At 36.6% G+C, this 72,089-nt stretch overlaps 1 protein-coding gene across 1 annotated transcript; it reads right to left on the bottom strand.

Annotated features, from left to right (window-relative positions):
- Positions 1 to 25,305: 25,305 nt before the first annotated feature.
- On the bottom strand, positions 25,306 to 63,594 carry SLC6A15 (solute carrier family 6 member 15). Its single transcript, XM_035551667.1, has 12 exons — positions 63,479 to 63,594; positions 53,643 to 54,115; positions 45,306 to 45,463; positions 44,693 to 44,819; positions 42,468 to 42,649; positions 40,506 to 40,616; positions 36,319 to 36,560; positions 36,025 to 36,217; positions 34,874 to 35,066; positions 32,178 to 32,337; positions 27,612 to 27,774; positions 25,306 to 26,639 (listed from the first exon to the last, which is right to left on the bottom strand). The coding sequence occupies exons 2-12, from the start codon at positions 53,929 to 53,931 to the stop codon at positions 26,268 to 26,270; spliced, it is 2,190 nt and encodes a 729-aa protein (XP_035407560.1). The 5' UTR covers positions 53,932 to 54,115; positions 63,479 to 63,594; the 3' UTR covers positions 25,306 to 26,267.
- Between the last annotated feature and the right edge of the window lie 8,495 nt (positions 63,595 to 72,089).

Raw genomic sequence — 72,089 nt, 5'->3', positions numbered from 1 at the left:
ATGTGATTTAAGAAATGGTGCAAACATGTAGTCTCCTTCAAAAGTGAAGAAGAGCATCTATGCTTTAATGTATATCTGTCCCAGCTGAAGACCCAAGTGACTTAAACTCAAAGGTGAACAAATTCTATGATCCTAGTAGAAATGAAGTGAAACTGATGGTCCTAACTTGGAAGTAGCAACTGAGATGCAGTTACTTCAGGTAAAGTTTAATTGCTATGGTTTTCTGTTATAGCAACAAAGCAGTTTGTACGTGGCTGAGGGAACAGTGAATGATTACTTAAATCAAGGATTACAAGATCTTTCAAATGCTGTCTACAAGCTGGTTGGGAAGGGACAAGACTAGGAGTGCAAAGACCTAGGATATATATTTTGGATCCATTTGGTAACTCTTATCTTTCTCAGCTGAAGTCTAACGAGGACTGAAGTCCAGCTGTGACAACCCTCTGTTCCTTCTCCATTAAGCTGCAAGTAGGTTATTGCTTATAAATATATCCTCTAGGTTGATTTCAGAGGGATCCCAAGGTACTGGTAGTGCCACAGGTGTTTTCATGGATGTGCTGTATCTAGGCCAGAGGGGAAGGGATGTAAGCATCTTTCAGAACTAGACACAAGCATCTTTCTTTTTTGTTTCCTGTTGGCAGTACAAAAAAAAGTTATGGATGGGTGCTCTGTACTTTTTCTTCTGCTTGGATTCAAGTAATTCATTGTAAAAAGCAGGCCCACAAAGCACTTATTATAGTGTGCTCTTGTACTCTCAGTGATGGTAGCCATGCCTTAACACAGTAATCTATGCATAGTAGTATTTCTGTGTGAAAATGCTTCTTACCAAATACAGTTGTTACATAATCTCCTTTCACAAATTTCACAAGACACTTGATGCTAGAGCTGTGATGGCATGTATCCCCTACCCATAAACACCTTAGTACCTTGCTTCCCTAATCATATGGCTTACCACCTTTTCAGCTTGCATTCATGCTAAACCAACTTCCACATAGTAAATGAGAGCCCTCCCCCCACCACTATTTTTTTCTTTTCAGTTGTGGTACGTGTTTACATGTTGTAGATGTTTTGATACAGGGGAATTTTTGCCTGGCTAAAAATCAGGCTGCTAAGGGTGGCCTGTGGTGTAGTCCTGACACAAGCTTGCATCTGCTGTAAAGATAAGTATTTCTCGTGTACCCCAGCAGTTTGTGCTCTGTATCCTGTGTGTGGCATAGTCAGGTATAGCAATTTGAAGACAACTTTTGGAGAGCTGTTCAGAGATAATGTACTCATGGTATTGGTACTTTACTGCCTTGAAATCAGTGGAGTTATAACGCTTCTGAATTTTCTCCTGGTGACTTACTAGCATCTTGAAAGGTTTAAGAATCTGCCTTTTTAAATTAGGAAATTCATCTAATAAGTAATACGTACAAAACAATTATGCTTTCCTCTGAACAGAACAGATATTTATGCCCTCTCTAATGTATGTCACACCACCAATGAGCAGCAAAAATGAGAACTCCATCCCCAAATTAAGCCAGTATTCTTCCCTTTTTTATAGGGACCTGTAATATCACATTTCTGACACAATGGGATGCTGCTCAAAGCAGCAAATTAACAGTACTTCCTGTATCACTTTATCCCTCAGGAATCTGTCCTTAAGCAAATACTGATTTTTTTTCCCTATTTTTTGTACAAATGAAATTCAGAGCACCTAGCAAAAGGAAAAGGCACTATTGTCCTGCAGTAACATGTTATAACTAGTTTCCCATCCCTTCTGGAACTCCTTACTGAACTTCAAACTCAAGTTTTTATGTTATACAGATATTTTTTTTCTCCTATATTTTTACTGCCTTTCTTCCCTTGATCTCTCTCTTGCTGTGATGACAGATTACTCCCTCACTAAGCATCTGTGTCTAAAGTTTAACTAACTATACATCTAGCTATGTACATGTAGATATATAAAATACAGAAACATAAACCAAGGCATTTTCTTATGTAATGTATTGTATTCAAGCATTATTTTGTTATGTAGAGTTTATTGCCTTAAGCTAGAATGAAGGAACTGAATGTTTATAGATAGAACTTCTAGTCTAATCATCTGTTGTCATATTGTTTTCTATTATTTTTTTCCTATGTCTTTTTTGCTGCCTTTATCTTGAAGAAATTTGTGGGATGCCTTTACATGTGAATAAGTTGACAATGAGGACAGCTGTTAACATACATAACTGTTATGATTTTTTCCCATATAGTACACAACCACTTCTGAAAAGCAGATGAATGAGACCTGAGCAAAGCCAAGGAAATGTGAGCTTAATACTGTTTCATACTCCAACCTCAAATACTTACCCACAGACATAAAAATATAATTCCTCTGTTATCCACATAAATGTACATATTCTGAAATATGGAGTCAAATTGCTTAACTGATAGTTTTATTATATTGCATGTTTTACAAGGAATGGCTTTTAAATGTTTTTGAACTATATTTCTTAGTCTGAAAATAAACCATTGTTTAGAAGCTATATTGGCATGTGAACTCAGTTCTGCCAGTCACTGTTCCTGAGGAAGATTTGCCTTTCTGAAACTGCTGCAAATCTGAGATTCCCAAAGAAAAGGAATTGCTCATATGATGACTTATCTCTTAATACAGAACTCATGTATATCAGTAGAATGTCTATTTTTCATAATTGTGAAAATTTGTATAAGAATCAATTTAGGCAGAACAATAAGATTTAAATGTGTATGTTAAAACTAATAATCTGAATCATTAATAAAAATGTGCAAGTCTCAAGATTTCAGCAACTGAGAAATAGAGTAAGCTCAAATGACAGAGTCTACAGAGTATAATTTCATTTTACACAGACAGACCTTTAACTCAAACTCCTGCAAAGTAGGAGAGTTAATTGGAAAGTAGAGATGGAAAAGGTTCTTCATAAGTGTTTCCCCTTCCTCTACTCTTTTTTTTTTAACTGGAAACTAAGATTTGTCAAACCTAAAATCCCAAACACTGATATTTTCTACTTTAAGGAACTGAAACCTGGATGTTTTTGTCCATAATCTTTCAAAACTTGTGTGTGTGTTGGCTAAAGAGCTAGCATTCTTGCCAGACTTCTGGGTGTTAGTCAAAAGAGTTTGAGGAAACTGTGCTTTTTTTCATTTAATTGAAAACTAATTTTGTTATTAAAAAAGGGTTTTTAGAAAAAAAAAAACTCTAAGCACCAATGAGACAAATGTCATGTGATTTAGGTTGTTTATCCAAAGGAGCAACCATTTATGAATTTCTCAGTCAAACATTTTTTTGAAAGTATTTAATGAGAGTGGTGGCCAGGACAATAAGTTTTCATTTTCTTTGATTCCATTCTGAATTATTAAAAAGTCTTGGAACCTTTCTCCGCAGCTGAAACACTTCAGGGAAAAATCTAGCTTCAAAAGGGGGGGGGGGGGGGGGGGGGGGGGGGGGGGGAGGAAAAGCATATCCTTATGACATTTTTGATTGCATACAAACTTCAATTTGATGTTTTTATTTGTTTTCAAGTAAATACTATCTCTTCAGAAAGAGATTCCTGAGTTTTTAAGGTTATGTGGCTACCTATAGTCAGTACAAGAATTTGACTTAAACCTGTATTTTGCTGCTATAAAAAGTAATGACTTATTTTTGCATTTTAAATGTTTGTTTTGGAGAGAAAATAGTTTATTTTTAAAAGTACAAATATTAAATCCTATAATCAAAAAAAACTTTCCAGTTTTGACCTTTAGAAACATTTCAATGTTATGTGGTCAGATTCTTCTGATCAATGAATAGTAGTGCAAGAAATGCATTTCTGCCTTGTGGCACATTTAGTAATGGTAACTAAAGTGGAGTCCAACTGGGAGTTGTCCTGCATGAAGTGCGAAAGGTATGATTTAACATAATGAGTTGTTAATGCGATGCATTCACCCTTTCTGCATCACAGCATGAGGGCTGGGTAAGCCATCACAATGTTTGCCATACCCAGCCAACCTAACTTCAATTCCTGCTGTAGACTTGGGATCACCTGTGCACCAACCTCACCAGGCCAATAAAGATTGAAGACCAAAACACTGAAATAATTCATGTGTTCTCATCAGAGATTTTGACACTACAAACCAGGCTGCAATAAACAGAATACAGAGGGCAACAGGAATTTTCTGTGGAAGTCATTGAATGCTCCAGATGTCATTGTGTAATTATAAACTTAAAAAAAAGTAAGCATCAGTTTTAAGTCCTGTAAAATAAATGGGGATCTTTCCTTTGAGCTTTGTCCCCCATACTGTGCTGCACAATGTATAGTTATGCCAGCTTCAGGTTTAAAAGGTATTCCCTTTTCAAATAGTGAAATGTTATGAAACTGAAATCCAAAAGGAAAAATAGTATTGTCAGTATATGTAGATTAAAAGTTTATAAGACTTCAGAAATGGTGAATGAAAATGCAATCTCAAAATTAAAAAGCAAACAAACAAAACTAGAAAACACGAATATGAGGTGAGTCTTTTTTGTCTCAGTCAAGCCAGCTTCTTTTAAAAGTGTGAAATAGAACAGAGTTAGTTCTTGTTCTCCATCTTTTTGTTTTTTCCCTTCAAACTCTTAAAAAGAAAAGAGCCAAAATATTGCCTTTAATGTTATTTTCAATATTCCATCATGATTTTTATCAGGTCTCTCCCTTCATAACAAGTCCTTTTTTCTCTTTCCATGTTGGGGCCAGTCTTAATGCAGAGCAAAACAGATCCTCATTTCTTTTTTTTTAACACAGTAAAAATGGTGAGAAGAAACATGCCAGACTGAGACTAATATGTTCCCACCCTCTCTTTTTTCTTTTTTTAAAATGAGATGTTAGTAAAATCCTAAACTATTTCCAAGTTTTCTTTGCAGAAAAGTTAGGTTTTAAGCGTAATAGGAAATTCACAAGCTGTGTTATAAACAGCTGCACAGTTTTCAGCTGTTTTCAAAAGTACTAGTCAAACTTTCTACAAAGAAAAGAAAGTATGATCAAGAACAAGGAAAAAAAATTTTGAAGGAAGCCTTCGAGCATGGGGAAAAATACAATAAAAATTATTTTTTTAATAGGTGTGGGGGAAGCACTTGCAAGCAGTTGAGAAGAATTGGAAAATAAGAAATCACAGGGTGAAAAAGTTTAAAAGGTGAAAATAATGAAATGTAAATAAATGAAACACAAATCAGAACCAGACTAGCTAGAATAAATTAAGCAGAGTTTACAAGGGAAAGAGGAAATAAAGGGGCAGATTTATTTCAGAACTAAAGGCCTTTCAAAGGAGTCTGAAATGTAAAAGAGAGTTGACCTAAGTGAAATGATGTGTAGTTAAAACTGGAAACATAATTAAAAATAAAGTGTTTGGAAATATGAAAAAGAAAAAACCTAAAGGCTTAAATAAAGAGAACTAAGGAACAAAAATTAATTCTGGTGACTGAAATATAAAACCTCAAGTAAATAAAATTAGAATTTGATTCAGGATGGAAAAAAAAATATAACATGAAAAGCTGCAAAAGCCTTGTGTTCATTTCTAAAAGCAGCTCCAGTGGAAGACTTCTGACTTTCATTATGAATATAAAAATTGAAATGGGAAAACAGTCTTTTTCATAGGCAAAAAACCAAGCTGTCATTTTTTTCATTTGTAATAGTGTGTTTTTGTTTTTCGTTTAAGGTTTTCCAACATAAAAGTTGAAGAAAGCCATGCTGAAAACAGATTTCTTTTCTTATTGTTCCTGGCAATTCAATGGAAAATACATACCCTGAAACACACCAAGATATTACTCTTTCAGGCCTAATTTGTTTAGAAAGTATCCTCTTCCCTAATAGCTTGTAATATGAGGCCCTTTAATTTTAAAGTCCTTAATTTCCAGCTATTCAGGACAGCCTACTGTATCTTCCCAGGTGCACCTACCCCTCAAGGGTGTCAGAACCACCAGGCACAGTTTGTTCATATAGGAGCTGATGTTTCCTTTGTATGTCTTTGTATACCAAAAGACAAAATTCTGATCATTAAGTGTAAGGAGAAGTGAGGAAAAATTAAGGTTTTGGCAGCTTTTCTGAAGTCCTATGAAAGCTGCTATTTAAACAGACAGTTCCCTAACCGACCAAATAGGCAAAATCATGTTTATCTTTATTACGTGCGATTCCTTAGGCTATCAGAGGTAGGAGCACATTCATTTTTTGTCACTCAGTTAATTCATGGAAAGCTCTGACGATTGCACATTTTTCTGTAGGTTCCTTTGAGGAAAGATTATAATATAATTCAAAATCAAAGACTTGGGGATACGAATCTGGGCTTAAATGCCTTTTTCTTTTCACTTAAACTGTTTAGTAACTTCAAAATGAAATAGGTGAAAAATAAGGAACTGTGCAGCATGTCTGCTGAAACGAGACTGCCAGAGTGTATTTCAGCTATTTTTACTTATTCTGTTCTTAAAGCTTTCAATTGACCAATAACTTGTTCTTATTTATAGTATTTCCCTGAATGTACTGTCTATACCATCTCAACAATGAATAGATTCAATTCTTATTTCAGTGCCATTTTCAGGTTATATCATACAGATCAGAACTAAGGAAAAGCAACAGTTCCAAAATTAAAATACCATGCAACCTTCATTTTCCTAAAATATCTTTAAGAATAGAGTATGAAGTTATTCTGATCCACATTTACAGTAAGTATATGTGTCAGAAAGAGACTTTTCAATACAGAAGATCTTATTAACAAGTATTGTATTTCCTACTATTGGAATAATATGCCATTCTCTTTTTAAATATAATAGACTATTTTATTTCAAAGAGTAGTAACTTTGGTTAAAGTTATAGAAGCAACCCCAAAGGTTTTTTAGACCCTTTTAAAACTCTTTCTGATGACAATAACAGTGAACATGTGTTTCCTTTGAAAACTCTGAAATGTATGGAACAAGCAGTTACTTGAGTAGATATCCTTAAATAGGAAAAATTACCTAGTCCAACGTGGAACAGATGATAACTATTCTCCATACTATGGAAACATTTTCTAACTTCATATAAACAAAATGGAAAGGATGTTGTCCTTTATGATTGTATCCTTAAGTGTATAGTGTCTTATTCTAGGCTTGCACTGAGAAAGAGAATATTAGGGAGGTGAACACTGCCTGATGATTTAGCTAACGTTTTCATACTGACAGACGACAACTCTTCTATTTTCTATAATTCAGTTGACAAAAAGACTCATAATGGAGAAAAGTATTATTTTTTCATTTTGTTGGAAAAGGGAAATTGAAAGGATATTTTACACTGGGTCTGTAAATCCATCATGAGTCATAGGACTGACAGAATCACAGAATGGCTGAGGTTGGAAGGGAATTCCAGAAACCACCTTGTCCAACCCCTCTGCTCAAGCAGGGTCACCTAGAGCATGTTACACAGGACCGCATCCAGGCAGGTTTTGAGTATCTCCTAAGAAGACTCCACAACCTCTCTGGGCAGCCTGTTCTAGCACGCTATCACCTGAACTGTAAAGTTCTTCATATAGTGATGAAACCTCCCATGGTTCAATTACCGCTTCACCCATTACCCAGTGTCCTATCACTGGACACCCATAAAGGGCCATAGGGTTATCACACCTATAAAAGTATTGGCATAGCAGACTAATAGTCTTAGAACGAGGGAAAGGAAGGAAAAATAGACAACTATCAATGCAGAGTTTTTTAGCTGTATTACTCAACATAACCGGGGGTTACTAGATGAAATCCTACAGACTATAATCCATAAGAGAGTGGAGTGTGCAAGTGCAGGTCTCATGATTTCCTACTGCCTTTCTCTGCATGGCATTTGTGAAATCATTATTTGAAGGTGATGTCCACATCTGGTGTTTCTTCAAGAGAAAAGTAAAAATGATTTTATTACATTCTGTAGGTAAGTGGATGAATAAATTTCGGAAGTAGAAGTGTCTTTAATCTAATAGGAAGAAATTTCACAGTATATAGTAGGTGGAGGCTAATGTAAGAAATTCAGACAAATATTGAGGAATACATTTTTTTTTTTAACACAGTAGCTAAACATTGAAATAGTTTTCCTGGTGATGCAATGGATTCTGTATCATCTGCACTCTTTAAATAAAGCTAGACCATTTTCTACAAAATGCTGTTGCTCAGACGATAGAGGCTGGATACATTGCTTATCAGCTTAAAGTATACAGTTTCTGCAAGCAGGTCAAGCTACAACGATTCCTTGTAGACTTGAAATCTGTTCTAATTCTCAAGAGAGTTATTAAGTGGGATGGATAGGTTGAAAAAGCAAATGCCAAGAAGACTAAGAACTAGGCACAAATTTACAGTGAGGTGTTTGCAAAGGTGAAAAAGACAAACACAGATTTGTTTTATAAGCACAGATGTCTACAGCCAAACAAAAAGTGTGGGTTCTGTGCATGAATAGTGATTTTCTTACACATATTATTCTGGCCATTGTATTGTAAGGGAAAGATACACTGGAAAGACTTTGAAGAAAATCAACAAATCCAAAGGATAGTGATTCTTTTGTGTTTTTATTATTATTATTTAATTACAATATTTGAATTTGATTATGTACATTATGTATCTGGATAGTAATTGTGAAGTAAAGGAACATTTTAGTAAATGGTTACAAATTACAAGGGAAATGAATGCAACATAGTTTAGGGTACTCATCAACCCATTCTGTATAATTACCTCCCATACCAACCTGCTGTAAAAATAGGTTAACTAGAATTTCAGTATGTCCAGTGTTGTGTCTGGTAGATTCCCAATATCTTCAATTTTCATAATTCATTTGAAATTAGTGGAGAAACGGATCCAAAAAAGGGTGAAGTCACATCCTTATCACCAACCATATTGCACATACAGTCCCATATCACTTGTTATGAGTGTAGATAGTCATGTACCTAGATTTAGGCTGAAAGTTTCCCTGATTTTTAGAGATATTTACAGGACATTTTGAGTAGCTATGGAAGAAATCAACCATAAGTGTGTGCAGCTCTGAATAACTAGCACAATATTTTTCCCTGACCTTTTAGTCAATAAGAAGTTGACTTTTACACAGTTGCTAACAGCATCAGTAGAAACCAGCAAAAATAAGATGTCTGCCATTAAACCTGAAGCAAATTTAAATTAAACAAATAGCTCTAACAGACTGTTGTGGCTGGCACCATACAAATGGTTTCTCACTTTCCAGACTACATCTTCCATCAGAGTAAGCATATGCTCTTTTTATATTAATAAAAATGCTCTGCTTCAGAAAGTAAGACTGATTAATGATTAGCCATTGTTCCATATGCTACCGTGTGGATCCTACTGTGCTTCAATTTAAATGCAGGCTTTACTGACAACAACTTTGTTCCACTTCCCACAAAGCTTTCTTTTGCACAGTAGGAATAGCAAGGAAAACTGCCAGAGGAAAGCCAAACTTTTCACGTAGCACCTGTGCACACAAGAGCTGCACATCACAGGTCTGGCACAGAGCAAACCAAGTTGATCAGTGCAGTTCACCATTTCTTTTAAGGACAGTGTGTCTCATGGAAGATCAGTGTCTGAAGTTTTACTGGATCTTTCTCAACTTCCTGCTATGTAGTTGTTAGTCTTTAAAGAATGAGTATAATCAGGCCATCAACAAATAAGTGAGAGTTTTTCACAGTTCATATTAGAGCTGTTCAGATTTCAGAGTCGTCTGTATTGCGTGTTAGTTGATATTGTCTATTCTCAACCTACTTGGTCTAGCCAACTGAAATCTCACGTTTCTGGATGGCGTTTATAAGCAGTTTATTTGTTGTCTCCATGCTGGAGTGGAGGTTGGTTCTTCTCTCTGCAGAATTGAGGACGATAGCTCAAATGTTCATAAAGCCTTTGTTAAATGGATTTTGGATGGTCTCTTAAGAATAGGCAAAGCTGAATACTGATCAGGATGTCTTGTATAAAAATACGGAGAAGTGAATTGGCTTACTTCAAATTATTTATTATTTGTCTCCTGTTATACATGAGGATAATCATTAATCAGTCTTACTTTCTGAAGCATTCTTCCCATTACAAATAGAATCAGACCTTAGTATGAGGTTACAAAATATGATGTTCTCACCCTGTCTTCTGGAATGGTTTTACCAGAAATGGCTGGGGGGAAAAAAGTATATATATATATATTCTCCTGAAAATTTCAGTACCAAATGAGCATTTTTCTTCCACAAAAATTCTAAACTACCAACTTTAGCTTGTCTTTTTCTTTTTTTTTTCAGAATGTTTACAAAATCCCAAATCCTTCTTGAAATCATCAACATTTATTTTTGTTCTGTAGTCTTCTGGAACTTCCCCTGCATTCCCCTCACTCTGCTCTTATGTATCGTTGACTGAATCAGACCTAGAGTAAGACTGCCAAATTATGGTGTTAAACTGCTTGAGAAGAACTTCAGCTAATGCCCCCGGTGGATGTTTTTCAAGTTCCCTTTCTGTATGGGGCACCATTATGCATTGTACTGTCCAATCCACTTTACACTTGATTACCTCAAGCCTGTTTCCACAAAACTGAAATATTATGCATCAGTCCGTATTGAATGGGTGGGATGCACGCTTACACTTCAGAAAGAAATGGGTATACATGCTGCCCAGAATATAGTGCTCCATACTACCATAATGGAGAAAATGAATCAGTCATAGACAACTCAAGCATTTCTGTCATTGAGAGAGGTAGTTTTCATAGGGATTGACTGACCTGTCAGTGTACTACCTATCTGTTCTGTCTTCATCGATCTATTGCCGAAGAGGTGTGTTTCATAGATTGAAAACAGTGTTCTTAGCAGCAAATCTTTAGACCAGAAGCACTTTAACAGTATTTGGTGAGGGGAGGAAAACTAAAACATTTTGTCCTTTAATAAACTAATTTACAAGAAATGAAAAGGTACTTTTGTTAACAAATCTATTAATCTCAGCTTTTATTTTACTATACGGTTTTGAATTTATGAGCAAGCTTTTGACTGAAATCTTAAAATTTATGTTAATTTCCTTCTGCCTATGAAGGGGAATAATATATTCTGCAGAGCAAATCATTATTACTGTTGTTGCAATGATAGGATTCTATCCTGACTAGCCACAGCCTAATTAACAAAATGTTAAAAGAAATATATACACAATTGCAGAAAAACAAAGCTAGTTTCCTTCAGAGACAGAGATCATATATTCAGCTATTCACGTGGCCTACCACGTATCTAGCTTAAGATATAAGCACCCTGAGTATTACCTGAGATCCCAGGCTTCAAAAAGTCTGTTATCCTAAATTAGACAGTGGTGAATGTTGGCCAGGGAAAGTGAAAGTCAAAGTTATCTCTGTTGCCCGTGGACCCCTCCAAATCTAACAGTGGCTGTAAGAGATGTAGCACTTTATCTCTGCTGATAATGACAACATAACTTTCCTCCACTCAAGTGCAGCTGGACTCCCTTATCCATTACTGAGAAGAATTTAAAGCTAAAAATAGAAAACGTTTATTAAATAGAATAAGAATGCTCATTATCCTATCCTGTTTTCGATGTGTCAGTAAAAAAATCACAGTAATGTTAAACTATGGGTTGCTATATATTTATATTTTAAGGATAAAATAACAGATATCAAGAGAGATGAATCAAAACATTTCACACAAGAAATCTGTGTCAAAGTTAGATTTACAATTGCCTAATTCTGTACTTGACATTTAAGAAATTCTTTTTCATATTGTAAAGGGAAATCTCCTGCCAGTTATTTATACTAATTGATTGTATATGCTTGTGTTGTGGTTTAACCCTGGCAGGCAGTTACGTACCACACAACCACTCACTTGTTCTCCCCAGGTGGAATGGGGGAGAGAATCAGAAAGATAAAAGTGTGAGAACTCACAGGTTGAGACAAGGACAATTTACTAGGTAAAGCAAAAGCCATGTATGCAGGCAAAGTAAAACAAAGAATTCATTCCCTGCTTTCCATCATCAGGCAGGTGTTCAGCCACTTTCAGGAAAGCACGTGTAATGGTTTCTTGGGAAGACAAACGCCACCACTCTAAAACATCCTCTCTGTCCTCCTTCTTTACCTGAGCTTTTATTGCTGAGCATGATGCCGTAAGGTTTGGGACATCCCTTTGGTCAGCCTGGGCCAGCTGCGTCCTCTCCCAGCTCCTGGTACACCTTCAGCTTCCTTGCAGGCAGGGCAGCAAGAGAAGGTGAAAAGTCCTTGGCTCTGTGCAAGCACTGCTCTGTAACAACTAGAACATGAGTGTGTTATCACTACTGTTTTCATCAAAAATCCGAAACACAGCTTTGTGTGAACCTCTACAAAGAAAATTAACTCCATCCCAGCTAAAACCATGACAGCTTGTTGAAAATGTGAAATAGAATTCAAGCTTTCAATTCATGCCTGCCATGGCATTTTTTTTGGTGCTCAGCTGTTTGGAGGTTCATTCACCTTATGTCATAGCTCCATAGATACATCCTCTGTACAGCATCTGTTGCCACACAGTCTCATTCTCTCACAGGACAGTCAGAAGCTATACATAAGCATGTGCCATCAGGAAGCATTAACCATACATTTGAATGTTCTACTTTTGTTCTACTTTTAAAGCAAAAAGCCCCAATTATTTTTTCCACCATAAGAGCAAATGCAGTGAGAAAAAAAAAAAAAAAAAGATATAAAGCAATATATGTATTTTTTAATATTTTAAAAATATTTAAAAAAAAGATATTTAAAATCTTCAATTAAACTTGGTAGTCTTGCTATTTGTTCAATAAAGCTGTGAAACAAGTACAGAATAAAACCTAGAAGAAATACACAGGCCAAGGGCTGCAGTGCTAGCCAGCTCCACACTAGCCATGCGAAATTGGTACAATTTCACTATCTCATGTCTCCTAATCCCTGTAAACCATGTTTTAAAGTAAGGACATATTTCTTTCCTTGGCTTCAGAGGAAAAGTTTCAGCTCCTTACTCTCCTTTCCAATGAGTGTGGCCTGATCTTTTTGTCTAGGTCTGTCACAGATTTCATCTGTGATAATCTAGTCTTTATCTTCCCTGCAAAATGGAGATCACACATCCTATTTCAAAAGAGCTGTGTCCAAATACAGATTTAAAGAAAATATAGGGAAAAAACTAACAAAATGTGCTTCACAGAATGATCTAAACCATTCTTGATTTCTCCCAGGCTTAAGCTGTAGAAGTCTCTGGTCATAAAGACAGCATCCAAGGAAGCCATGTGTAGGTCGTGCAACCCTCTTTGTGCTGCACTGTATTTTCCAGCAGCACTCACAACTCTCATTCTGACAAGGGCTGTATCAACAGAGGAGTGGCCAGCAGGTCGAGGGAGGTGATTGTGCCCCTCCACTTGGCCCTTGTGAGGCCCCACTTGGAGTTCTGCATCCAGGTCTGGGACCTCCAACACAAGAAGGATGTGGTGGATCTGTTAAAGTGGGTACAGAGGAGGGCCACAAAGATGATCAGAGGGCTGGAGCACCTCTCCAATGAATAACGGCTGAGAGAGAGAGCTGGGGCTGTTCAGCCTGAAGAAGAGAAGGCTCTGGGGTGACCTTATTGCAACTTTTTAATACTTAAAGGAGTCTTATTAAAAAGATGGAGAGCAACTTTTTGCTCAGTCAGATAATAATAGGATAAGGGGGAATGGTTTTAAACTAAAAGAGGGGAGATTTAGATTAGTTGCTTGGAGGAAATTCTTCCCTCAGAGGGTGGTGAGGCCCTGGAACAGGTTGCCCGGAGGAGCTGTGGATGTCCCTTCACTGGAGGTGTTCAAGACCAAGTTGGATGAAGCCCTGGGCAACCTGATCTACTGGGAGGCATCTCTGCTTATGGCAGGGGTATTGGAACTATATGATTTTTAAGGTCCCTTCCAACCCCAGGCATTCTATGGTTCAAGACTGACAGTGTCCTACCTTCCGTAGGCTGGTACTCTACCCTTTCCAGGGGCAGTGTATTTGATGGAAAGGAGGAGCACCTCGTAGAAAATGGACGATGTTTTATGCGTTGGGAGAATCCTCACTCGTGTTTTCTTGGAGGCTTTTAAATCATTATCAAGCACGAAGAACACATAACAAAAATGAAAATCTCACAGATTTGATAACAAATCTAGGCTCTTTAGAGTCAGTTCCCAAACCTATTTTTATTCCTATCCTGTGTAAAAAGGTAGAGATGAAAAGTGAGGAAGGTGAGGAAATACCACGTATGCAACCACTTACAAATCACACTCTTCTTCCCTCCCATATAACATGTAGTTTAGGCCAACATTTTTTGTTTATTTACTTGATTTTACAAATTGAATATTTTTTCTTAATTGCACCTACCAGTGAGTAGGTACAAGAAAGGAAGAAAGAAAGCACTTGCCAACGCAGATGAATTCTTTCTAATACTGTTGATGATGCAGCTACATTAGTTCAAGACTAGGCTGTCAGCCTAAATTAGGGGCCAGAGCACTGAAAATAAAAAAGATACTGGCACATGCTGCACAGTTTGGCACAAATACATGGCATGTGAGCCAGGATGCATAGTACATGAAAGATTCAGAAATGAAAATCTTCATCCTTAATGGTTGCATAGGGACACGTTTTCCAGGGTTAGGCTGCATGACACCCACTAAGTAAACAGAAGTTTAAAGCTTAAATCTCCTGTCCCACTTTCAGTACTTTCGTCATGGAAGTGTACATAGGTGTAGATCTAAGAACATTGTATTTTCCCCTTAAGACTTTCAGTTAAAAAAAGGGGTTAATTTGCTTGGTTTATTAAGTAACACTTGACTCACCTTCTTAACATCATGCAAGCAACAAAATGATGAATTTATAGATGAATTATTTTCTCAGTAGGAAGGGTTTCCTCCTGTGTTTTTTCTGTTAAAAAAAAGGAAAACATAGAAGAATATAACCAAGTGTCTTATCTGGAATCTCATTTTGTTGCTGTTGCATTTTTCTCAATTTTTCTACAATTGTAAATCATCGGGGCTTAGGGAGATGCATGTTGGGGGGGACAAAGTGTTGCTACCCTGTGAGAGTTACTTCTGACATAAAAAGAAGTGTTCAAAACTTCTGAGATGTGATTAGGTTTCCTTGGCTTTTGTTCCGTTTGCATGTAAGAGTTATATCTAAGTCTCACTAAAGCTGAGCAGAGTACTCATTTCTCCTTGCTATTTTGAGGGAACAATATATATCTCGCACTCTACTTATAGCACTGTTTGCTAGGCCAGATTGTGAATGGTAAGCTACAATCCTTTATTAGAATAGGCTGTTTGAGTGTAGGGACTGGTCTTCCCTTTGTGCACGTGTGTGGCATGGAGTATTTCTGGTTTTATACTGCTTTCCATAATGGAGTTCATAACATAGCTAGGGTCCTGGGACATGCCAGAAGTATGAATGCATACTTACAAAATGACCCACATTCCTGATACTCACAAAGGTTAATAACATTGGACTTTTTGTTTCCCTCTTTAATAATTAAACTAGCGCAAATATATTTGTATTTGATCCCCATTTTTCCTCTGCATTTTAATTTTCAGTTTTACCCCATTGTACACCTTTCATTTGTTGATGTTGTCCAGAATGCAAATATTTTTTGAGCACCAGTCAAGATATTGCATTATTTTGCATAATATAGCTATAGTGGGCCTATCCCATTTCATCTGAAAGTTTACATACATAATTTTTAATGTTGCTAGTGTAGGATTTCTCATTGCCTAAAGTGATCACTATATCTCAATCTCAGTGACTTTCTGGCTACTTCTGTACTTTCCAAAGAAAGCATATTACTGAGGAGCTGATTCCATCCATGATGTTAAAAGAGAAACCTTCTACCCAGTAACTGATCCTGATGTTTCAAGACAGGGTATGCTTACGCCTATGTACAATATACTTAGCATTTTTTTCAAATCTTCCATCTGAAGAAACTGAGCTGTCTACCATAGCTACAAACCCTTCTGTATTTATTATTGATGTTGTGTCTTCAAGTAATATCTTCTGCACATTATATAGTATAAAAATAATTATGCATAGAGCCAGCAAGGACACTGAAATGTTACATTTTCATTATGCATCTTTCTTCATCTTCAGACACACAGTCTGAAAATCTGTTACACCACATGCTTAGTTTCTGAAGTATTTTGCCTGGACAACACTCAAAACTTTATATATGTCTGCAAATGCACTAGAAGTAAAATCTAAGATCTAACTTAGATACATTTGTATTGTCCCTGAAGAAATCATAGAATCACAGAATCACAGAATAAAGTTGGAAGGGACCCACAAGGATCAGTGAGTCCAACTCCCGGCTCCACACAGGACCACCTAAAAACCAGACCATGGGTCTGAGAGCATTGTCCAAATGCTTCTTGAGTTCCAGCAGGCTCAGTGCAGTGACCGCTGCCCCGTGGAGCCTGTCCCAGTGCCCAACCACTCTCTTGGTGAAGAACCTTTCCCTAACACCCAGCCAGACCCTCCCCTGTCCCAGCTCCATGCCATTTCCTCAGATCCTGTCGCTGTCCTCAGAGAGCAGAGCTCAGCGCCTGCCCCTCCGCTCCCCTCATGAGGAAGCTGCAGGCCGCCATGAGGCCTCAGTCTCCTCTGCTCTGGGCTGAAGAAGTCTCAATGGCACAGGAGCAGGCTGTCCCCCTGTGCCATGAGAAAAGCCGGTGGCAAAGAAGACCAGTGTGACTGAACAGGGAACTTTTGCTGAGTCTCTGGGAGAAAAGGAGAGTTTATGTCCAGTGGAAGAAGGGACAGGCAACTCTGGAAGAGTAGAGGAAAGTTGGTAGCATGAGCAGGGAAAATATCAGAAAGGCTCACGCTGGACATGAGCTCAACCTGGCCAACATAAAAAATGTTTTCACAAATATATTAACAGAAAGAGGAGGGCCAAGGAGAATCTCCATCCTTTACTGGATGTGGTGGGGAACGTGACTACTAAGGATAAGAAAAAGGCTGAGATTCTCAATACCTTCTTTACATCTGTCTTTAATAGTAAGACCACTTATCCTTGGGGTACTCAGCCTCCTGACCTGGAAGCCTGGGATGGACAGCAGAAGAAACTCCCCATGGTTCAGCTGGAAATAGTTAGAGACCTGCTGCACCACCTGGACAAGTCCATGGGACCACATGGACCACATGGACCACATGGACCACCTGAGGGTGCTGTGGGAGCTGGCGGATGTGATTGCTGGGCCACTTTCCATCATCTGTCAGCAGTCATGGTCACCCGTAGAGGTCCCGGATGACTGGAGACTTGCTAATGTGACACCCCTCTCCGAGAAGGGTCGTAAGGAGGACCCAGGGAACTACAGGCCTGTCAGCCTGACCTCGGTGCCAGGAAAGGTGATGGAACAGGTCATCTTGAATGCAATCACACAGCATTTGCGGTACAACTGGGGGACCAGGCCCAGCCAGCATGGGTTCATGAAAGGCAAGTCGTGCCTGACCAACCTCATCTCCTTCTATGTCCGGGTGACCCACCTGGTGGATGAGGGAAAGCCTGTTGATGTAGTCTACCTAGACTTCAGGAAGACCTTTGATACAGTCTCCCATAGTGTTCTCCTGGTGAAGCTGGCAGCCCATGGCTTGGACAGGTACTCACTTTGCTGTGTCAAAAGCTGGCTGAACAGCTAGGCCCAGAGAGTGGTGGTAAATGGAGTGAAATCCAGCTGGCGACCGGTCACCAGTGGTGTTCCCCAGGGGTCGGTGTTGGGGCCCATCCTCTTTAATATCTTTATTGATGATTTGGATGAGGGAATTGAGTGCACCCTCAGTAAGCTTGCAGATGACACCAAGCTGGGGGGAAGTGTCGATCTGCCAGAGGGTAGGAAGGCCCTGCAGAGGGACCTGGACAGGTTTGGTCAATGGGCAGAGGCCAATGGGATGAAGTTCAACATGGCTAAGTGCCAGGTCCTGTACTTTGACTATGACAACCCCATGCAACACTACAGGCTTGGGGGAGAGTGGCTCGAAAGCTGTGCAGAGGAAAAGGATCTGGGGGTGCTGATTGATGCTCGCCTGAAATGAACCAGCAATGTGCCCAGGTGGCCAAGAAGGCCAACAGCAACCTGGTTTGTATCAGGAATAATGTAGCCAGCAGGACCAGGGAAGTGATCGTCCCCTTGTATTTTGCTTTGGTGAGGCCGCACCTCAAGTACTATGATCAGTTTTGGGCCCATCACTACAAGAAGGACATTGAGGCCCTGGATTGTGTCCAGAGGAGGGCTACGAAGCAGGTGAAGGACCTGGAACACAGGTCTTATGAGGAGTGGCTGAGGGACCTGGGGTTGTTTAGTCTGGAGAAGGGGAGGCTCAGGGGAGACCTTATTGCTCTCTCTACCTGAAAGGAAGTTGTAGGGAGCAGGGGGTCAACCTCTTTTCACACATAACGAGCAATAACACAAGAGGGAATGGCCTAAAGTTGCACCAGGGGAGGTTCAGGTTGGAAATTAGGAGACATTTCTTCTCAGAAAGTGATGCTAAGCATTGGAACGGTTTTCCTGGGGAGGTGGTGGAGTCATCATCCCTGTGGGTGTTTGAGGAAAGTTTGGACATGGTGTTTAGCAACATGGTTTCATGGGTTATATTGGTGGTTGGGGGATGGTTGGACCAGATGATCTTGGAGGTCTTTTCCAATCCTAATGATTCAGTATTTCTGTAATTCTAGGAAGCTAAGTGAATTCAGATCCTCTTTAAATGTCTTGCCCTCTAGACCCTCTGCCATCTTTTCAGGCTTCCTTTGAACACTCTCTAACAGTTTTATGTACTTATATTGTGTTGCCAAAAACTATTCACAATGGTTGAGATGAGGCTGCACCAGCACAGAGTAGAACAGGACAACCACTTCCCTGTCAAGGGAAGGCTAGCAATGCTGTCCTTGAGGCACCCCAGAATACAGTTGGTCCTTTTGGCTGCCAGGGCACACTGTTGACTCTCATTCATTTTGCCATCATTTTGTTCTTTGATATCACAATATTCCCAAAGAAGGTGCTTGGGCTTCAAATATTACAGGGGATGAGAATTAGATCCCAGGGTCCTTAAACCAGCCAATGCAGAGAGATGAAGCATGTATACACAGGTGTGATCTGGACCAGATTCATTCTAACCTGTACAAAAAATTCCTGGTACAAAAAAGGCTGGGATCTCCTGGAAAAAGTCCATCGGAAGGCCACAAAGATGATACAGGGCCTGGAGCATCTCCCCTATGAGGAAAAGCTGAGAGACCTGGGTCTGTTCAGCCTTGAGAAAAGAAGAATGAGAGGGGATCTTATCAATGTTTATAAATACCTGAAGTGTGGGAGACAGAGGGATATGGCCAACCTCTTTTCAGTGGTCTGTGGGGATAGGACAAGGGGCAATGGCCGTAAAATGAAGCACAGGAAGTTCCGCACCAATATAAGAAAGAACTTCTTCACAGTGAGGGTGATGGAGCACTGGAACAGGCTGCCCAGGGAAGTTGTGGAGTCTCCTTGTTCTGGAGATATTCAAGACCCGTCTGGACACCTACCTGTGCAATTTGCTCTAGGGAACCTGCTTTGGCAGGGGGGTTGGACCCCATGGTCTCTGGAGGTCCCTTCCAACCCCTACAATTCTGTGATTCTGTGATTCTGTAACCTGTGCAGCATTGTCTTAAGCATTTTCAGTCCAGCATAGCAGCACAGGCTTAGTTTCTCTGCATTCAGGCTTCAAAGGCAATTAAGAAATCCAGTGCAGATAGCTACAATGTAATTTATATGTGAGTGATAAATTCTGCTATGTGTCTTCTGCAAATTCCAGATACTTTACTGAACTGTTCAGTGAGTTTTGAAGGCTGATGATTGTGCAATAGGGAAATCATAGATGTGAACAGATAGAAAAAGTTATCCTTAATAATAGAAAGCAAAGTCTGTGGAAAGAAGTATATGAATTTCAATTCAGTCCATTCTGTGGATTCTGTTTGTTTGTTTGTTGTTTTTTTGGAAGAACTTATGATCTAATGCCACTAGTTCTTTTTTATACAGATAGGAGCACATATATCTGTACATTATGTGATGGCTAATTTTCAGCTACCTGACACCAATAAATTATGTAAAACTATTACAGAACTATGGATATTTTTGCTAATGTTTTATTGTCTATATCACAGTTTGCACAGTTGAAATTGAAATTCCATGTTTCTTTCTTCAGTGCCAGTGCAAGTTTAAGCAATTTCTTCTCTCAGCCTTTACGTCTCCACACCACCAAATCCATTGTGCCAGCACAGCTGTTTGTGCAGTCTGTGCTAAAATGGGAACCATCTGAGAAATCCTGGGGCAGCAGAGAGGAATCAAGAAAATCAGAAGGAAGCTTATAACAATGTGAGAACTAAGTTGTATGAGCAACTAACCTCGTGTCGGGACTTCTACAGTGTATATGGAGGCCTTGTTAAACTGACCCTAGAGGATCTGAGGTCTGGGGAAGATTTTATAGTTTTCCATGAAGTTTCAAAATGTGTCTCAAGAACCCTCTTATTTCTCTAATTCAAAATCCCTCTCTTTAGTACCTTTTAGCCATTGGCCACTTGTAAGACTCTTTATGGAATAATCCATAAACTTACTTGAAAATAAATCTACTTGATGAGTAAAAATAGATCCTTAAGTGCCAATAGTTCCATCCCTCTTTTGCTGCTCTTTGAGGAAGTTAGCTGACTTGTAGCTAAATGTGTATTTTTATGCTTATGCACATATATATGTATATACACATATATATTACTTACATTTTTGCAAGCCACTTCATTTTTGTGTCATGTAAGCAGGACTTCTATGTTTTTGCTGCCTAAGGGGGGGGGGGGGGGGTGTCACCATTCATGACATCTTCATTAAATGCAGCATCAGCTATTATACACTATTTTTAATTCAAAATATATTTTTGTTGACGATCTGAACACTCAGTTTCCATAAAGACCCACAGACATAAATGTCTCAACTGTCTGATTTGGCAGTTTCTCCAGTGTGCCTCAGTTTCTCCTTTTTTGAGAACAAGGGGTTCTGTCATAGTTAAGTCCCCACAAAAAAAAATGTTGCCCATTTACATATCTATACTTTTGGAACACTTCACTGACCAGATGCATTGCATATGGGAGACTGGGTATCTGGTTTCCATTCCAGGGACCAGGTAGTAAAATGCGTATCATTTAGGTGCTTTAAGTTTTTGGCTAATTTCAAGTCTATGAGTAATGACTGGGACTATTCATATCCTTGACACCAGGCAAATGCTCAGGAGATTTACTACAATGTTAAATCACAGTAATGCAGCAGTCTCCAACTCAGAGCTTTTAGTCACAAACTCTCATTTTTCTTCACCTCATCTCCTCATAGAGTTTTCTGTGCTTTTAAGTATTTATTTTTCTCTGTAAACCTTAAATTTATCACACAGTTTACCTGCTATCTTACCCTGATAGTTCTGTCTTCAGTTCAGACAGCTAAAATAAAATAATTTTGGAAGCCTGCATTTCTTTAACATCTTTCCCAGACTATCTCAAAATACTTATGAAAAATAACCAAGCTTTTCATTACGTCAAAGGCACTGCTGTACTTAAAGGGAAACTGATTCTGACATAGCCCAAGTCTTTCTTCTCCTGTCCTGATTCATTCCTCCTCTCTCTCTCCTCATATGCTAACACAACTTCAAACACCTTTGATTCCTACCTCACTTCAACAACTGTACCTAACTGTAGGTTGTATCTTCTAAAGATTTGATTACACTCTACTTCACGTAGACATCAAATCCTGTTTTCTTCCTGAAGTCCTTCTTTTTTTTTTCTTTTTTTCTTTTTTTTCCTAAAGCTCTTCATCTTTCTGGTCACCTGCTACCTATTCAATTTACACTTTGTCAGTCATTGAGCGACCCTTATTTCCACAGTATCTTTTTCATTCTTCTTTTACTCTTCTTTCTTTTAATGAGCTCCATTTCAGTTCCACCTCCTCTCACTACTCTCTTGTTTACACTTTTTCTTAATTCCTTTTCCTTTGAACTGTAAACCTGATCTTCCTTTGCATGTATTTCCTTTTTGCTCTAATCAGAAATATGAAAATCAATTAGACTTACTTTAAAGCAAATTTCTTTTTTTTTCTTTCTGCACCATTGTTCACTAATCTGTTCTACTTTTAGTTAGAGAGTATCTCTTACCCTAGAATTTCTAGGGATGGAAAACAGTCTTATTTTTCCACCTGTTGAGATTGGATTGGATATAAGACACACAAAGGGCATCTCAAATAAAAAAAAAAAAAAGGGAGGGGGGAGGAGAATGTCTACGCCTGTTTTTTTCACTAACATCTTTATGTTAACATCATTTAACACCATAATTCAAAGACATGGGCATGGGAGCTCACATTGCCATTCTGTGTGTGTCATTGGGAAAAAGTCAGCAACAAAGACATCTGCTGATGCTCATTTGAGACAAGAGTGTCTTAGTTCATACTTTTGCTCATTTACTGTAAAGTAATGATGATACAGCATGGATGAAAGACAAAGTGGTTCTGCCTTTACCAAAAGGTTTAAACAGCAGCCTGAGACATGTTTTAGCAGCAACACTACTTTTAAAACACTACTATATGTTAGTGCTAGCTTTCTTCAGAAGCAGTTACAAGCTCAAGTGACCCCATCAGCTGTCAGCTGCTGTCCCTTGCTCCCTCTGCTTTCATCTACCACACTGCATCTTTCAGCATTTACTGTTGAAGGCAGTGAGAAGCCTAATAATATAATTGCCGGTGTTAGTAATCTTATAGTCTGAGATTATCATATACCACTAATTAATTTGCTAAAATCAGAAATTAGAATGGCTAGTAAAAGGATGCTTCAAAAAGGCGTGTTAAAAAAATTAGATTTCCAAATATTGAATCAAGAAACTGCTTGCTCGCAGGATCTAAAGCTGTACTGCTAGACAGTGAGATATGAACAGCACATTATTGTTTTCATTAACATTAAAGATTTGTTATCTTTCTTTTCTGAATATAAATATACATATACGAGTATATATATATATATATAATATAAATATATGAAGGCAGTTGAAGGTCCAGAAGATTACTGTAGTTGTGACATTTGGTGAGAGACCATGGTCATTCTGAAGAGTTCTCTGTTTTAGTAGAAAATAAAAATGCATCATTCTCCCCTTTTAAAAACTCCTGAACACACCATTTTGCCAGCACATATGAAATACGAGCACCATCCAGTGGCAATGGCAGTAAATCACATCTGATATGTTCCATTCCGCACCTGCCCCCCACCCCCCCACACCCCGTTCCACTACCCCCGGCATCCTCCACAAAATCTAACTAAGCGTTTTAAAAATTACATTAAATTTCATGCATTTTTGAAAACTGGCATGACTATATTTCTGTGAAATTATCAAAGGTATTGTTGCAGCAGTAAGAAGCTTTTTGAGTACACTGCATCTCAGCTGAACAATGCATGTTAGAGTGTCCAGTAGAGTCAGGTATTTTATGCGTATCTAAAAACCTTCTGTAAACACTTTTTCTTTTTTTCCCCTCATCCATTATTATCACAAATATAAATGAACCCTGCCCTCCTGCCCAGCATGATAAAATCACTCTTATGCCAGGGTGATGATTCATCAGCTCGTATCAGCTGTCAACATCAGTTAACTTGTACCAGCTGCTCCCTAAGAACAGGGTTATAATTGTTCAGATTTTTTTTTTCTTCTCTGCATGACACTCTGTAAGGTATCAATAAAACTTTGGTACATCAGGAAAGACCAAAACTAGACAGCAAGACTGTATAATCTCTGTTCCACATTTCACCAAATTTGAGAACTTCTTGAAGAGTATGGAGGTAATGACATGGCCTTCATTTGAATCATACTGATGCTGCCTGATTTTATCATCTTCCATTGAGGAAAATCAGATCTCATAAAGCATATTTGTTTCAGAAACCTTAGACCTTTTGCAATAAATTGTATTGGTAATGTTATTTTCACTTCCCACATGGATGATTTTTTCTTAGGCTATTTCTGATTGTGTAAGACACAAATAGGAGTTTCTTTAATTTTAAGCAAGACTGCCTTTTGTAATGATCTTTTTCTTAACAAAAGGTACATTAATTGTGGTTATGATCATCGTGACACATGGACATTCTGTCTTATAAGGTGATAAATATTTGAAACCTCTCTTTCCTGCCCTCTACTTCTCTTTTACTTCTTTTTATCCATAAGGACAACAAGTAGCGATTTGCACCCAAATTAGAAGTATGAAAGGACTGTGAATTCCTTTGGATTTAATAGCAATTGTACATACAATTTCATACCATACTTCAACATTTTTTTCATTAATATACAAGGACGTGGATGTTACATTTTATAGTGATCATTTCTAATGTTATTAAACCTCCAAATCCAGCACTTTTTGGATTGGTTCTGTTTCTTTATGGAGCAGACAGTGAATTTATTTTTAACCCATCAGACTAAACGAGATTGCAAGGAACTTCTGCGCTTCAAATTGTTCAGTCATGGTTGAGATCAAACCATGAATCAAACATCTGGCAGTAAATGGAATATATTATCATCCTAAAGACCAAAAAAAGTTGTACTTTGGTTTAGGATTTTCTTCCTAAGCATTTGTTTGTCACATTTTTTTCACATTTCCATACTCAGAATTATATATTTGAAACCCACAGCAGCAGTGTTGGTAAAGAGTATTTCCCATGTGGACAAGCAGAAGGCGTTTACCTGTAGGGTCACCAGCAGTGTAGAGAGCAACCTCAATCAACCTTCACAATTTTTCTTCCCATATCAAAGGGCAAGATGTGGGCAATACATGATAAAGAGTAATCAGAGCTATGTAAGAAATCTATTTCAGTTTTTGGCCTCTGAAACAGTTAAACTGGAGTCATGGAAAGTAGAACATTGAGAAAGCCTTACCTGGTTATGATTCTGAGACTTGCATTTACCTCAAATGAAGTAATTTGTTTATTGGTCTGATGCTGGAACAATGCAACTAAGTTCTGCTCTTTGCTTATTATACGTAGCAGTCAGAATTTACATCTAACTTTAAAGACCTTTGAGGTACGGAATAAATTACCTTCTAGCTTTCAGAGTATCATGTCAGTTTACAGTGATACGTCAACTACTGTATTCATAGTAAAGTCCTTGTCCAATAGTTAATAAAGAGAGGACAATCTGATTTACCACTTTTGTTTTCAGATTCTTTAAGCACCTCACCTTAGCTCGTAAATATAATTCTTTCAGATAGTACACTGAGGCAAAAAAAGGCTGTGTTCTAGGAAGTGACAAAGGAAATTACAGAGAAATATCTTGTCAATCTCTTTATTCATAGGTTAAAATGTAATGCCATACAGTTCTTAACAATTACTGACTGAAAAAAATTATCTGCATAAAACAGAAGCAAAAACAGAAGGAGAGTAATTAAAAAAAGCCATCTTGCTTTAACGTTTGAAACGATTACATACAGAATAATATACATATTTACATTACAAGTATATTATATAAATATAATATATATGTAATCTTGTAACCACAATAAATATCAAGAAGTTCATTTTTAGGCACACAGCATAGAAAAAAATGCAGAATCTGCACAATTCTTAAGATTCTTGGAGTGACTCACTCTTACACTGTTTTCACACTGAAAAAGCAAATATTTTACACAAAATATACAGACCGTTTATGCAGTCCCCAGTGAACAGGGAATCTTTCCTTACCTTCCCATAAGTCTACTCCTTGATTTTCTAATACTATTGTTCTATACAGCTATTACATAAGAAAATAGTTTGCAGGTTTGTTTTTTACTCAGCTAATAGCCTAAGTAATTATCAGTGCTAACAAAATAAGTACAACATATCTACATAGGGTATATACAAATGTGTGCACAACATGGGTTTGGTGAACTACTTCAGAGCTCACTTTTAAAACCGGGGAGTTAACTTGAAAGCAGAAACAAAACAAAACAAACAAACAAAAAAGGATTTGCAGTGATATTACCTCAGAAATATTACATCATTTGAGTGAGACTTGGGCTTCAGTGATAGAAAGCTTTAGATTTAGGAATTAATTTTAAAAACTAATTCTCAGCTATGCTGGCAGATGTAGGCTGCCATTGATTTTTCATTTATTCCCTTCAGTGCAAATGAAAACCCACAGGACTAATCCAAAAGGAGTTTTCTCAACCTGTACAGTCAGTCATGGTATCTTAAAGACTGCCACTACAGAGCACCTGAGATCGCACCCTAGTAAGTGAAGCTGACCACCTCTCTTAGGAAAGCCATGATCAGCAACAAGAAAAACAGAGAACATTTTTTCTGTAGTTACAAGTCAGACTCTGGCATATCAGGCATATCTGCCATTAGGTATCCAATACCATAGCGTCCATTTGGAGCAGTATCCAGAGTTGGTGATCCAGTCTGTTTTCGATATATGTTTTTTCCAAAATTTGGAGATGGCACTTCACTTGGACTCTTCCCATGAATCAGACTTGTATTATCTCCCTCCAGATTAACAGGCTCCTTTATTATCCGGCCTCTTTTGTAGGATACAGACGCCAAGCTACCAGAGCTGTCATCAATAAGGTTGCAGCGACGCACTATGAAGACTATTGGGACTGGCAGTATGGCCAGTACCATCAGAGATATACAGACAATCATTCCCCATGTTGGATAGCTGTGGAACTCTTCTGAAGCCTAAGCAAGCCAAGAGAAAAAGACTATTAATACATCTTTACTTTAAAAAGAGCAAATCTGCAGTCCTTACCAAGGCCTGCAGTTTTCAAACACATGCTCATTTTCTTGTCATCTAGCACTCACAATGTAGGCACTACTGCAGATCTCAAAGTTGAACAATCATAGAAATAGATGATTGCTATCTTCCTGCCAGTGAGCAGGACCAAAATGCCAACCCAAAGTTTCTGAGATGCTCAGAGCACTGAAGCGGAGCCCAAATCAGGATTTTCACATCAGACCTTCAGCTACATTTGTTTGTACTTGTTCCATGATCCTTTAAAACGTGTTCAGAACATATTCTAGATACAACAGAACATCACAGCAGTGCGCAGTGGCATCTGTAACTATATCTGCAAAGTATTTGTTCTGTAGGCTAACAGCTAGCTTAGGCAGGGACTGTCTCAGATCACCTTGCAGGATTGTTCTAATTTGTGTAAGCTTCATGTAAAATATAACGCATTTACTGGGACAATGGCTCTACCTCACAAGCATGCTTCTGTTGCAAGCATGAATCTCTGGGCAACAAACTTAGTTTGTCTAATAGCTCAATTAACATTTAATTTTATACAGGGAAAGAGGCAGCCCAAGCCTGCGAGGTAGAGGCATGCTGAACTCAAGATTTGGACTGTTGGGGTATTAATTTAAGGTGATCACAGGACAGATTCAAATCCGCGTTCCAAATAAGGCACAGCAGATACTACCTGCCTCCAAGTAAGAAAACTTATGACATGGCTAATCTCAATATTTAGTTCCAACTGAAAAAAAAAAATGATGGGATATCTGAAATGATTTATTCAGCATTATTACCAACTGCTTTCTGCAATGAAATAAAATTTAAAGAATTTGCGATCATAATTTTTTGTCTTTTCGCATACTTCTGAAATACTTCATATATGATCATTGTGATGGTGATGGCATCTGTTACATACATACCATGTCTTCAATCCACGCATTGTAGCCAGGAGGACTTAATCCCATTTGGACAATGCTAGCTAACAGCAAACATAACAATACTAAAGGTGAAACATATTTCCACATGTAGTAATAATACTGACTTGGAGAAAAACCAAGCATGTCTTTCAGATCCTCCATAAATCTGTGAAGGGAATAAAAGGTTATTGTTACTCTGTACACTTAAATTTCAAGTACTATAGTTGACACAGAGCATCTAATTTGAAGGGACATGCTGACAAAATTTATGTATACAAATAGCTGCACTTCAGCTGACTTGATGGGCTGACAAATGGATCTTGTATTACCAGTTCTGAACAGATGAACAGAAGGAATTACTCCACAGTGCTGTGAGTTAGTAAACTACCTTTGACTTCTGAAGAATCAGACTTAAATTCCAATACAATTGGAAGTAAAATACAGAGTTGTGATGCCCTTCTATTCAATAACAGTTTTGAATCCAAGTTTAATGTCCGATCCAACTTACAATGCTAGACTTCTGAAGAGAAAATGGAAACTGGAGGCATCTTGAGGTGCATTAAATGCATAATTTTAGCTCTGGATCTTCCTGGATGAGTAGAGTGAAACTGAAATATCTATAACTTTCCTGTCCAATGAGATCACATTTTCAGACATTCCCTTGAAACACAGGTTCACCGAATTTGTGAATCCAAGTGATACTATGTTACCATTTTCTCAAGAATAATTTTTCTTGTAGATGCAATCAGCAAAGCAAAATTGGAAGACCAAGCTACTTTCTATTAGCTTCCATTAACGAGGTTGAGTGGTACAGGAAATACATAAAGATAGCTTGCATTTTATGAAAGCCTACACTGCAAAGATTCTTAACAATTGAGCCTTCTCCTCTATTCTGAATAGTGGATACTGCAACTACTTGAGGACTCTGCTAAGTGTGATTACAATTCAGAAAACTGCACATATCCTTTTTATTATTATTATTATTATTTTAATGCAATATGGATATCAACATTATTTGAAGATACTTATTTGAAGATAAGTTAGTGATGGAAAACTCATCACATCTATCACATTCAAAGATCATTTAGAAGAGGATGATCTTGGAAGCTGCACCTCCTGTTCAATATTGTAAAGGCTGCACTCCCCTTCCATGCTGTGAAACCACAGGGCCCCATTCGTATGCAGAGGGAGACTGCATAGAGATCTCCCTTCTCCCAAGAACATCTAGCCATTCCTCCCACGAGAACAGCTTGCTGCAAAAAAGATCTGAGAAATCAGTCTTCCCCACCTCCTCACCTCACAGATTGCACAAGAATCCTTGTTCTCTTTCTGCTTCTGCCCTGACACTTTTACAGAAGCTAACACAAACTTAAGCTCCTGTGCCACCTCACATGAAAGGCCTTATGCTGCAATGAGAAGACACGAGTAGTTTAGGTACTCCAGGCAGTAGAGAAAGAGTGAAATTACAGAAGCAGACCAGACCACCTACTATTGTTGATGCAGGCAGAAGTCACGGATATAGCCTATGACTGTTTTTATTTTTACGTGGAGGTATAAGAAAAACGAGACACTGACTAATTCTGAGGTAGACCAAACCTAGCCATAGCTACAATTCACCTACTCTTCCTTGGCCATACTGTCAACATGAGCACTAGAAAGCAGCAAGACTGCTCTGTTGAACATCTGCCAGGCAAGAGATGATACCAGTCCCCCTCTCCTTCTCAGAAGCAGGCCCGATGGGAGCACGTATTGGACCAAATTTAGCATGTAGGCTGCTTGCTGGACAATGCTGGAAAGATATTTAAACTCACCTCTAATTTACAGGATTCTTTTTCACATCTTCCTATATTGTCTAATGAGTTGTTTGCTAAGGTATGTGTCATCACTTTTGAGCACATATAAAAAACAGCACATATTATCGATTTTGCAGGATTAATTTTTGAACCTATATGCATGTTGCAGTGTAAAAAAAAACTTTATACATAAACTCTGGTTTGCATCAAATAAGCTGCTGAAATAAAACTGCAAAGTTTTAAATCTGCCTCCTTGTTCCTCAAAATTGCAAATTATGAGCTGAACAAAACTCCTATTTTTGTATTCCTGATGGAGGAGTACATTGCTCCAGAGCCAGTAGAAAAAGGGAGAATATTTTTATAGCTAATTCTTTTGGAGTGTGCACAAGCCCTGATTCTGTTTTAACTTCCTTGTGGTCCCACTTTCTTTTGAAATTTGTGCATGGAAAATGTTCTTATAGCAATAAACATGTTTTGAAAGCAGTTACACATGTGAAGTCACTGTCAAATAAACACTCAAAAAATTTTTGAACCACATAGTTTGGGGTATTCTATCCTTTGTTTACATTGCACTGAAACATATTGTTAAAAAGAAGCTGAATTTACAAATGGTTTGTGCTCTCTATAGATAGCCTTTTCTTTCTGCTCTTTCCAGATCTTCACCCTATGAAACATAAATTTGTTCTCTTCATTTTCAAAGTCTTTCATCATCTTCTTCACCCTAGTAATCCTCTTTCATAAGCTACCAAGCTCCTTTAACTTCACTTATTCCAGTGTTTATACCCCACTAACCTTACACTTTCTACCAAGTATCTTCAGAAGCATTGTCCCCCATCTATGGGTGATACATTCCATAAATATCTCTGGTTCCATTTCACTATTTTTATTTTCTGTGAATTTTATGCAAAATTTGATATCTGCTGCTTTGCAAGACCAGGGTTCACGATGTTAACTGATAACTATCTAACATTTTATGCCTTCCTGGCTGCAAGGATCCACACATTGCCTTTTTTCTACCCTTTGGCTGTAATCCCTTTGCATGCTTTTTTTTTTTTTTTTCCCTTTTCTTTCTTTTTTCTTTTCCTATTCGATCAGAGACTTTAATATTACATATACACAGATCTTTATCTATGAGTATCCCCCCTTGGAGCTACTACAGCTAATGACAACGTGAGGTTGATCATTCTGGCAGTTTTTGCAAACAAGAATGCTGGGTTCATGAAGAAAAACATTCTGGAGAAATTTATACATCAGAAGAGATGAGAGGAATACTCCAGAAAAATGATCAGGTGGTCATTAGGCACAAGAAATCTGTCTGTTAGCTGTTTACTATATTCTGTCAGAACATCTGAAAATATCAAGCAACTGCCCTCTGATACAGAAACAGAGTATTACCGTATTTTAGCTACTCCTAAACACCAACTTCATCACTGGTAAATTGGTGATTCTTGGAGTGTCTACCACTCTGCACAGTGGAACTCTACTTGATTGGACAATAGCACCTTGATACCAAGGTGACTTGTATCATCTTTTGTCTGTATGCGCAAAAACATCTACATGGTGTTTTGTATGTGTCCAGTTATAGACTTACACACTTGGCCTTGGTAGAAATTCTTTATTAATGAGTATGTAGTCCAGACACTATTTGCATAGACCAGAAAAAATGTCTAGAAACAATATGATTAAATTTGCTTATTATAATTTTATTTCATTATAGCAAGGGACTAGTTGATTACTCAGATTGAACACATGAAAAGTCAAAGAAAAAATACCCATTTATGTCACCCTTTGTATATATGAAAGAATCACCAATGTTTAAATTACTTCAACATACTAATATAGCATGCTTTATCTGTGGATGGCATGAGTTATTTTTGATACAAACACCTCTACTCCTTAAAAGTGTAGCACTTAGTGAACACATTCTGTTGATCTCTGTCAAATGGTGTAAATAAATTAGAGAGACATGATGCTCTTTACTCTTCTCTTCAGTTATCACTGATAGAAGGTTACTTTATTGCCAAATGTGCTGCTTCCATGTAAGTTTTGATCCTGTTCTTTTCTATCATTTCCTCTATTCCCTCTCTCACAACAAATGCAAAGAACAATTAACTGCTACAACATCACAAGCTAAATCTAGATAATAAATGGAAACTTTCTTATTTTACTTTGTTCTTCTCTCAGGCAAAATAGTGCAGATCTGTTCAAAATGTTCCTCCGCATCTGCTGCTTAGACCCTTGTTATTACTTCTTGAAATCCTTCTCTTGGTGTCCTTTTCATATATAGATTCCTCATACGTACCCATCCAAACTCCTTTCCACCTCTAATTTTACCTCTTTTTTGCCTTATTCTCCTTTTTATGGTCCTGTTGTAGTTTGTTCTTTGAGTTTCACTACACTGTCCTGATGCATTATACCTTGATCCTAAGGTTCTAACCTGTTCTTAAAGGAAGACTTGATTCAAGTCCAGATTGACACACTTTGACTCCCTTATCATACCAAGAGACCTTTACAGTCGCACAAACCAGCAAGAAACAACTGCAAAGATAAATTCCTGTTTTCATCCTTAATTCCTACTGCTTTCATTTTGTTTTGCTTTCTTCCCTATCTTTGTGTAATAGTCAGTTTGCAAGGCTCTCCTTAGATTGGGATATCTTTCTATTGGCTTGAATTTATGTGTACATACAAAATAATTGGTGCTATAAAATTATAATAACAATAAATATTGTATAGAATACTGTTGATGCAGACAGGGAAATACATTTCCTTCACTTACTTTTCTATTCCATAAATTCGGGTAACTGCAATGTTCTCCAAAATGACCACAATAAGCAGGGGCAGAGTAGCTGAGTAGTCATCAAACATCGTGACAAAATAATTTCCAGAGCGCTGCACAAAGATCAGGCCAATAAAAAATGCTACCAAGCAGCAGATAACTGGAATGAAGGACAGAATTGTAAACTGTAATAATTACAATTTTCCACAGAAAAAGAGGAAATGAAGAGAGAGTTTGATATAGCAAAGTTGTACTTTAACACATTATTTCATATAATGAAAGTTGTTATCACTTTCCTTATTTTTGGTGGCAATTTTGAGAATATTAGGAATCCTACCTCCCCCTTATGAAACAGAAATGTCATGAAACCAGAAGTAATTACTGGAATTGCCATATTACAGCAGCCCCCATTAAGCAGCACAGACTAATCAAAGGACTATATCTCAATAAACATTTCACTTAGTGTGACTGCAAGGCTAAAATAAAGAAAACTGTTGAGCGTCATATTATTTGGTCACTAGATCACCTAAATAATCAATCTCAATATAACTTTTTTTTTCTACTAAATCCATCAAGAATAGGTTTGAATGCTGAAACAGCTATAAAATAAGTCAAATTTCAATAAATTGTGAAATAAGCTGCAGGCCGAGCACAACTGATTCTCCCACTTGAAGTGCCCTGTTTTTCTCTTCCACTGAGAACTAAGGTTAAGGATGCACCTACACGGTCTAAAATTAAGTGAGAGAAATCCGAGCAAAAGTATAAAATACCCTTATACAGAATACAGTCATTGTACAAATTCCAGCTATTTGTAATTGATTAAAATAATGAAAGGAAGACAGTGACACTTTTTAAAATATTGTGGTATAAGATGATCACTCTTTTCAACACAGATAAAATCTCCCCAATGTCAGTCTCATTAATTACACTGTTTTATTACTAACCCTGAGAAAAGAATTTTAGAAGAACTGCATATAAGCAAATTTAGAAATCCTTGTTATTTTTATGTTCTCCCATCACGTCTTACCACCCACCCAAAAAACATGCACCTTCAGTTGTAAACTACACTCTGGTAGGTACACTCTTCAGCACATATACATGCAGACTCCAATTTGGAATACTTGAGCACAAAATTAACTTTAAGCGTATGAGCTGGTTTCCCTGAAAACTGAAGTGGAACTATAGTGAAAAAAAGTTGCAAATGTAATGCAGTACTTCTATAAAATGAGAATTTGTGGTTTTTAATCACAAACTCTAGTGCAAGCATAATCCTTATTAAGTCCCACTGATACTATATGAAGCTTAACCCAGGCATTCCAGTATATAAGTTAATTATAGAAACATTATGTTATGTTTTAATCCTTTGAGTACAACTGACTGAAGTAGTAAAAATCATGCATATATAACACAAAAATATTAGCAGAGAAAAGCAGTTCTTGTATATTTCTTTATATCTTCTTTATATCTTTATAAGATATTTTTATTTATATCTTCATTTTATCTTTATCTTTATATATTATCTTCTTAATATATATATTTTTTGTCAAATTCCATAACAAGGAATTACTATAAAATGTTCCATTATTCCTGAGTAATAACCATATAACATGGTATTTGCATATATACTTAGGGCAAATAGCTAATTTCTAAATGCCACATTGGTTATTCAATATGAATTTAAAAACATATTTAAAAAAAAAAAAGTGCTCAATAGGTTCAGACTCAAGAAAAATCAGCTGGTTAATCTTTATGAATAATTTTATTCTTAGATCAAGCAAAGTAAAAAATTAAAAATAAAATTAAAAAAAAAATCCATGTGTTCAGTTAATTACCTATTACCTAGCAGTCAGAAAAGAGCAGGGTTCTGCTGTACCAGGGGTTAACTCTTAGAAAACATACTATTTCTGCCATAGAGCTAGAAAATATTAAAACAGTTTATAATTTTCTATCCCTCCTGTCATAGCTATTGATAGAAAATCCAAACCTGCCATAATACACCAAGTGGCTCGCAGCTGTCCTGAAAATTTTCAGAAACCTAACTTTCATATTTTATGCTGATTTCATATTTCAAAAAGAAATTGCTTCAAGACAATCCGAGGTACATGAACAAGCTATACCCCACATGACTTCAGGCATTAGAAAAAGGAAAACAAAAAAATCTTTGTTCAAGACCCTTTACATATTCAACAGCAAAAAAAAATAAATGTGGCTCTGGAGAGCAACTGGAATAACTGTACTTATTTTTAATATAATAAATATTTCATCATATTTTAAGATTCCATTTAGCTTTATTGAAATAATTTGTCATGATTTTCAATGTATTTTCAATCATTCCTTTGGTTTTGTTTCCCTGATCTGTGACACAGGCTAGAATGGAAAGTATTCTGGAAGAGCTCAGAACAGCTTAACATAAAGAAAATTCTAACAGAAATTCTATATTAAATTGAAGTTCTAGAGTATTCCCGTGTAGCATTCAGAAAAAGGATTTACTTGCAGATATTAACATGCATGTGCATGGGTGTACAGTCTGCATGGATGTACAGTGATTTCCTTGTCTGTTAAATGTAAGTACTAAAAACTTTCATGTCAAAATAAACAAACAAACAAACAAACAAACAAACAAACAAAACTTCATACTCTCCAAAATAATTTTAAGCTTACTGCTCTGTTGAGAAAAGAAATGCTGTGAAACTCACCAGTAAGAATTTCTTTCCTAACTTTGAAGGTATCAACAATGGGTGTGATGATGCCTTCAATGGTTCCAAACATACTTCCTAGTCCCAAATTCACCAACATGAGAAAGAACATGACTGACCAGAAGGGAGAAGCAGGAAAGTGGGTCATTGCTTCTGTAAAGGCAATAAAAGCTAAACCAGTTCCTTGAACAGCCTGTCAGTGAGAAAAATAAATAAATAAATAAATAAAAATCATATTATAATTCACACAGTGTATTTTTACTTTTTTTTTTAGAGTGACAGTTTGACTTCATGTTTGTCAATTGATAAAATCTTGAAGGGAGAGTTACCTGCTATCTAACATATGATTCTTCCATCCATGCAAATTTAATTAGTACTATTTACTGACATACTGGATTTGGCTGACAATCTGTACATTGATTGATATTAACAACATATTTTTTTGCTCTTTCACTGATAATTTTGCACAGAGATATTATACTGGATGGCTACAAAATACACTCTAGTCTCTCCTGTTAGTATATAAAGGATTTCATATCTATACTTATTTGCTTCAGATTAAAAAGGTAGAAACAGTACTGAACTTTTTAATGTCTAAGTTGCCAATTTGATATTTTAGCTTCAGATGCTGATGCAACTGCACAGAGGTCAGTGTTTAAAACTGGAAGTCCCTCTGAAGTGAAGGTCAAAAAATTTCTTTTCCAGATCTGGTTTATAATAAAGATTTCAAATATGATAATGTTAATTAAAAATATATAATAAAGAATAACTTTTCCTTTCCAATAAAATCATATTTATATTTAGCAATGATATCTTGACATTGAAAGATGTCATAGTTTGAGATGTTGAATAAATATGTCTCTATTTAGACTTTGGAAAAATGCCTGTGGTGAAACAGATCTTTAAAATTTATCGCCCCTTGAGGAGCAATGTTATAATCAAAATACACTAGAAAGCAGACCATATTAAGACATCAGACACAGAATTGCTCACCTCAGCTCGAGTGAGACCCTGCACAGAATCATGTTTTCATATCAATCTCTATAGGTACACAGTATCAATAGTGTGGGTATATACCACGGTTTATTTTGGACTTGCAAATATTCCTCTATTCATAATCTTTGTAATTAATACGTACTTATCACTCTCACCTTGTCAAGTTCATCCTCAATTTGACAAGATTTCAGACCAAGAGAATCAAATTCTTCTTCCTTAACTTTCTGAATAATGTCATAAACTAAATTGTAATCTTCTGCTGTAATGCTTGAGAAATTGATATGATGTGGGATCATATCCTGGCTCAGATTGCCTGTTTTCAAAAGTTTTAAAATCTTCTCTGAATTTCTGTGAAACACAACAAAATAGAGAAATCAAACGTGATGATCTGTGTGCATTCATAAATGAAATTTGCCATTAAAGTAGTAATTAAAAATGGATATTCATACTGGATAACACATTTTTCATTTATGATATTGGCTTTGAAGCCCAGAACTGCAAACACCACCAAGGTTGCCAGCACAGAAGTGAAAAAATTGATGAAGGACACCAGTACAGCATCAAAATGGCAGTTGTTGTCTCTCTTGTTGTAGCTTGAAAAGGCAATGACTCCACCAAATCCGAGCCCTAAGGCAAAGAACACCTGAGTAGCAGCTTCTCTCCAGACCTTGGGCTCCAGCATTATTTCAAGCTGTTTGAAATCAGATACAATAGATGTCAGCTATAAAATGCATTTCTATTACATGAAAAGAACACAAAAACATGAAGACAACCTACATCATAAAATACTAATATTCCACTACAAATACATTTTCATTGTGATAAAGCTGAATGTGACACCTAAAATTGGGTGCGCTTATGGGCCAGAATTTCCATTGCTTTTATGCAATATAATCCTTAAAAAGAAACATGCTATACAGTATGTTCCAAAAAATGAGATACTAATGGATCTATATGATAATTTAACTTGCAGCTAGTTACACCATGAAATCAGAGAACATCTGTTTGGGTTTGTTTTTGGTACTCTCTTTTATTACAGTACCTGTACTGATGAACATTAGAATTAAGATTTATTTTGGGATGGCCAACCCTTTTCTAAATGTAATATGTATGTTGAAAGTTGTTTTGGTGGTTGCTACTGTCCTGGTTTCAGGTAGGACAGAGTTAATTTTCCTCCTAGTAGCTGGCAGGGTGCTATGTTTTGGATTAGAATGAGAAGAGCGCTGATAACATGCTGATGTTTTAATTGTTGTAGAGCAGTGCTTACACCAAGCCAAGCACTTTTCAGCCTCTCTCTGTCCTGCTAGCGAGCAGGCTAGGGATGCAGCAGGAGCTGGGAGGGGACAGACCCAGGACAGCTGACCCAAACTGGCCAAAGGGGTGTTCCATACCATCTGACGTCATGCTGAACAATATATAGAGGTGGCTAGCCGGGGTGGGGGGGGGGCCGGCTGCTCGGGAATAGGCTGGGCATCGGTCAACGGGTGGTGAGCAATTGCATTGTGCATCACTTATTTCGTACACCTTATTACTATTAATATTATTATTATTATTATTGTTATTGTTATTCTTTTCCCTGTCTTAATAAACTGTCTTTATCTCAACTCACAGACTTCACTTTCCTGTTTCTCTCCCCCATCCCGGAGAGGGAGGGGGGAGGGTGAGCGAACGGCTGTGTGGTGTTTGGCTGCCAGTCGGGCTAAACCACAACAGCTACCTTTTTGTTTTGTTTTGTTTTGTTTTGTTTTAAAACGTTTACTATGACATACATACACATGTTTATATGGAATTCTACTACAATTCATGCAAATATGTAAAGAAAAATGCAACATGTAAAATAAATGTTGGCCACCAGAATCTGTACAGTGCAGAAATCAAATCTCCCTTAAGCTAGATGCTTTGAATTTATCAAGTAAAATGAGTGATATATTTGAGGGACAACTAAGACTTTTATCTAAAAGCTTAAATGTTAACTCTATAAAATTGCTCATCAGATGACCAGACTTCAAGAAATATCTTTGTTTAAAGTTATGAGTCATCATCTATCTATTTAAGATCTTTCTCAAGTCTGCACTGGAAAAAAGAAGTGCATGCAAGGCTTCAACATTAGACTGTTGGAAGTTGATCCAGGGCCTCCATTCATCTAACAGTAAAAGACCTTACTTCTGCAAATATGACTTTTTTTCTTTTTTCTTTTTTCTTTTTTTTCTGAAACCCAAACCTTATTGAAAACAGTAAATCTAAAAAGCATGAAGATGCTAGCATCAGAAGACTGTCTCACTCTAAGAATAAAAAAAGCCTGCTACTGTGATAGATAATAGACATCTTCTTTAACCTTTTACATACATAGCTAAAATACATTTGAAATAAAGAATGTTTCCAGTAACCAAACAATTATTGGGGTCAAGCAGAAGTCAAGGTATAAAGATTCATCACTATGAGCTTCCTTACTTATAAGCTGGGCCATATGTTAGAGGAATGATCTGGGCTATAGCAGTTGTCTTCCATCTCTTTTTCCCAAACTTTTTCCCGACATATTTATTTTTTTTTATAATTACATTGTACATGTATCTGTTACACCTACTTTAACCTGCCTGTTAACCTGCCTGTATCAAACAGTCATGTTAGAGTTTTTCCACTAGAGGGAGCTACAGGAATAGTTTTAATTTCACGAAATTGTAAATGGTTTTTAAAGAACACTTTTCACTTTCTTCAAAATCTTGTTTAGCATCATCAAAGGTATTACGCTCTCAGATAAACATTGCCTAGTGTTTCAAAGCAAAATTGTAACTGATTTGTTATTGTAAGACATTAACTATGAAATTTTGGGAGCTCTGTATTTAAGCCATACACAGCCCTATATTTTAATTGCATTAATTCACTGGTCTTTTCATACACCTTTCTTTATTTGATTTTTTTTTTTTCATTAAGTCTATTATTTTGAATTTCTGCTTTGGTCAACAGCCATGCCAAAGAGAGAAATTTGCTCCTTCTTCATTAGCCCTGTGCTCTCACACCTGCACCAGTGTGTGCCAGTCCTCTGCTGTGCTGACACAACTATTTTGTGGAAATGTGTTGTGATCTATTTGCTGAACTAATAGAGGCTAAATCAAAGACCCTCTCCTATCTATCAACCTGGATTATTTTCAACCCAGATCACTTTACCAGTCCGTTTTAGTCTACCTGCCCAAATCAGCTGTTAGCGCAATGGAGCAAATGGAAATGACAACAGTCTAAATTCTTTCAGGTAGTTTCCAATGAACCTAAGGTCCAAACTATTGTTCAAGTACAGAAATATTCAGAGATTATAATAAAAATACTTTTAAGGTTTATATCTACACATACTCTATGTGACTTACAGACTTCCTAACCTCAAATTTAAACCACAACTTTTTGAGAAATATAATTGAAAACCAAGGGCGGCAAGGAGGATTTCTTTCAAGATTGTTTATCTGAACATTTGAAACAATTTAACAATTTTATGATTAAACTATCAAGTGACTATAAAGTGAGCATCAACTGCAACTTATTTTAGGACTAACTCATGGAAGACGAAATAGTTGAAGGATGCGGGGTTGATATTAAAGAGGAGTTTCAGTATTGATTCCCTCTCAGTATCTAGTGGTATCTAGTGGTTCTAGTTAAAGGAAGTATTAATACTGTCATTGAGAAACCATATTATAACATCAAAAAGGTCTGTATTCCATCTCTGCTATAGAATTCATCTTTGTCCATAAGCACTACATTTCTCTGTTCCTCAAATTTCCCCAAATTTGACTGAGCAGTCTACAAATTCCTGCAGAACCAGAACTCTGTAAAGCAATGATAAGCAAGTGAAGTTTATTTTTAAATAAATGAGCAACCTTTTCAAAAAGGACAAATTAATTATATAAATCCATGACAGCATTCAAGGTAATGCATTTCACTGTGACATCCCAGAAAAAAGCATTCAGAGAACGCTCTGAGGAGACCCCACTGCACCTTTTCATTACTTAAAGGGGGCTCATAAAAAAGATGGAGAGCAACTTTTTGTTTGGGCTGATAATGAGGGGGAACCACAAGGGGAAGTGGTTTTAAAATAAAAGAGGGGAGATTTAGATTAGATATTAGGAGGAAATTCTTCCCTCAGAGGGTTGTGAGGCACTGGAACAGGTTGCCTGGAAAAGCTGTGGATGCCCCATCCCTGGATGTGTTCAAGACCAGGTTGGATGAGGCACTGGGCAAACTGAACTGGGTGGCATACCTGTCCATGGCTGGGGGTTGGAACTAGATGATCTTTGAGGTCCCTTCCAACCCAAGTAGTTCTATGATTCTATGATTCACTTCTCTTTTAAGCATTTGGCCAACTTATGGAGCTTTCTAAACATCTTAATTCCTATAAATAGCACTTTTGGTTGCTTAGCTTTGTAAAGGCAGCCAACTCTGGGAAGGTAACTCCACACACACACCCTTGGAACATTTTTGAGTCTTTGGACATTATGGCTTGATATTGTGTCGCTGAGGTCAACAGCAATTACGCCAGACACAAAAATGGTCAATCTTCTATGAAGGCAATAAGCTTATCTGAGAGCATTCATAAATGGTCAAACTGGCACTGAAAGTTTAAACACACTTCAAACAGAAATTAAGAACATACCTTAGGTGTGAACATGTGACGAATTCCATCTAATGACCCATTAAGGAGCAATCCTCTGATCAGAAAGCACAGAAGTACCACATAAGGAAAAAGGGAACTAAAGTACATTATCTGAAAAACATTAAGAAGAAATTTAAAATGACACCCATGAACTTTATTTTCAACAATTTCATTCTCTATTCTGTATCTTTTGGATATATATCTGAACTGAAAACTGTATATTCTCAGAAATATATAAAACATGTTCCATTCACCTCATCTCTTCAGAAGAGAGCAAGATTACATGACTGTACTAGAAAAAAAAATCATACTGTATTAAAACGCTACAGTTGCCATCGCATTGACTGATTAACAAACTATAAGCCTTCCAGGGAAGATCAGTGTGAATTCAATGAGAATATGAGAATAACAGAAGTAGGCTGTTTTAGAAATGTTTCTCTTTACACTTAGATTCAAGTACATAGTATGGTAAAGATGCAGCATGAACAGAAATTTGTTCTGTCTTCAGAAGGAGATAATAAGCAGTAATAAACAGTCAGTAGAAAATATTTAATAAATGGATTCAAACCATTAAGGAATGCTTATTGCCAAAAAAAAAAAGAAGGAAGGAAGGAAGGAAGGAAGGAAGGAAGGAAGGAAGGAAGGAAGGAAGGGAGGGAGGAAGGGAGGGAGGGAGGGAGGAAGGGAGGGAGGGATGAAGGGAGGAAGGGAGGGAGGGAGGGAGGAAGGGAGGAAGGAAGGAAGAGAGAGAGAGAAAGAGAGAGAGAAAGAGAGAAAGAGAGAGAGAAAGAAAGAAAAAGAAAGAAAGAAAGAAAGAAAAAAGAAAAAGAAAGAAAGAAAGAAAGAAAGAAAGAAAGAAAGAAAGAAAAAGAAAGAGAAAGAAAGAAAGAAAGAAAGAAAGAAAGAAAGAAAGAAAGAAAGAAAGAAAAAGAAAGAAAGAAAGAAAGAAAGAAAGAAAGAAAGAAAGAAAGAAAGAAAAAGAAAGAAAGAAAGAAAGAAAGAAAATACGGGTATATTCTCTAATGTACAGAAATGATTGAAGATCTCATAGGTTTGAAACATAAAAACAAGAAAGCAATATTGCTTTGACTACCAGACAAACAAAGAGAGGAAACAAAAAATCAATAATCAAATATGATTTTTCATTCTACATCATTGAAAAGCACATTTATCCCATGGTTTAAAGTTTATGTAAAATGATTCTCTTGCTAAAGTTGCAAGTTGTTTCTTTAACTGAAATATACTAAAAAGGCCACAGAAAGTTCCACCTCAGCTCAAAAATTCCTAATAGCAAAGAATTTTGTAGGTGTCAGGAATTAACAACAGATTAGTCTTCATCTGAAAATCCCACTGAGATCAGCAGAGCTAGCAAATCATTCACTAGCCAACCTATCTGTCAGTATGAACAGGAAAGAAGACAAAGTCTTGTACTCAGATCCAAAGGGATGGTTAGCCATTAGTCAAAAGAAACAATCCAGAATTCTGAAAAGAAGCTGTGATAATGACAGAAGGATGAATGCCAATGACATTAACAATAAAAAGCAAATGACAGGGAATTTTGACGGCCTGGGTGCACTGCAATCACAGTGAGAGTATGGATATACATGGAAACTTAATTCCTTAGATATTCAGAAGCATGCAAGCTCATGCTGCATTAACAGTTCAACAATGCTGAGGTGCAGTTAATTGCAACAGTTATGTTGATGAGAACAAAAATGATTCTTCTTCACATCTCAATTCCCACTAAATTACTGTAGTTCCCATGAAAATTACTACAATTTTAATGCCTAACTACTAAGATAGTAGAGATTATACAAATACTGGGGTGACTCACAGCTTCCATCTTACTCCTACACATTTCATGAAAGAGCAGACAGAGGGTGCGGTGAACAAAAACGTAGTGAAGTAGATCTTCAATGTTTCGAAGGAAATCACTGTCATTTAGGTAAACAGCATACTCACTTTACCAGAAGACTGAATGCCTTTGATCATGGCTAGGCATACCATGACCCAGGCAGCCAGCAAGCAGATAGTCATCTTCCAGTTTAAACCCCCACTCTCTGAAAGCGAGCTGGAAATATTCAGTGCTTCTCTGTACCAGTAATAAGTTGTTGCAGAACTTTTTTCACACTCTGGCTCCACAACTGTCAAGAGACGTTAGCAAGTAATGAATGGGTTCAGGACAGAACTATTTTACCAACACTTTTTAGCAAGGTTATATTAATTCCCAATACTTGCAATTGTCCTATCATCATTCACTTAGAAACTGAATTCACAGAGTCCTAGGATGTTCTCTAAAAGAAAAAGAAACTGCTATTGGTTGAAAGCCCTGGATATAGCTTTTTCAAACACTTTAACATATTCCTCTGCATGTGATCAATCTAAATCCTAGGCAGAATTTATCTATGAATTAAGTACTAAATAATATGGAGAGCTAGATAAACACATTTCATTTTTTACACATAAGAATAGATTTTTGATATACAAAACTGTGACTTACATACTATGAAAACTCTCTGAATATGAAAGTTGGACTATCTTAATTTTGAAAAAAAACATTAAAAACTTTCTCAATTGTGTCTGCTTTGATATGACACTCAAATCAATTGGAACATAATTACAAATGCAAAATCAATAAAATAATGATATCAAAGTGATGAAAGGAGAAAATGGCTCCTACACAGCTATGTGCAAATGAAAGTTGCTTTCTGTTCCAAAAGTGATTTTTTTCATTATACTAAAATTCTGCCTTATTCATGTTAACAGTTTAAGAAATTTTGTGCATCTAGACATGTAGCACACAGAAATAGAACGAAATCTTCAAAGAAAAAAAATATATTTTTTTAATAATTTATCTTTATTTGACAACCAATCATATCTCTAAGCTAGGTCCTATGCCAAGGTAATTAATGAAAAGAAGGGAAAAATACAGCAATTTTAAGAAACTTAACACAGGTGTCAGATCTTCTCCAAAATAAAATGTCAAAAGTGATAGGATGTTATCAAATGTAGTGCTTTTCTGTGTTTTAGCTTAGTTTAAATGATCTCTGCTGAAGTTCAGTTGAGACTTTATGTCTTATGATTTGGGCAGGATAAGAGCATGTAATCTGACAAAAACTGTGGCTTCATTAATGGACAATAACTTGTGGAATACAGTCGACTTAACTGAGTAACAACATTCACAAATGTTTGTTTCAAATAACTGAATTTGTTTCAAATGACTACTTGTTTCAAATAACTGAAGGAAACAACTCTGGGAAAGACTCTTTAAATAAAAACACTGTACAGCTTTCCAAATGTCCCTGGTTAGGTTCTTCATTAAAAGGGAAAAACACAAAAGGTATTAATAAAAATTTAAGATCCAATATAAAAAGAAATGAAAAAAATAATAATAATATTTCAAGAGCAAGACAAATGCAAAGTGTGCAAATATTATGAGATAACCAAAACTAAGGCATGTGGAACTTTTCATGCTGTTGCATAATATGTCTTATTATTGCGACAAACCAATGATTCTATTGCTACCAGTTTACAAAGCAAACAGTGCTTTTATTACATGCATTTCACTGATGTTTACAATTTTCTATCTTCTGCTTTTTTTTTTTTTTTTTTTGTAATGCAACGCCTCCTGCTTTCTCACAAGGAAATATACTAAACTAAATGAAATGGAGATGCATACTAAATGAAATGGAGAAACACCCCTCTTGCACCTTTGTTTTTCATCAAGCAAGCCTGAAAAACAGTATCAAAATCAGAAAAAAATTTTTGAAAAACTGTATTTTTCTTCCTGCAACACACTAAGTAACACATAATTTTATTACTCTTTAAAATCTTGTTGACAGTGATGTTCCTTTCCAAATACAGGATATATCTTAGATGAGTTTGTTTCAAATTTTTCTAAATATCATAATGTGAAATCTTTTTAAAATTCAATATCAGTTTTGTATACAAAAATTTCTCTTTAGTTCTCTTCAGTTATGTTAATAACAACCAGCTATGTGTGTATACATATATATATATATATTTAAAAAGAGAGATAGTTCTGAAAGCAGACTTTTAATTCATATTTTTTTCTCCAGTAAGCCTTCGTGGAAATCCAGTGAAATTCAGCAGAAAAACTTGCTTTTACTTAATGAGTAGATTTGTATTTGGATGATTTTTAAAACATTAATATATTACAGACTTACAGGTATGGGATGTATTTTTAACTAAAGGACACTGGTCCCATGGTAATGGATGCTGAAAAGACTGGGAAAAGTAAAACAGACTCCATCCAATAATGACATTGTAGTACAGGGCCACAAAGAAGCATACCTATTAAAAAAAAAAAAAAAAAGACATACCAAAAAAGTTACATTTAATAACTACATTTGTAAATTCAAACAAACACCTACTGAACTTACTTTTGCACATTTCTGCTCATCAAACACTGAACCTATTTTTCATTAAAATAAGAACTTAATGGCTTTCACCATTACAGTATCTAATGTCAATTTGTTACACTTTCACTTTTCCCCATATTTATCATGAGACACCTATATTTCTACAGGCTATTTTTCTCCCAGATGTCTAAGGTGTTCCATAGTTCTTAATTTCAAAAATACAAAAATACTAGTTAACGGGTTTTACAAACATCCATATAACCATTTTAATGTGCTAATATAAGTTTTAGTATCTTCCAAAAACATTGTACATTGACCCTGAAGCCCAGCTACAGGTCACTGTCCATTTCTTGTAGCAAAACAGACTTCAGATCACACAGATTGGACATAAATCACACAGTTAAGGTAAAAAACTTACTACACAGCTAGCAAATCCAATTCCTCCAAGTTTGGGGCTGATATAATTCCATACACCAATACTCCCTCGGCGGATTCTCTGCCCCACGGAAAGCTCCAAGAAAAAGAGTGGAATCCCTATGATCAGTAGCAAGATTAAGTATGGCACAAGATAGGCACCTACAAAGGGAACAAAGTAGAAATCAGAGAGAGTGTAGGAAGAGTCACAATCTAACACAACTCATATGAGACCAACTAATATCTTCAAGTTTGAGTTAGTGTCATTCATGACAAAGCTCTCTCTACTGCATGCAAAGAGTATTTTTAACTGGATCTTGGCCACAAATCTTGTAAAATAAGAAAAACACAGAGATATCTTATTTCTAAAGCACTGTAATATTTTGAGGCAAACCTTACTAAAAGTGAGTCATTACCTAATCTAGTTGTTTGCTTGCATGAAAATTTGGGCATATTCACAAATGTTTTAGGTCAAACTTTCAGGAGTTAAATCAACATTTTCTAAAGAAACTCTAAATCCTGGGTTTGTAACAGACCAGCCAGACTGAATTTATAAGGGAAATACAGAGCATGCTGTGCTGTTACAACACTCTGAATTACATCCAATCTTCATCACAGTTTCAGAAGACCATAGTGTTCCTCTCTCCACGTGCACCTAAGATGCTCGGAAAGGGGATTTCCCAGTGTGCAGAATAGCGATACTATTCAGCTAAGCTAAGAACTGTATGGGCCCATTTATACCAGGCTCCAGACAAATACCAGAGAATGAGGTGGAAATGAAATGGTGTGCTGTAGATCCAGATAGCCCCTTTGCAGTACTCACAAGCTCTTCTTAAAGACATTTGAAAACGCAACTCTTACTTCATCTTTAGACATATATAAGTGAAACAAATCCTCTTTTCAATGTTGTATTCCCAGGAAGTGGTCATATACAATTCTAACTTGGGGATGAATTGCCATTTATTTCAGCAAAACTACTTTCAAGCAAAATATATCCATATGCTAAGTACACTGGCAGTTCAGAGCCAAACTTGATCCTTTCTAATGAGGAGTATTTAGGACTAGAGCTAACACAACATTTAGACATGAGCAATTAGCAATATGGCACCTAATTTTCACATGTGACAATTGTGCTGCAATATAGGGAGGGTACTGTGCTGTCCACCCAGCTCAAAGGGCCTAAGTCTGTTGATCACAACCATTGTAAGGCTAAAGAGAAGCACAAGAGGTGCAGACTGTAATATGTCAAAGCAAGGCTACAAATTGATAACCCAGAGACACAGCTATGAAGTTGTCCAATCAGCCTATTCAACTCTGTGACAAGAGAGAAGCTGAGCACAGTTCAGAAGCTAATTTGGGATTTATCCGCCTCCAGCTAAGTCCTACTTTAAGTTCCTTTACTCAGTGCCACCTTTCTAGTTTTTGTTTGGTTTTTTTCATGAATCTATCAAAATACACTGAAATTTACGTGTCCTTAGTAGGTGACTTATTCTCAGGGAATAGGCTTTATTTAAGAAAATTTAAAATTTTGTAAACTGTGCAGAGGCCTCAGATTTTCTGGTGCCATCTGCTCCTATTTAGGTCCATTTGCTATTTTGCTCTTCATGAAATATTTATGAACTGGACATCAGTTTTGCTTATAAAGATTTTATAAAGATCCTAAGCATGGAGTAACTAAAGTCTTGATACTAAGAAAAATAAGGAAAAAGAGAAGAGGAAGAAAATCTGAGAAAAACTACTGGTGGACCAGACAAAGAACCTATTGATCTTGTTTACTCTAGAGTCTATACACCATTGTTAGCAATGAAGTAGCTTCTTGAGTTTTATTTGCATGACAATGCAATGATAATGCTTGATCAGCATTTGTTCAAAAACTATGTTCTGAACAAAGTACTGATTTTGAGGATACAATGCTACCTCACAGAGACAAATTCCATGTTCTACCTACCTATATCAGTACAGTATATACTGTCTACTTAAGTATGCATTTATAATTATTATTTGTCCTGCAACAGCAGCTACATTCTCAATCAGTACTCTGGCATCTCTTCTGGTTCATCTCATATGTGCACATAATGGAATGAACACAAAGGACTTCCTTTCAACAGTGCAAAAAGAGACGAGACAGATATAAATGTGATGAAAACTGAGAAACAGAGTAACAACATTCCAAAATGAGGATGACTATCTGTCTAAAAATATATAAGACATATAATACCATTAAGTACCCTTGATTTATCACCATCGTTCCCCAAAAATGTCTGTGAGACAGAACTGTATTGTTAATTCACATTGTAAATGAAATACAGAAGCTTAGGCATCACTAGCTTTCAAAATGTGGTTGTATAATTCACTGAAAACCAACAGTTTTTTAAATAGTGTAACACTACTGTAAATGATACCTGATGCCTTAATTAGATCGGTGTTTCATGGCTAGGTAGAGAAAAGCCTAAACATCTCAAAAAAATTGGGGCCTAAATGACTTACCCAGTATCCCACTGGATGACTGCACTAGAGCAGGAACTGAACCCAGCTCTTCAGTGTCCCAGTCCACAACCTTAATCACAAGGCTGCAAAGTTAAGCACATGTTTAAAGACTGGGCTGATGCGGGTGCTTTATGGTGCAGTATCAACTTAAGTAGCAAGATTTATCAATTAGATTCAACTAAATGAGTTAAATAAATGTGGTGTTATATCCACATTACATTATACATTACACAACCCTGTAATTCAATCTGGATGGCCAGCAGAGATTATCCCTATACTGCAGAGCTTGTGCAGAGGACCTGAAACACTGGCCCTCTGATCACTCAAACCTGCTGAGCTCCCTTCTGATCTTGTGTCCCTCCCCATAAGAAGGACATAATGGACAATGGTGCACATCTGGCTTTCAATACAATGTGGTTTAGACACAGCTAGAATATACAGCTGTGTATTAAAGCTTCAGAATGCTTCTGTGACCTATAATTCATGTGAAACCACAGAATCTCTGAGCAAGTATTTTGTTTCACCCTTCCCTGGAAGCAAGACATACTTCAATAACCTGTAAGATATCTTTACTTCATGATAAAACAGAATCACTATGGAAACAGTGCAGCATGTCTCTTATTTGCCAGTCCATGAAAACATGTCCTTGGAGTAGCAGTCTTGAATAAGGATCACTTTTATTTGAATTAGAACAATAAATTATACATGCTGGCCTTGAACAGCATACTAAAATTAGTTACATACATATTGTCTGCCACATCTGCCAAATAAACAATTTATTGTGGTTACAATTCTGTAGTACAATATCCCCACATCTGCTTTCTACAGTTTAAAAATTCTTCTACTGTAAAGTCACTTTTTTGGCATATTTTGGCCTTAAACATTGACTTTCATATGTATATATTATATAATATATATTTTCATCTCAGTAAGAAATAAAATATATAAAAAATATAACTCATACTTCACTAGAATTAACGGCAAAAATACAAATGATTTCTTGATTTCAGGAAATAGTGAATGTTAATACTGTGCACAACACAGCCAGTTTTCTTTTTTGTTGTTGTTGTTGTTTTTTTGATGTTTCAACAAAATACCAAACGTTTACACTGAATTTATTCACAATTACAAAACACTAATGGCTCTTATCAGGAAAACTCTAATAAAAGGTTTTAGGTTTTATCAGTATATTTATAGTCTATCCAGCTGATAGGATGGAGTTCCTGTCAGTAGTCTTTCACAGTTTTAATATGTTCAGGTGTGCCTACTTACAAAACTGTGCCTAAAGGATGAAAATCCTCTTTCCAATCAGCTTTAATGAAGAATTAGGCTTCCAAAATAAAAATCAGACATCTTCAGTGTACTGAATAAGGTACAATTGAATTTCATGAGTCTGACACTATAGGGTAAATGAGAATTCAGAAACTAATATTGAAGATCTCAATGAATTCAAGCCACTGATTATAAATTATTGATCAACGGCTAAATAACAAAGTCACGGAGTCCATAATCAGTGTTGTAAAGACATGAGTATACTTGCTTTGCTCCCATTCCACTAAAATTAGACAACGAGACTAGCATCTAGTCACTACTTAGTCTTTAAGCATTTATATATTGTTTCCTCAGTATTTCTTAGGAATAGCTGCTTTGGTTTTCATAAGCCCACAGAACTTAACTGATCAGACGGATGATATTTCAGTGTAAAATCCAGACTACTTCTCTATAAAACATCCTAATATGATTCCACCTGTGTCAATCTTTTCAAAATGTATTAGCAAGGTAATCCTCTATAGATTTCTTCATGCTACTCACACCTTTATCTGTTTATCATTATTTACTAGTTCTTTTGTTTTCTATCATTACAGGAATATTAAAATAACCGATCTTAAAAACAATAAAATAAAATAAAATAAAATAAAAATAAGTCAATTAAGTTAATGCCCATGAAATTACAAAACAAAATATACTTCGTTTATTTCTAATACGTGAATGTAACATTTGAGTTCAACTTTTTACTTTAACCAAACAGAATAAATATTTCCTTTGCTTGAAGAAGGTGAAAGGTGTGCAAGCTACTCACAAGATGATTGCAATGAACAGCACGAAAATATAGGTCTACTTTGTCACTATTTGTTAACCTCATTGCATGACTGAGTAGATATGATGTTTATTTTTAAGGCTCACTATCAATCACAGGAAACTGAGGCAGCTTTGAATCTACAGCATGTTAATATTGCTGAAGGCCAGGGTCACTTGTCCACATGAAGGCACAAGAGATATCACAGCTTAATAGACAGTTAGGAAGGGAGGAGTCATCCCGGTTTTGAGGTCAGTCGATGTATTAGAAAGTCATCAAATAACAAATAAAGTACACTAGCAGAGAACAGAATAGGGATCAAAAAACAAGTGAGTGTGTTAATCAGTAGGAAAAGGTCTTTCTGCTCCCCTCTTCCAGTTTATCCTCAATGTCTTGCTCTTCTGTCGACATCCTGAACTTCAGTAATTCCTCCCTCATCCAGAACAGCCCAAATGTGATTAGGACATATTTGTGAAGATGAAATGTGGATTGAACCACTTCAGGTTCCACTGAATCCAAAGACTCTGACAAGCACCAAAACCAATGAAAGGAGGCAACAGGACTGAGTGCATGAGCAAACTGGGCGGAGTGTATGAGGAAGAACTGTCCTGTGTGGTGCTAACAGCTGTTATATCTGTTCTCCTATCTCATATAACTTCTCTCTGACTCTGTAATTAAATATTGTAAGACAAAGACTTGTATTAGTGTCTAAGAAACAATGAGTTGTTATCATACTGTGTTAATTATTGCCCTTCTATTCACACTGGCTTCAGCTCCAGATGATTTAAAGCATGGTGTGTTCTCTGAATTCACTGAAACTGCTCGTTTTCACCAGCACATCTCCAAAAAGAAAGTGGAGGAAATTTGTTTTCATGCTACAGACCAGAACTAAAAATAGAGATTGGAAAAATATCTATAGATGTTCAAATAGTGTAGCAGTATACCAATAAAGAAGTTACATTCAAACCAAACACAGATACTTCACTGAAACAGAATATAGCTCTGAAGTCAATAGTGTTGGCACAACACAGACCATAGCCACAAATAAGCCAAATCTCTCCAGTAAGCAGGGTGGTAGACACCAAATATTCTCTCCACAAAATCCCCTAATAGTATACATCTATTCAGGCTTATTTTTCTGTGTCTGTTCTATGTTTATTTTGTTGTTTATGTTTCAGTAGTTTGAAAAAAAGGAAAAAAAAATAAGATTACTACATGGTTAAGTTTACCTTCTTTTACTGGCTTTGGAATACTCACTGTTAGAAGAAATTTGTGAAGGAAATTCTTTAATGAGTAACTATGTTTTTTTCTCCTTCTTTTTGTTTTAAGCTTGGAGTGTATTTATTGGTTTACCACTATTTATTAGACTCATCTTGCCTGATGGTATTTGCCAAATAGAAGTTGTTTAAAGACAGGGAAGAAAATGAAAAATGTTTGAACATGATTAAAAGTGGAGACATTACCATATACTCCACTGAAGCAGTTGTAATAAAAATCCCCATTAAGTTTACATTATCCTTAGAGGCTTCAACAGTAATTTACAGTAAAGCTGTCTCAGCAAAAGACTACAAAACAGTTCTGATACTGATATTTTGAATGGGTTGTATAAAAACACTAATTTTACCTAGAATGAAACGTATATAATAACATTTATTTAGCAGAACACTGGAACCTCAAGTAAATGTGTGTAGTTTTTTTACCATGTGTTTGAACTTCTCCCTCCTTCCTTCCCCCTCTTCCCTTATTCATTTACACATCTGTGGGAATTATCTGTCCATCTACATGCCCCAGTGTATATGCTTCACTGTTTTGCATCACCTTTTCTATCCTGCATTATAGTTAACTTGAAAGCCAAGAAAGTTTTCACTCAAATGATCACTTGCTTTCCACTGAAGCTTGTAAATTGCTAAAATGATGCAAAACTACTGTTAAAAGCAAAATACCTCCTTACCCTGGCCATATGCAGAAAACATTGCATCTCCACAAACTATTCTACACAAGAAAGTTCCTGAAATCACTGTACACGTAAAATGATTGCATATTTATTTTTTCAAGTTTGATTAATGAAATACCTGACTCCCTTAAGGGTTTTTGTTGCTGTTGTTTTTAAAATGAAAAAATATAATTACTTTTAATACATTTATATTTGACCTAAATTAAATTTGCACTCACTGTCAGAGTAGCTTTAAAAGCTCCTGATAATATGAATCCAATAGTCTAAGGAACTTACCAACAGATCTTTTCCTGTTGGTTTGAAGCAGAATCCAAGGCACTTGCAAAATTAGTAACTAACTACATTAAACGCAGACTTTCAGAAAGAACACAAATATTCAAAACAAACCAATGTAATGGATTAGTCTTGAGCTACATCCTTACGCCACACTTAGAATGAAAGGATCTAGAATATAAGTATTTTAATAGCTACAACTGTAACTAGAATTAGTTTGTTTTAAAACAATTTAATAAACGGAACATTTTTTTTTTTGAGTAGTAGTGATTCATGGTCAAGTCTATAGTGTCTAGTAGACTAGAGGAGGTTGTCATTCATTGAAAATACGTTTTTTGAGAAACTACATTCAACTTCTGTTTTCTCAGCTAACATCACTGTTACAGATGGAAAAAAAAATAGCTTCCACACAAACCATTAAATCAACTATTTAATGACGTTCTCTCCAGAATAAAGGAGAAACAAAAAGGAAGTTAAACGAGAGTGAAAAAATCTTACAACAACTATAAAAGAAATTAGATTTTATCCTGGAGATGGAAGATGTGAAAGTAAAACCTCAATTTCTACTGTTTAAATTGAATGAGAGAACATATAGAGAATTATACTCTTATTATACTCTAGGCTCATTTCTATATTTCTCAGTTACATCGGTTTTGCCATTCAACCTCTGAAATCCAGCATGAATAAAATGTTATTCTTTATTTTCTGTTCTGTAACACAGATTCAGTTTTTGTATAACGAAAAGCAACAGTTTTGTTTCAAATTCAGCTAAGTAATTCTCTAGAATAGGATGAACATTAATGTAGTATAGTAGGGTACAGTACAGCATAGGATAAAACACTAAACCTGGAGGAAAGCCTCCAGCCAACTACTTCATTCTACATTCAAGACCATAGAGCTAATAAATAAAATGCTTGATTTTATTATTTTAAGTGAAAGATAACTTATTTAGGAAAATAGGACTATGTAACAGCACAAACAGATATATTTCCTTAATGTAAATTTTATTATCTAAATAACTAATTATCAGTAAAAAATCCTTTTTACTCCTACAGTATTTTGTTCTTCCATGAAGTAAAGCATGAACTAATGGCCTAGGAGCTAAAGGCAATTAAAAAGCAAAACTGTGAAGCTTAGTACTGCTAAATACTAAAGACTGAATACTGCTTTGCTCTTTAAAGTGGATGCATATTTAATGACTGGATTTATTGTGCAAATACGATACAGAACACTTTAGCACAACAATAACCAGGTCCTAAATAATGCAACCCTTCCAGAAAGACCTAGAATGGTTTTGCTTAACCCCTGGTTAAGTTCATATCAAGAACTGTAAGAAACTTTCTGCCCTGAAATCTAAGAAGAATCTGCTACTTACTTTAGCCAATATGTCTCTCTAAATAAAAAGAATATGCTTTATTCCTTGTAGGCTCTGGCATAAATTAAAAGAAAAATCTGACAAGCCGTAGCAGGTTCTACTGTGATTATCTGTGCTAACCTTGAAATCTTAAAAGTTAGCTTCATCACTTAGCTACTGCTGTCACAAGACTTACCTCCACCATTTTTCTGACACAGATATGGGAATCGCCACACATTCCCAAGTCCCACAGAAAATCCAACTTGTGCCAGAATATATTGGAGTTTGCTGTTCCAAGCAGGTCTTTCATCTTCCACATCTGAGCCTTCTTCAACATCTACATCTTTTTCTTCCTGATCATCAACCATAAGTTCACTCTTCTTAAAGGCATCATCTGAAGAGTCTTCATTAGAGAGAAGGTCCTTAACCGACTCAATGACCTCATCATCTAGTTCTCTTTTCACTACCTTGCTGTTCTTAGGCATTTGTACTCTAAGAAAAATACAGAAGTCAAGTTCAATTGAGATAGGTGGAGAAGCACTGAAGAAAGCTCTCCCTCTGCTTGGACAAAAATCTTGAAGAAATAGATTTATGATGTAAACTGAGTCCTTGATAGTAGGAAATCAGAATAAGCACTTCTGTTCCTGATTGTTGTCCTACTGAAAGTATCTGTGGAAAAATAATAATAATAACAATAAAAGAATATTATTACACCATGCAGAAGAAAATTAAGAAATCATATGCTCTGTTTTACCTATTTCTGCTTATCTCTGATTTGAGGACAAAAAGAGAAGAAAGGAATATTAAACTACTTTAAAATTGTAAGACTTAAGTTCACTTATTGGTCTTAAATATTTGTATAAAATTCATTTCATTCACTTGCTGAGGGCTTTGTTTAGACTGATAGACTAATTTTTCATATTTCAACCTGGCAGCATAACCAGATTCTTCTTAGTAGGTACAATGGGGCATGCACCTTATATACAATTTAGGATTCCAGTTCCATTCTTTCCTGACTTAATATCTCTACTTTAGCTGTTAAGTTTATTAAAAATATATTTTAAACAAAGTAGATTAAATTTTGGGAGCCATTTCTGAAAATCATACTTGAATTAAGATGTTCATGTATCATACGAACCCAGTACTTCAAAACCAAGGGAGGCTTTTTCTCCCATATTCTTTTTCTCATAGATAGCTGAGAACTGTATATGTTACTGGACTGATAGCACAATAATTGATTATCATAATTGATCAATATCTCATGAGATCAAGCACCTCAAGGCTGCTTGAGAGTCCAGTGACAGATCACACAGAAAGAAGTTAAGCCACTGGAATGCAGCCCACACCTTATCCAGAAGATACTTCAGAAAAGCAGAACTAAACCCTTTGTCAGCAAAAGTATTATCACCAGCCTCATGGCTGACAGCACAATTACCTTTCCAATAATTTCCTAGGATTTTGAAACTAAACTTCACTCCAGTTGCATACTGCACTCCATTCTAACCTCCTCCCATTTATTCCCTAGACTTGTATTCACTGCCTTGTCACTTTTCCTCTACTTCCCTTTACTGCCTCCTCTCACCAACTCCACCTCTGGCACACCACTTTACATCCTGGTTCTAGTCGCTGTTCAGTAGTTGTGACTGAAATATTTAAGTAGAACCAGGATGCAAACACTAATAACGCATTAAGTTGAAGCATTTAAACAATCCTAATGGAGCTTTGGGACTCTTGTACTTCAACTACTACTTCTAGTCACATTCCAAACTTTTCCTTTCCTTTTGATCCACCAGTGTAAATTACTGCAGCTTCTCAGTTGCAGTAATTAGTAATAAACTCTGGGATTGCAAGTGAAAATGAAACAAGTATTTAATACAAAAGTTGCATTGGTGAACCTACATCAGTATTTGTCTGTATGTCTGAAATCCTTTTCTAACTGTAAGAAACGGTATTTACAGTCTGAAAGACCAGCTATTTATCAGAATTTATTAAAATACTTTAAAAGGTCATATCTCTATAAATGTTTTAGATATAGTGACTTGCAGGGCAGCAATATTATTTATCTGCTGCTCTCACAGATGAGTCACTGCATTGCTACACTTCACAATAAACTGAAATAAAAAATATCAAGCCCTAGCACAATATCATATTAATTTTCCTTTCATTAACTTTCCATTAAGCAGGTTGTTGTCAATAGCAATATCACAGTATAGACTGCAATATTTGAGAAAATGCCAGAGGCATGCTCAGCAGACTAGTGGGACAATGCAAGTTTTTTAACTGTATTGGTTTTCTAATTCAGTGTGTTTCATTGTCCAGACTGCATCAAAGATTACACTGCTAAAGTCTTTCAGGATACATCACAAATTCACAAGTAGTCTCTGACTGTCAGACTTCACAATCTGTTTTCTGTACTAGTTGAGTCTGTGCTAAACCAGATGCGAAGTCCTACCTCAGCAGACAGTACCATCAGGTGTACTTTTTCAAAACGCAGTCCCACTTGGTTTGTGCAAGGACTCTATGTTAGGAACTTCTAACACACACCCCAGGAGGCTTGTACAGAAGCCTGTTTCTTTGATCAACCCATACAGAAGGCAAACAAGAAAACACTCAACTTGTGTCTGGATATGAATGCCCTCGAGTAAAGGCTCAATAACGAGATATCTAGTTAAGTTATTCACTAGCAGAACTGGCTAACCAGGAATCAGTGAACAAGCTTTATTTTGTAACATACTATTGAACATTAGCACTTCTACCTATAAAGTACTATTTTAGCTTCCCACATACTTTGGCTCTAGTCAAATACAGAACTGAAGTTCTTCATTAGCATCAAGTAATAATTAGGAAATATCATGCCAAATTCTGTTAAATTGTTCATTCAGTTCCAATTCTAGCTACCTTCTACAGAGACTTCTGCAGTAATACAGCATTATGTGATTGGACTGGTTCTCCCTGATGATCTCATTAATAAATGTACATAACAAACCACCACATTTACCAACAAGTTACAGAATTTGGTAGCATAGACTCAGCCATTACTGTCATCATTTTAAGCTCCAACTCCTAAATCTTGCCACATACGGTAAAATATTACTACACGATACTATTGACTACCAGCATTTTGGATTAGAAGTAAAATGCCTAAAATGTAACTTAGCCTTATTAAAGCTGCTGGTTGTTGTTGTTGTTGTTGCTGTGTTTTGTTTTGTTTGTTTTCTTTTTCTATATTAGATCTGCGTCATGGGATTAGGTGCACTGATTTAATTCTGGTTTCCAGGCAGTTTCACTCACCCTTTTCATAATTCAACTTATGTCATGTGTCAGACGAAAACATTGAAGGGAAATTTTTATTATCACATATACTGGAGAATATATTTTTTTCTCTGGACTTTTCCTCAACTCAAAGCAGAAAAGAAAGATGCTATCCCTTTTCTTATGTAAAATCCTTCTAATCCAAAATTAATCTTAAATTGACCTGACAACTGTCTTTATTGTTTGAGGGAATTTAAAAGATCAGAAATTGCTGAACAGTATCACAATTCAGTTAAGAGAAATTAAAAAAAAAAATTTCTCATTGAATTAACAGTAATCAAAATCTGAGTTAGCATGAGCAAACTTTTGGGAAAGAAGTTGCTAAATCAAATTAGCTGGATTTTTAGGATGTCTTACTAGTATTGTTCTTGATATGTTAATATTCCTATTTCTTTCTGGTAGTGAAAGATAAAACAATGAGTCTTTTCTGACACATCAAGAAACTTTCCTTCTCAGAAGACAGTGGGAATTCTGTTATTTTCTTCTGTGGGAGAAGAATCAAGCTTTTATGGATCAGCGTGCAGAAGGAAAGTAACCTGATTAGACTGCCACATTATTAGCAGATTAAGCAATAATAATCCCTTACTATATGGAATTCAGACCTAAATTAGCTCCTTAGGAGATCTGGAGCTTAGCTTGCTATACAGCTTTTTACTTCAGGTTCAGGAACAAATTCTGAAATACTAGCATAGGGAGATAAGGCCTGCAAAGCCTCTGCTGACCAATCTGCAGGCATTTGCAGCAGTACTCAAAGGAATTCTGTGAGCCAAAACAGTGGAAGACACATTCAGAAACATTTTGTTGCACACCCTTTTCTCCTAATTTTTCTTATATGTATTTTCTTGTAAGGGATTTGTAATAGTTCTGTTCAACCCTGCCTGTTCCTGTTCACCTTTACACTGGTTATAGTGAGGGATTCCTTTCTGACACATCTTCATTAGACACTGTCAGATCTGCATGCCAATATATAGACACTTAGTAGACCAACACAGTACTTTCAGTTCTCTCAATTGCGTAGTACCAATAAACAATTAAGTTATGATGCTGGAGATTTTCAAACCTGTACAGAAAAACAGGTACAAAAAAAAAAAATCTCACTTGCTGGCAAATTTGCAAGTAGAATAAGTACAACTGCCCCATGTTCTTGCAATTACAAAACAAGCCACTATAAAAAGCCATTTTCAAAGCAATTTTGTGTAAACATCCCACAATGCCATAATAACAACTAATATAACTGATATTAAGGAACTTCTAGAGATGCTTTTCTGACAAATTAAAACATGACTATTTTTACATTTTTAAAAGGAATGCATTCTTCTCTGAAAAGCAATGTCCAATAAACCCTCCATTCTCTTCTAACAGTGTAATTTATTTCTGTTATCATGTTTTTACATCTAATCAAAGCATCTCAGTAGAATTATTTACATTCAGATTTTAACAAATGACATAATCCTCAAATCTTTGATCAAAAATGGTTTCAATTTTCATCTAAATTGGAAGAAAAAAAGGAAAAGAAATAATGTGTCTGTACTTCATAAAGGGATATCAAACAAGCTCAGAAAAAAATAATGTTCTAGAAGTCTTAATATGCTACGGTACCATCATAAAAAATAGGAAAAAGGAAAGAATGGATACCTTTTTAAATTCAATGTTTGACATTAAAGGAAAAAAAAAAGTTATTTTCTTTGGAGCTCATTGATCTTCTCAGATGAAGCAGTCAACATACGACCATGCTGCTGGAGGGATACCAAAAAGCAATATATCTCTCAGATTTGAGGGTAGACTGTTGCAGCACAGTGCACAAGCATTACCACAAGCTTATATATTCCTATTGACAAAAGCTCCACCTTGACTCCAAGTGAAGAAACAGGTGATTCAGTAGAGGACACAGAACTAAAAGTCAAAACGCTCACCATGGCAGACATTCAGAAAATATCTTGACTGACATTCATGTCAAAGGTTTCAGTCAATGAAATTACTTGTTGAGAATTACATGCCAAAGTGAAGAGGAGCTTTTGCACCTTAAAGGAAACCTATAAAAGCTAGGCAGTGTATTGAAACAACCAATACAGAAAATGGGAGGACTAAATTTTAGCAGAAAAAGACTGTTGTGAGTTGGCAAAAAGGAATCAGACAATTGGTGCAGCTAATGGTCATGTCTGACTACGAGAGAAAGAAAACTGCAAACCTGGTTTTGTGGGATTACTGAACTGTGAAGAATGGCTGTTGCTGGGGGAATCTGTGTACAGATAGATAATTATTTCAGCAAGAGTTATATTGTGTTACAGTACGCACTTAACAGACTGAATTAGTGCTGCAATGCAGCATTATGTCTTTTGGCGAAAGCAAGAATATGGACCATACTCTTTTTGCCTAGTCAAGTCCATTTTACCTACGTACTCAAGCAGCCATTATACTGCTCTTCAGTATATCAAACTGCATGATATAGGACTTTGCCCTCGTCCATTTAATGCAGCCTGTTAGTAACAGATATAGATTCAAGAGGTACCTAACTTGAGCATAATGAAAGATAATTATATTTTGAGCAATGAAACTTAGCATCACTGAAGAGTGTAGATAAATGTATCTGAGACATTCTAACGCACACCACAGACACTACATTACAGTGTTTTAAAAAAATAAATAAACAAAAACCTGGGGGGTATGGGAAACTTGAAAACAACAACAAAAATAATATTTTTGATTCTGGTATCTCTATAAAGTTAAATCATTTAGACTATAGCAAATATTATTTTTTGTTCTTTTCATTGCGTGTAACCTTTGAAATTTATTGGTCTTACAGTAGTTTCTCACCAGCTTTCATAGATTTCTCAGCATTTTCTTCTTGCAATCAACTATATTTAAAGACACAAGATTAAATTCAGTCTTGCTGTAAATATGGGTAGTTATACAAACTTCAGTGACACTGGGTCTGCTTAATATTACCGGGAAATTTGTTCTCAGTTCCAATAAAATATTCTTCCAGTCATGCATCAAGAACCTGATGAAAATTTTTACCTCAGACTAGTCTCCCTGAAGTCTAGTTACTGGAGAACACTCTCTACAGTTTTAAGAAAAACACAATGGTTTGATAACAAGAGTAAGATTTTCTTCCCAGAAATGTTCAATTTCTTCAACATCAGTGTCTGAACACAAATATCTGAGAGAGAATGTAACAACTTAGAGCTCCTGAATGGCCTTTTTTTTTTCTTTTCATTGCATGTAATCTTTGAACTTTATTCATCTTACAGTAGTTTCTCACCAGCTTTCATAGATTTCTCAGCATTTTCTTCTCACAGTCAACTTCACTGAAATACTTCACAGACTTGCGGGGTGTGCTGTCTGTAATTTCCCACTCAGATGGAGGAAACTCAAATTTAGTAGATCCTGCTCTTCCAGCTGACGTTGTGTGAAGTAATGCTAGCAATTCTGAAGATACTTCACTTTTCACTGGTGAAGTAAAAAAGTCGTAACTGTTGGCAACATGAAATAAAACCTCTATTTTCTATATTAACCATATAAGCTATACCATGACCATGATTTTACTGTAAAATCTTATCATGCTTTTGAGATGGGAGAGAATATGAAAATATATTAAAGAATTCATTTAAACACTGAAGTTATTAAGTTTCAAAATGTAGTATTGAAAACTAGACATTATCAGATATATAGTTGCCCTAAGACCTTAATTTTCTCCCCTCTGCGCATCTGAATGGATCAATAAGTAAATCAGGTTGTCCTTGGGGAAAAAAATATATGTATATTTATGTATATATATATGATTTCTTCTCTGTTTGTTTTCTACACATAAGCAAAAAAGATGAATTGTTCACAGACAGGTTATCACAAATCTTGGTTCTCCTCAGATCTGATTGTTTAATTTCATGACATAAATCATGCTCTCAGTTTAAATTAGAGTAAATCCCTGAATTTAAAAAGAAAGTGATTAATCCAAATTCCTTTATAGAAAATCCTATACTGGAAACTCCCTATTCCCATTTCCCATCACTTCTCCATTTTAGCATAAGAAGAGCATGCTGAATCATTAGCACTGCAGTATGAATTTCTGGCACTTGAAATACAAAAATAATAGCATTTGCCAACAGCAGAAGTCTATTTTCCCAAAGTGGAAGATAGACTACTGCCACCATGAACTAGATTCAGGGCTTTGCTGTACATAGCATTACACAACCTTATTCTTTTCTTTCTTCCGTATAGCAAATATGGAAGCACAAGTCTCAGAGTGAAGAAGAATTATGTTACATTGCAGGCTTCTGGGTAGCTCGGATCAGTTATTACCACTCCCTTAAAACTCTTCTAACAGTTACCAATGTTATTTCATGCTACTTAGTATGCGCTTCCCACATTTTGTGCACTCAGCTCCTTAGAAGAATAACATTCAGCTAACATTTGTCATTGTATTTTTTCCTAGAACGTTTCCCGAGTAACAGCAAGGCTACTTTGAATTAAATTTCAAGGAAGAATGGAGTTGCTTAAGTTTTGAGATGTTACCCGCTGATATGTCAAAGTTCTTCTGCAACCAATTGAGAATAAGAGATCTTTAGTCACACTGAAAAGCTGCTACTGATCATTTATTTATTTATTTATTTATTACAATCTATTGGCATGCTGATATATAAAATTTATGAGCAAAGGACCCAAAACTGTTCTTCCAAAAACCAATAGATATTGTCTTTTCAAGCAAGAACATTATACCTTTATATGAGTGAAAAAGTTGGTGCGATGGATCATCTGGGGATGTAGGTGCACATGCACTTAAAATTGTGGACACTCTTGGCTGTGCACTAGAGATTTTCAGAAGAAAAACTATCTTCCCAAAAAGATTCCTGCTGCAAATACTTCTCAAGCAATTTAATTCTATACCACTCACACAGCAACTATTCCAATAAAACATAACAATGCAATTCATACCAAAAGAATTACCTATAATTAGTAGATTGTGTGTTTCTTGTTGCTATCTCCCAAACATTTTTCTTAATAACCTGTGATTATTTTTTCTTTTTCGATAAATTCAACATTTTAAAAGTGTTGTGCATACAGGCTTTTGCAATATACAGAAGAGAAAAAAGAGTTGACAGAGTTGTTCAAACTATATGGTCCTAATCTGCACTACTACTTTTTCTTTTGCTTGCCTGTAAGAAAAAAGAAAACTGTAAAAATGACAACACACTAGAGGTCAACATGAATCAGCTCATCCCACAAAAGTAGTTTTGAGGTGTCTCAGCAGTTTGACTTCTTCAATTTCACTGTCAGTGGCAGACCTGAACAGCAATTAAATGGCTTCATTTTTCATCCACAAATCAAAACCAATGGGATTTCCTGTTCTTGAATCTGAAGTGCAAAACTGAATCCCAAGGGAATTGTTGATATGCATCAAATGTAGAATCACATTGTAATTCTAATATTATCTTAACATGTTCTATGTGTAAACCAAAATCTTGTATATTAGCCAAGACAAAATTAAGCTCTCTTTATCTATTTATTTTGTAAAGTTTCCTTTTTAATAAGATCTTGATAATGAGTATCTAGAAACCACACTGCTAAACAGAAAAAAAAAAAAAAAGATATATTGAAGTAACTTTTTATCAGTTGGAGAAAGCAGAATTGATAATACATCCAGTGCATATGTACATTACATCAGATAATTAAATTTTTATTTTCTTTATTTATACTTTTCTTTGGAGGGCGGAGCAGAGATTTGGATCCCAATCCTACAGTATGTGACAATAGCATATTCACAGTGACTTACTATTTGAAAATAATTAGGCTTCTCTTAGAAATCAATACTACGGCAGTGAGCTTGATATGTTAGCAATATCACACAGACAAAATAAAATGGCTGATAAGGGTGAGGTCGTGACTACATCTTTTACAAACAAAACATAGTGCAATTTGCTGAAATGGAATAAATCCTATTACAACCTCTCCTTGGCAAGACTGTGACAGTGAGGGCATATTTCAGTCATCTCATTTACTTCCACAGGAAAAGCAAAGCACCTCAAAGAAATCCCAGTTCACTCTAACACAAGCGAAATCGGAACAAAACCACCAAATGCGGGAATGGGAAACTAAAAGGAATAATAAGAAAATAGAGTAGGGAAAAAAAATAATCACGGTAAGAAAACCATGGACCCGTCGCCGTGCGGATGTTGCAGTGGGCTGCAGCCATTCGCATCCTGAACGGAAAACAAGCCCCAGACGCCCCGAGGTTGGGAAAAGGTCCTCATTACAATACCCACCCAAACATGGCTGACACCGTGGCGTACCAGCCCCGAGCCCGCCGGCCCCTCCAGGGATGAGGGATGCGGGCGGGGGGCGGCGGCGGCGGAGGAAGGCTCCCGGCCTCTCCCCTCCGGGCGCCGCCTCCGCCCCTGCAGCGCCGGGCTCTGCGCCGGCCTCCGCCCAGCCTGCGGGCGCTGCCTCCGCGGCTGCGGGAGGAGGAAGGGAGCGGAACAAGGATGCAGGCGGCCGCTGCCGGCGGGACTGGCAGCACCCCCTCTCCGCGCCTGCCGGCCCTCGCCCCGTCCTTCCCCGATAGGCAAACTGCACGGTCACTACGTGCGCCACGCGAGGGAGATGAATGCGGTTGCTGTCACTCGTGGTAGGCAAAGGATGCAAATCCCTCGCCATAGTAATGAGAGAAATAAATAAATAAATAAATAAATAGCTAGCACCGCGCTCCCTTATAACTTAACCCACCGCTGCGTTAAAACCGCATGGGCGGCTTCCAGCGGGCGGTCTCTCGCTGCTGTCCTCCGACGGGGATACCGCGCTGTACCCAGCGCACACGCGAGGGACCCGACCGGCCGCTGCCGCCTGCGCCTCCGCCTCCGCCTTACCTCCTCCGCCCGCGGGGCTCGCCGGGCGCCGGCAGCGGGAAGGGGCCGGGTGCCCCCGCGGGCGCGGGGCGGCGAGCGGGACTGCGCGGGCGCGGGGCTCAGCGGCAGGCGGGCGGCGACGGCAGGCACATGTGGCCAGCCCCGGCTGCGGCGGCGTTTAAAGACAGACATAAAAGCGGCGGGGGGAGAGGAAGGGGGAGGGCAGCGGCGGGCCGGGGGAGCCGCACCTCCTGACGCAGGGAGGAGCGCGCCCCCCCACACACACACACACTGCCTGCAGCAGCATCTCTTCCGCTGGGTGCTGGCGGGGAGGAGGGCAGAGGAGGCCGAGGGAGGAGGAGGATGGAGACGCCCGCCGCGGGCACCGCCGCCCTTGCGCCTCCAGCGCGGCCCCGCCGCGGAACCCCGCTGCGGGAGGCGACGCCGCGGTGCCCCCTTGGGCTGGGGGAGCGGGACACAGGCCGGCGGGGGACCCTCAGCACGGCAGCACGGGCGTGGGTTTCCTGGGAGATAGCGGAGGTTTTCCGGAGGAAGAGTGAGGGGGCTGAGAGCGCGGGGCTGAGAAAGGACGGGAATCAGTCAGGAGAAGGGCGGCCGCAGCGGGACCATCTGCGTGCTGGAAGGCGGCAGGCAGCTGGGGGGATGAGGGATGTTGAGTGAAGAAGGGATGGAGAGAAAGCTTGGGGAGGACAGAAGCACCAACCATCTCCCGTGGTGACGGCGCACAAGTCTTGCAGCTCAGGCTTTCACCGCTGCCACAAACCGCATGACAATGAAGTTGGGATATTCCTCTTTAATCACCCCTGAAACTTCCTGTCATTAAGCCTGTCCACTGGCTTTCTACCAGTTTTTGTTGCTGTTTGGTTTTGTTTTTGTCGTTTGTTTGGTTTTCTGTGTGTGTATGTGCATTTTTCTGGAAAAAAAAAATATATATATATATATATATTGATTCTGGCTATAAAGGAAGGCTTGTAATAAAACCAAGAAAGTAAGTAGTTCAAAGGCATGGCAGCCGGAAAAGAAAGGGATATTTACTTTGATGGAGGTAGGCATGATGAAGTGAAGACCAAACCTTTTTAATGTTGTCTGAATAATTATTGCATCAACTTCAATCTTACCACATGCTGAAAAAAAAAAAAAAAAAAAAAAAAAAAAACCTTTCTTACAAACAAGAAGAGATTTTTCTTCAAAGAGTTAGAAATTTGGACTCGCCAGCTGATTTGCACTTCCCACTTATCTTACTCAGAAAGTTGTCCTGCAAACTTATGTTCTTATTTCATCTCCATCATCAAAAGTAATTCGTCACACTATGGTGTATTTCTCCGTGTTGTTACTAGTACACTGAACTAAGAATTTCCACAGGCTGTATTTCAGTTATGTCTAAAAATACTCCCATAAGCAATATATTTTGCATCTCGTGATTTAATCTTATTTGGAACTCAGTAAAAATGAAATTACCTCAAGAAGGCGCTAATGGTGAGCTAAATTTCTTTATACTAAAGGGGAGGAAATTATGTTTTCTACTGCCAGATTATAAGAATTACACTTTTTAAAGTAAATTAACCAATAAAGATAACCGTATCATATGACTGCATAGTTAATTGACACAGTAAATGTCATTCCTGGATTCTTTTAAATTCTGTGTACGGTTAACAGCGAGCTTAGATCTTTAATGATATCATCAATTATTGACTGATGACTAATTTTACCATGAGGAAGGCAACCTGCAGTTTTTAATGTTCACCAAACATATCATCAGTTATTTAGAATTTGTTTTCAGCAATTGCAGTTCTTCACATACTATTATAATTAAAGAGGCAGATATAAAACAACACAGTAGTAACCATTCAACATCAATATTTTCATCTTCCTCAGACTTACTTTAAACTAGCAATCTACATTCTGAATAGGAAGGCTAGGGCACTTTGCAGCTCTTGTAAATTAGATGTTTTTAATGAAAATCTTGCAATAATCTTTGTAATCTTTGTATTAAGTTTATTGGAACTTTTAACAACCATCTTTAAATTCCACTTTGGTTTAATCTTCAAAAGGCAGATAGTTCCAGCTCCTATAAAGTAGAAGCACTTTTTTTCCCATGTGTAAACAATGAAAATATGAAACAAAAGTAGCTTGCTTTTTTTTTTGCCATTTTTTAAGCACAAGAAGCCACTGATGGACATCAAGTTTGCAATGTCAACTTAGTGTTGAGCTACACTGGAGGATAACTTATCATTCTGTAAGCCAAGAGCCTACACATGCAGAGAGAATGCCTCATTTGCTGGTTAGACTCTTAATGTATCTGTGCTTGTGACTCAGGAGATTTGTGGACATAGAGAAACAGCCTAAGTGGAAAACAAGAAATGCCAGCATGAGAAACATCCTAAAGCAAATCTGAGATGCGCATGTATAAAAACCTCTATCTTGCCTAAACATTAGGTAAAAAAATGCACAAGTGGAGAAAATGAATGTGCCCTATTTGAAGGAAAATGTTTTAGATAGCAGTTATACTAATTTTATGCTTTATTTTTCTTCTGGGTTTTACTGTCTTGTCACTTGCATAACAATTTTAAATACAACCGGTTCTTCTATAGTTTTGTTGGAAGTAAACATTCCTGAAAAAGCTACTAAGTTAATAAAACGTATTTTTATAAATCTTCTAACTATCGAATAACTGCAGTCTTAATTAATATCAAGTATCAAGTATCTATAAAAATCACTTCTGCCCTGAACTATTTGTGTTCATTAGTATGATGGCATGTTGTTCTGTTATAGGTGAAAGATAGAAATAACATTCTTCAAACTAAGATGAAGTAAACAAGCACATACCAAAACAGGAATAAATATAAGTCAGTATACATAGTAAATTTGAATTGAAATAATCATAACTGACTGTCATCATTACTGGTTATAATCATCCCTAAGGTTCATTCATGGTCCAGGGCATGAACTGCCAGGACGTTAACTGTTTAGTGGTTTGAACCTGTTCAGGACTTCTCTGTAGAGTCTGTTGCATAGTGCTTCATTTAAAAAATAGTTCTTGTTAAATGAACCTGTTGTATACAAGTATAGGTAAAAGTCCCAGTGCATGTAAATAATGCTTTTTTACATGGTAGCTATATGAAATCAGATAATACCACATCTCACGCTTTTTGAAATTGCCAATATTGTTAGTATTCTTGCTTTATTATTCTCTCATTATTAGCTCTGATTTTTAGCTTCAGCTATTGCAATACAGAATAGTGTGTAAGCTGATTTACATCAGCAATTATCCACTATGCTAGATATTTCACCAGTCTACTATAGCTGTACAATGATGACTTAAGTCTCTGGGACACTGCTTTACACCAAAACTTTATTTTTACAGATTTAAAATAATGACTTGATGCATAGTAAGTATGCAGATGCTACACACAAAACCATCAAAAAGCCAGGTATGTTGTCAATAGGAAATCCAGAGTTTTGTACATGGACAACAAGTTGATTGTTCTAAGGATCATGTTCAGCCTGAATTTTGATCCTGTGCTACTTTCAGACTCTGATAGAAATCGAACAAGAAAATCTGTTGTTGTTGCTGCTGTTTAATATAATTTCTATATGCCTATTGTCAATGCCAATGTCACTTCTAGACAGCATCATTTTTTAATGTCCTGTCTAAGTCTCAACCAGTTTGAAACACTGTTTTTGGACAACTGAATAGCTTTTCAGTTTATTAAAGCATGTCCAAATATTGGTGTTCACATTTCTGATTGCATTAATGGGAACTGGTGCATAGGAGAGAAGATTCTTGGATTTTTTGCTTAACTTGGCTTATCCTTCCAAAAATAAGAAAATATCAGACAAGATTACATTCAATCTGGCCCTACAAAGCTTTTTCACCATAGAACAACCTGATGACTTAAGCAAAGTTCTTGGACAACAGCTAAGTATTTTTAGCAGATGTACAAACGTTATTGTACACTTCAGTATGATTCTTTCATGAATGATGAGCTACAAGCAAGATGTCTTGATCAGGTCAGAAGCCATGGTGTTTTAATATCTATCTAGGGAAGGAATCTGTTGAGACTTTGTCAACTAGTGGGAGCAGTGATAAACAGCTGTTGTTCCTACATGTTGCAGCAACGATGGAATTCTTAAAGTCTGTCTATAATTAAACGGCTTTTTGCATTTTCATCTCTAAATATTTGTTTTAAAATATCAACAAATATAAGAGATTTGCTCCTTTTTGCTGACCTCATCAAACACCTCTGTCCATGTTGTCAAAAATGTGGATTGTCTGCTACGCTGTATAACTTGACTGCAGTATTTATCAGTCTTCTGAGAAGATGACTGAAATATTTTTACAATTACACCCATAAATTCTAACTACTAACTTATTTTAGAGGACAAAACAGAGGAACATTCTAAAAGTTAAATCTTGTCTGCAGGCTTCGTGTCTTAAATATATACTTAAGCAACTCAGGAAGCTGGGTTTGATGGTGACTTCAGTGTCCAAGCAACCCAATTTAAGAAGTTGCTGCCTACCTCATTCTAGTAGAGAATAACATTAGAAATGAAGTCCTAGAAGTTTTGAGCTTTCATAGAAATCTGGCCAGATTAAGTGTGCCCTTCTGTCACCTATTGGAGAAGCAAAACATCAGTAAATACTTCCTAATCTGAAGCAATAGCATCCTATTAAATGATAGAATACTGGAAAGATAAACAAATTCCAGATGCTCAGAGCACCACAAGATTCATTACAGATAAAAGATATATTAAGCTAGCATCCAAACCAAGCAGAAGACTCATATGAAATCATGTTTAGCAGTTATACCTAACAAAGATGATTATGCTACTTGTGAAAATGTGGAAAATGAAGATAAAAATTCTAATAATGGAGACATTCTCTGTACCTTTGACAGTGTAGAAAGATATCGTCAAAACTAGGTTGATGGCAGCAACATAAAAAGCTAGCAGCTACTTAGCCAAATCTTCTGTTCTTGAAGATATAACAACAGATATAAATACAAGAATTTATACCACAGTATACAAATGAAATTTCCAGACATTAAACTTAAAAATAATGTGGTTGAGTGGCTTGAGGGTAAGTCCAAGGAGTTAATAAATCACCCAGCAAGTGCAGAGCAAGTAGAAAAATAAAATAGGTTATGCTAAACATTAGCCACAGTTGTAAAACACTGAAATAGATCCTAGACAAAGAAAAAATATGAACTTTTTAATGTATTATATAATAACTACAGTTTTCAAGGGTCTGTCTTTTTTTTCCATGTTTTTCAAAAAGCCTCATGATCCAGTGATTGTAAATCACATCTGAACCTTTTTTACTTTGTTGTTGTTGTTTGTTTGTTTGTTTTAAATGTAAGCCTGTTTGGTTAACTACTGGTGATCTACTGGTGATTCATGGAATTAATAATATGCCTTGTCTCCAATGGTAGCAAAAGGATTACAGACATGACACAGTGCAAGTATTTTATGTAAGTTGCCTGTTTTCATTGATTTTGTGGTAATGGACCTGCTGAGGAAGTTTTGCTCGGAAAGTAAATATACAGAACCCCTGACAAGTCCTCAGGACTTCTTATCGCAGAATTCAGCTAGCTGTTCTTAGGAGGAGGCATCTCATTCACTAGGAGGTGGCACCTCATTGGGATTTGAAGGAAATTTTCATGCCTTGGGACATGAATTATCTCTTTGGACAGAGTGAGCCTAGGTCTGCTTACTGTGCCCTTGCATTTGTGTTCTGAAAATATTTAGGAAGGCACTTCACTCTCCAGTTTGGGGCAAGTCAAAATGCATTGCGAAGCTTGGGTGGGTATAGAGATTAAAGTACTCATTTCCAAGAACACTACAGGTTGAGGGTTTGACTACTTAGTTTTCAAAATCTGTATTTAAAATTTAATTTTCTCTTAACTTGAAGGTGTAGGTATAATAGATGGAACGTTATATTGACTGTCATTTCTCCAGTAGAATTAATTTTAAAAGTACCTCATTTCATTCACAAAAGAAACAAATAGCATTCAAAGTATTGTTCAGCTAGATACAAAGCATCAGTAAATTGTAAGCATAGCTATAACTTCTGAATTTTGGTTTTGGAAATACAGAAATTACTGCTTACTAAGGAATGACTCGGTGTATTATGCTCATTTGCATAAGACACTGAGAATCTCAGAAATTATATTAAATCAACACCGGTAGGTTTACTATAAAATCATAAAATCATGCCAATAAAATCATACCATAGGGAAATACTTTCTGGTTCCCAAAATTCATTGAGACTAGAGGTAAAAAAAATGAAACAGATAAAAATTGTATGTGAGTTCAAAGAAGTTTCATTTCATGATATGTTATATTCAAGATGCGACATTTTCCAGAAAACTGTTGGGTATGTATTTTTTAAATAAACTGGTACTTTGATAATACAGTGTAACAGGTAGAGACTATTATTTCAATTAACGTAATTCAGAATTACATGTAAATAACTGAACAAATTTCAAATGCATTTAGGCAAGTTTATGTACATTTCTACAGAGTGTTCTAACATGGCCACTCAGGACATGGAGAAAAAAATAATTCTGCTGCAAAAGACTGAAGAAGATGTCACTGTCATGGATGCCATTGATAGGTCCGACTTAAGACAACAATTACTTTGAAAAAGAAGAGGCCAGCATTTTACGGAATTACACAATTCTGCACCAGCAGTCTATGCAGGTTTGTGTTGCAACACTGCATTCATAATATTAAATGTCTAAATAAAAGTCTAATGCTTTCACCTTGTCATATCCTCAGTTTTAACACATTTAAAATGAAGCTAATAAAAATATTATCATTATCTTTTAGGCCACACATATATAAGCATCACATCACATAAAATATATAGCAAAGCATAAAGATGATCTGTTCATGAATATATGATAACTCTTGAAGGAAGTGATAAAATAGCATTAAGTGATTTTTGTTTGTTTGTTTGCTTGTTTGTTTTAATGCTTGCAGGATAACCCTCCAAAGAAAGTTATTTTTGCTTGTAGAGTAACAATATATTCCACATTTTGAGTATTGTACTGCTGACTCAGTTCTGAATGGTATTCTTGCTCAATTCTTGCCTGAAACAGTACACGATACTCAGAATTGTTCCTTATGTTTCGTCCAGATAGTCTATTTTAAACATATACCTTCACTGTGTTTTACTATGTTTTTTCATCTTATAAGAAGATGAGCCAGAATGAAATTCTAGCCCCACCAAAATGTATTCTAAAATTTATGGATCTAGGATTTAGCATGGGCTAAACCCATGTTAATCTGTACATTGCTTGAAGAAAAGCATGTTTTAAAGAGAAGTTGCAAAATGTCTGTGGCTATGTGTTGCATGTCTGAGTGAGGGGCTTCAGGACAAATCAGTCTGAACAAATTTTAACATATGACCCCAAGTCACAAGCTGGTGGGCTGAGAAAATCCAAACACATTTCTTGATCTCAGGATTGGCAAGGCCAAATGTATGTCTTCACTCATTTCTGCAATTCTGCAATCCATTACTGACCACAGAATCTACCACTTGCAGCAAAACAACTGGGGAGTAAATATGAAATCTGCATTAGATTTTCCCCATGCCTTACACATGCCACTTTATTTATTAATGGTTAAGGATGGAAATTACTTTTTAACTCCTTGAAAATCTGTGGTATAAGGGGCTGTTTTTTGCAGACTGGTGTACTCCATATTCCTTAAGCAGAATACCTTAAGAATCAAGCACCTCTTGATCATCCTGTCAAAAGCCACAAGCAATTCATTTCAAATCATTTCATTTGAAATCATTACAGTCATAAATCTGAGGAAAAGTAATCTTACAGGATATTCACAGAATTAGAATTTAGTTATTGACCCAGAAGCTAAGGTCAGGGAGTGGGGACCAAGATATTCTGTTTCGTTCACAGAAGTAAGGAACTGGAGAGGAGAACTTGCATTATCAAATCCAGTTCCATTATATCATCATCAACTTACCTTCATAAGCACATCCCCAAGTTTATCATGTTTAGTCTTAAAACTACTTAGATTTCATGACCACATCTTACTGAAAGCTGGTCCCGAACTTCTCTTCCTGAGATGGTTAGAGGCTTTCTTTGAATATCTAGTCACAGTCTATTCATTGTCATTTGTTCTTGTGCCAAAAAGTTTTTAAATAGTTTTCTGTCTCTGTATTTCATGTGTCATTATGTATTTATGGAGAGCAATGCTATCCCTTTCTCCCTTTGTTTTGGCAGAGTATATAAAGTAGGTCTTGTAGAGCAATGAAAGATAATATAGAAAAATGTTCACGCATCATGTGTACTCATTAGTCATGCACAGAGTGAAGAGATTTTAGCATGGGTCTTAAAAGCAGCAGGCATTGTGATAGCTTACTACAATATTGTAATAGCAAAGTGTTATACCTGAGCTAATTTATTACATCTCCGTTAAAGGCTAAGTAGCTCATGCACAAAGCA

Source organism: Cygnus atratus, chromosome 1, assembly GCF_013377495.2.
Source record: "Cygnus atratus isolate AKBS03 ecotype Queensland, Australia chromosome 1, CAtr_DNAZoo_HiC_assembly, whole genome shotgun sequence".
Lineage (NCBI taxonomy): Eukaryota > Metazoa > Chordata > Aves > Anseriformes > Anatidae > Cygnus > Cygnus atratus.
Note: the sequence above shows the minus strand (reverse complement) of the source record. Positions and strands in the feature narration are given on the sequence as shown.

Excerpts from the sequence above, each read along its gene's own strand:
- SLC6A15 (XM_035551667.1), bottom strand. The coding sequence starts at position 53,931 with ATGCCTAAGAACAGCAAGGTAGTGAAAAGAGAACTAGATGATGAGGTC. Across the intron at positions 45,464-53,642 it reads GTGTCAGAAAAATGGTGGAG|GTGCCTATCTTGTGCCATAC; the intron begins GTAAGTCTTGTG and ends TTCCCTTTGTAG. Across the intron at positions 42,650-44,692 it reads TAAAAATACATCCCATACCT|TTGTGGAGCCAGAGTGTGAA; the intron begins GTAAGTCTGTAA and ends GTCTCTTGACAG.